Source organism: Aquarana catesbeiana, linkage group LG01 (assembly GCF_042186555.1).
Source record: "Aquarana catesbeiana isolate 2022-GZ linkage group LG01, ASM4218655v1, whole genome shotgun sequence".
NCBI classification, from domain to species: Eukaryota; Metazoa; Chordata; class Amphibia; order Anura; family Ranidae; genus Aquarana; species Aquarana catesbeiana.
The window spans coordinates 338,064,492-338,136,580 of NC_133324.1; the positions used below are offsets into that span (position 1 = coordinate 338,064,492).

General features: G+C 43.0%; 1 protein-coding gene across 1 annotated transcript; it reads left to right on the plus strand.

Moving 5' to 3' along the window:
• Positions 1-13,506: 13,506 nt before the first annotated feature.
• KHNYN (KH and NYN domain containing) lies at positions 13,507-57,837 on the plus strand. The gene is made up of 7 exons (XM_073631905.1): positions 13,507-14,521; positions 19,046-20,589; positions 41,935-42,065; positions 53,799-53,895; positions 56,200-56,307; positions 56,404-56,511; positions 56,925-57,837. Exons 1-7 carry the CDS (start codon positions 14,279-14,281, stop codon positions 57,217-57,219), a joined length of 2,526 nt encoding a protein of 841 aa, XP_073488006.1. The 5' UTR covers positions 13,507-14,278; the 3' UTR covers positions 57,220-57,837.
• Positions 57,838-72,089: the final 14,252 nt, after the last annotated feature.

Here is a 72,089-nt window from a genome sequence, read left to right on the forward strand (position 1 = left end):
TATTTTCTGTGTACATAGTCTGCTCTGCTCCTGGGCTTTGAATCCTACAGGCTGATATTGCAATAGTTCTGCCCTTATGGGAAATACCTCAGTGGATGACTTTGGGCTGGTTCCCATTTTTGTACATTCCTTGTGTTTCTGACCAGTCTCCGGGCTTTGCAAAGTATACATATTCAGAAAATAAAATTCATCATGCTAGTATAATATACTGTATGTATTAAGGATGCTTTCTGAATAAATCAACACCATGCCTGCCTTATAAATAATAAAATATTTAATTAGGTAGTGTTGAAGTGCAGTATGGAATTTCACAAACGGCATAATATAAATATATTCTGTAAAAGTGGTGCAGATATTTCATATCACATGGACATGCTCAACATTTCTTGCAGCTGGATTATTAATACATGTACAGACCTCATACATTTATATTTACTAGGTCAATACCTAGTAATGAAAAATATATGTAGTGAAGCGCGCTAATCTATTAAATATCTAATAAAAGTGCAAATTACAAACCACCAGATTTACTCCAATGGGGCATATACAACAATTAAAATAATACCAAACATAACATCTGCTATGCAAAGTAAAATATATAAAGTGAATTGAATAAGTGCAATTGAACAAAAGTCCTGTATCAAAAATCTCAATCAAAAACACGAGTCCAAAAAAGAAAAACGTCCAATATGTTCAAGTATTCAAGGTGACTTTTCCAATGCTTGAGTGAATAGGGAAATCCTCCACCAACACCGAGCAAACAGCCTACTCACCAGATGGAGATGATCCCCATTACAGAGATCATAAATAAACGCCTTTTAGGTTATCAAACTGCTTTCAGGAATCCGTCACTGCCGATCCAGATAGTATCTCCAATAAAAGGGAAGGCCATGCATATCCAGATTAGATATAGGATGAAACACAATCTCCCATGGTGAAGTATGTCAAAAAATGTGGTTTATTGGCCACCCCCGATCCATACCTAGTAATATCTTGTAAGTACTGGTGGTATGTGTATGCATATGGCCCTACTGTCCTCTCTCTGCCTCTAGGAAAAAATGTATGTTTTAATAAATAGATTTTACCTTGGCAGCCAACAACAAATACACTATTTAAGCTGGAAATCACAATGGCTACATACAGTATCTGGGAGTATTACTTGTGATCATAGCTTACTGCTGAACATTACAACCGGATACAGTAGATTATAAACCGTACATACATGTGCAAGCCAGAAAACAGCTCACCACTAACAGCTTGGACAAACAAAAGGATATATACACGCATCGGCCACTTTATTAGGTACACCTGTTCAATTGCTTGGTAACACAAATTGCTAATCAGCCAATCACATGGCAGCAACTCAATGCATTTAGGCATCTAGACGTGGTGTAGACAACTTGCTGAAATTCAAATCGAGCATCAGAAAGGGGATTTAAGTGACTTTAAACGTGGCATGGTTGTATTTCAAAAACTGCTGATTTACTGCGATTTTTCACGCATAACCATCTCTAGGGTTTTCAGAGAATTGTCCGAAAAAGAGAAAATATCCAGTGAGCAGCAGTTGTGTGGACGAAAATGCCTTGTTGAGGTCTGAGGAGAATAGGCAGACTGGTTTGAGATGATAGAAAGGCAACAGTAACGCAAATAACAACTCATTACAACTAGGGTATGCAGAATACCATCTCTGAACGCACAACACATTGAACCTTAACGCAGATGAGCTACAGCAGCAGAAGAACACACCGGGTGCCACTCCTGTCAGCTAAGAACAGGAAACTGAGGCTACAATTCACACAGCTTCATCAAAGTTGGACAATAGAAGATTAGAAAAACAGAGCAGAATTCATCTCTAGCTGATCCATTAGCTGAAATCGAATTTATCTTATTTTCGCTTTGCACATCAGTATATAGCATTATGTTAGGCTGGGTTTACACCTGTGTGATGTGATAACACGCGGGTTGCAGTGCGTTATGTTATCGCAGCCAATTCATTTGGATGGGCTGCCTGCCACATCTAAAATGACACTAAAAGAAGCGCATAACCTTTTTTTATTTGAAAATTAACGCTGCACTAAAAAGCATGATAAGCTGGTACCATGCGTTGTGGTGCAATGCAACACGTGTGATGACTAGGTGCGTTGGGGTGCCATTAAGAAAAAAATGGTATTGCATTGATTTACTAAAACTAGAGTGTGCAAAATCTGGTGCAGCTGTGGATGGTAGCCAATCAGCTTCTAACTTTATCTAGTTCAGTTAAGCTTTGACAAGAAAACCTGGAAGCTGATTGGTTTCTATGCAGAGCTGTACCAGATTTTGCACTCTCTAGTTTAGTAAATCCACCCCGATACATTGCAAGTATAAATAACATTCAGCCATGTGCACTTGGTGGGTCTTTTTTTTATTGTGAGCCACAGCCAGACCTTTGCAATGAATGCTATAGATCCTTTAGCAGTAAAACTGCTTCCATACAAATCTTCAGCGTAAGTACTAAGTATAATATACACTCACCGGCAACTTTGTTAGGTACACCTTCAGTACTGCCCTAATTCTTTGTGGCATAGATTCGACAAGGTGTTGGAAACATTCCTCAGAGATTTTGGTCCATAGTGACATGATAGCATCACTAAGTGGCTGCAGATTTGTTGGCTCCACATCCATGAGGCGAATCTCCCATTCTACCACATCCCAAAGGTGCTCTATTGGATTGAGATCTGGTGATTATGGAGGCCATTGGAGTACAGTGATCTCATTGTCATGTTCAAGAAACCAGTAGTGAGATGATTTGAGCTTTGTGACATGGTACTGCTGGAAGTAGCAATCAGAAGATGGGTACACTGTAGTCATAAAGGGATGGACATGGTCAGCAACAATATTCAGGTAGGCCGTGGCATTTAAATGATGCTCAATTGGTACTAAAGGGGCCCAAAGTGTGCCAAGAAAATATCCCCCCACACCATTATACCACCAGCCTGAACCGTTGATACAAGGCAGGATGGATCCATGCTTTCATGTTGTTTACACCAAATTGTGACCCTACCATCTGAATGTCACAGCTGAAATCGAGACTTATCAGACATCTGCTGCAGTGGTTTTCTCTCCTTTTGTTCTGTGGTTAAGCTCAAGTTGCAATACACACAAGAGCTCTTTTTACCTGCCAAAGGATCTGTCTAGCCTGTTTTAGGCTTTACATAGTCCTGCCAGGCTGTACAGTCAGGTTGATGACCTTTTTTTTTATTTACTGCCATTAAGCAATAAAGCTATGTTACCTTCCTGCCCCCAGCTTAAAGTTAAATAATTAAAAAGAAGCAGTCTATTTCACTGCTCATTCTGCTCTCTCCTCCTTTCAGCTTGCTCACAGTCAATACATGTACATCTGACACACCAGATTGGTTCCTTGAGCTGCAACTCACTCTTCTAGTCTGAGTTCTGCTATACAAAGCATATCAAATTCAACTACGTAAGCCAGCCATATATGGATCGGCAAAATTTCGATTCATGTATGGACAGGTTGGTTATACAGAAGTCAGTCTACCGATCGGCTTCTTACAACTGCCCTGTCAGATTTTTGTCCCTCGATCAGTGCTGCCAGCTATACCCAGCAGTGGTGATCAGTGTATTCTGACAGTAGGGAAGTCTCCTCGCTGTCAAAATACAAAGGCACAGCAGGAGGATTATCCCATCCACCTAGAATGTGCAGCTTGTTAAATTGAGTCTTTTTTTTTTTTTTTTCCATTCAACCCGGTCATGAATCATCTGTGGGCTGCCTTTCGTTATTTTCATTCAAAATACATTTTATCTTTTAAGAAATACTGTACATAACTGCAATAATTGGTGTTTTGTTTTTATATCTGCAGTTCAGCTTTAACTGTGAGTTTTAGTAAGTATATGCCCTGAGCAGGTCATTTTATTGCTGCTTAAAGATAATATTATTTGCTTATGGTCTGTGTTGCATTATTTCTGCTTGTTATAACATGGACTTCATAGCTATAATGACAGGACAGGAAGCACTATTATATTTATGCCGCACTGCTGTTTATTTTTAAACACACTGTTAATGCACATTGCAGATGGCAGCTATTTGTTCAAATACAGACAACCTGCTGTATTCTGACAAGCCGTGGATTTGAAAGTGGTTTGCGTTTGCTTTTATTTTGTGTAGGCTGGGAGCCAGACCCCTGCTCAGTAAAGTGGGATCTCTTTTATGTGTTGGCAGACCCAAGCAGGGATAGAAATTAATTTAAAGGTATTTTTATATTGTAGTTCTTGTGGCCCATAACCTGAGGTATAAAAAGCAACTGTGAGTTGTTCGTGGGTGTTTGGCAGCTGTGTCCCACTGTAATAATGCTAGTCTGTTTAAAGTTAAATTTATTTAGGTACTAATTTAAGCAAATGACTACATTTTTAAAAAGGAATAAAAACAAGTTTGTATAGTGGTTGATGAATACTTAAAAGAGCAGTATAGCTAAAAAAAACGTTGGCAATTCTTCTCTTGTGGGTCACAGGGGTGCATTTACTTTTGCTCTCCTGTGACCCAGAATTGGCTGACGGCAGACTATAGCCTCTTTCAGCTGACGTGGAACTGCTCCAGGCTGTGGAAAGATCCCAACAAATTTGTCAGGGTCCACCCAGCTTCCTGATTGACAGCTGGCTCCGATGATGTTGTGTAGACGAAACCCGTAGGGCAGAGCTACACGAGTAGAGGAGAGAGACTCACGATACTGATGACCCCTGCAATACTCACAGGATTTCAGCTTTGTACATTGCTTTATGGAGACCAGAGTGGAGGTGGTGGCTAAGTACCGTACTTTGTGATGAGTCCTTGATTTTTAATGTTTCTTAATCTCATGTAAGTGCAATTAATTTTACAATAAAAATAGCTTTTATATGGTTCACACTAAGAGGCTCCATGCCCACTAGTGTTTTTTTAAGCTCCTAGAAACTGCTATTAGCATTTTTTTTTTGTCCATGCACATTACTTTAGGCTACTAGTGTTTTTGAGCTTCAGCGTTTAGTAGCAGAACTAAAAAAAAGTTCTAAAGTTTCTTGGAGTGGTTTTCCAGCAGAAACACCACTAATATCATTTTTTGAGCTTTTTTTTTTCCTTTTACTGCAAAAATGCTAACGCTCCTAAAACGCTAGTACAAAAAGCTATTGCCAGCATTTTTTTATCCAGTGTTTCTTCAGGAATTTTTTTTTAGCTTTTGTAGCCAAGTCCTGGGCCGCTCCAGGCCTAATGGTGACCTCCAGAGTTAAGGACAGCTGACATCCTTCTGTGTAGAGTAGGTTACGAGGCATGGAGGGTGCAATGCAAGGTAGATTAATGGGTGCCAGACACTTCTTGAATGCAAAGAGATTTATTGTCTCCTAACCACTTCGGGACCGGCTCACGACGATATAAGTCGGTAAAGTGGCGCGGGTGCGCAAAATCACATACCCGTACACCACTCGCGGCCGGGGGTGTGTGCCCCAGCCATGCCCGTGGTGATCAGATTCGTAGCAGAACCGATCAGTCTTCAGGTCCAGGCCAGTGATTTCTGGCCGGGACCTCCCGATCGGTTCTGGCGAATGAAAATGCTTCCCCTGTCTGTAAGTGTAAACACAGAAGGGAAGTGATGTCATCTCCCTCTCTGGAATTCTTTTCCATTCCAGAGAGAGGAGAGAGAACATCTTACCATGAGTTGCACAACACTACACTGACACTCACGCATGCACCATACACCTCCCATTACACGTAGGTACACTTGTCACCCCCCGATCGCGCCCCCCCCAGTTAACCCCTTCACTCCCTGTCACTGTGTCACCAATTGCAGTTTTCAGATTTTTCACTGATTGTGACTCTAATCAGTGTTTGGGCAATTAGTAGTAGGCCCCGTTAGGTCTAGGGTACCCCCCCAAACCCCCCTAATAAAGGTTAAACTCCTTGATCGCCCCCCCCCCAGTTAACCCTTTCACCCCCGTCTCAGTGTCTCTAATAGATCTTTTTTCTGATCGCAATATTGGTGTCATGGGTGACGCTAGTTAGCCAGTTAGTTGATTAGTTTCACCGTCAGGTTTTTATAGCGTCAGATACCCCCATATATTACCCAATAAAGGTTTTAACCCCCTGATTGCCCCCTAGTTAACCCTTTCACCGCATGTCATCAGTGATCACCATTTTAGTGTCATGGGTGACGCTGGTTATATAGCGTCAGGGCACCTGCCATATATTACCTAATAAAGGTTTAACCCCCTGATCACCCGGCGGGTGACATCGGTTAGGTTTTAGCATCAGTCAGGGTCTGCATCACCCCAAGCAGCATCAGATTAGTGCCAGTAGCGCTAACACCCACGCATGCACCATACAGCTCCCTTAGTAGTATAGTGTCTGAACAGATCAATATCTGATCTGATCAGATCTATACTAGCGGCCCCAGTAGTTTAGGGTTTACAAAAACACAGCGTTAGCGGGATCAGCCCAGTTACCTGCTAGCACCTGCGTTTAGCCCCTCTGCCCAGCCCACCCAAGCGCAGTATCAATCGATCACTGTCACTTACAAAACACATAACTGCAGCGTTCGCAGAGACAGGCCTGATCTCTGCGAACGCTAACAGTTTTTTGGTAGCTTTTGAAGCAATCGCTGACGGTCAGGTGCTCTTGTGAGTTTCACTAGTTGTACCAGTAAATTTAAAGGCCACAATGTCCAATCAAAGGTACACTAGTGAAGAGGCCTAAACGTTTCCGAACCTGTAGACAGCAGCAGCACTCTGACAGATAGCTCTGATGACGTGGCGTGGATATAGGCGTGACACCCGCTATTATTGTCTCTCCTGACCATCCTAGTCTTTGCATTGGTGATTATTTCGAACGCTAACACACACTAGTGTTAGTAGTAGTAGCGTAGGGTACAGCACTGCACAGACTAGGACACACTTTCACAGGGTCTCCAAAGATGCCATCGCATTTTGAGAGACCCGAACCTGGAACCGTTACAGTTACAAATAAATGTAAAAAATATTAAATAAAAAAGCCAAAAATAGTTGTCGTTTTATTGCTCTCTCTCTCTATTGTTCTGCTCTTTTTACTATGTTTTATCATGTTTGCTTTTCAGGTATGTAATTATTTTATACTTTACTGTTTACTGTGTTTTATTATTAACCATTACTTTCTTTTCAGGTACACCATTCAGCTGCAGCACTGATTTATTTATCTTGACAGCAACAGCGTTTGCTCTCATGATACGTAAATCAGCAACTCCAGCACTGTGGGAGGTTATTTCACCATCACAGTTTAGAAAAAAAAAAAAAGAGCATATACAGTCACGGAGTTGTTGAGAAGCTACTCCTTCGTTATTTTAGCTGTGTGCTTAGGGTAATTGCCTTCTTGGAAGGTAAACCTTCGGCCCAGTCTGAGGTCCTGAGCACTCTGGAGAAGGTTTTCGTCCAGGATATCCCTGTACTTGGCCGCATTCCCTGCCATGCAGGGAAGGGCATCCAGCAAGACACCACATCTGCATGAGTAGGAGGACTGCTGTCTACTATGAGAACAATCTTGAAACCATTTCTAACAAAGGTTGTGATGAACTTATTCACTTCTTCTACAATCTCCTATTGTAGATCTTCACTCAACTGAGCTCCCAGTCTTTCACTAGATTTGCTGATCCACTGCCACTGGATCCCCTGAGCTCTTCCAATCTTCTCATTTGGTATCTTCCTCAAGCGTCACCCCCGTGTCCCTGATGGGTCCCTAGCTTGGCACTCACAGATACTCCTCAAGCGCCATCCCACTAGCCTGCTTGGTCCCTGGCTTGGCAAACAATATTGCTCTACAAGTGTCACCTTCACTGGCTGGGTCCCTGGCTTGACATCTGCTGAAGTTTGCCAAATCTTCACCATCCCCGGTTGGTGAGAATACTGCTCTGGTACTTGCTTCAGCTACTCACAGTAGTCCCTGGTAGTAAGGTGGATGGTCCCTCCGTGGCGACAGCTTCCCCTCTACCTCAGACCACGACAGGTTCTCCGGCCGGCAGAACCATACTTCTGGTTGGACTGCAAGTCGCAATCCCAAACCCTACGCTGCTTCTGGATAGGCCCTCAGACAGCCTAGTAGCAAGACATCCCTGGGATAGGCCTCAGGCTTTGGCCTAGCAGCCTGGGGCAGCACAACACACGTCCACCCAGACAGCCGTCCAGGTGGCACCGAACCTCAATCACCTGACTCCACCCAAATAAATAGGCTCTCCCAGCAGGCCAAGGGACTCAAGAAAATCCCTGCCCATTGGCTGAGATACCCCATATACTCCTAATCTGTCCTTGCAATGCCCTTGTCTTATCTAATGCCACCAGGTACCCGGCCACCTAGAGACAGACAAGAGAAGTGCAGCAATTCCAGAATGAGGGCGAAGTCAGTTGACCTCCTAGCAATTGGCCAAGGCAACTATTACTTGGCAAATAATTTTGGGAGCAACTCTGCCTAAACATCAGGGTGCTAGACTTTTTTTTTAGACTACAGTGCATGCATCCTTTATGAGCAGCCATTGGCATGGGGGAAAAAAGCCGAGCCGGCCTGAACCCGCGTAGTGCCATACTCACACAGGTACTCGTTGATGGCCCTCTGCTGCATGTGCAGCCGCTGCAGCATTGCCAAAGTCGAGTTCCACCTGGTGGGCATGTCACAAATCAGGCGGTTTACGGGCAGCTGGAATTCCCGCTGAATGTTAGCCAACTAAGCACTGGCTGTGTATCATTGCCTGAAATGGCTACAGACTCTTCAGGCCTGCTTTAGTAGATCTTCCAACCCTGGGTACCTATTTAGGAAATGCTGCACTACCAAATTGAGTCTTGGCAATCTTCTTATAGCCTAGGCCAGTGATGGCCAACCTTGGCACCCCAGATGTTTTGGAACTACATTTCCCATGATACTCAAGTATACTGTAGAGTGCATGAGCATCATGGGAAATGTAGTTCCAAAACATCTGGGGTGCCAAGGTTGGCCATCACTGGCCTAGGCCATCTTTATGTAGAGCAGCAATTTTTTTTTTTAGATCCTCAGAGAGTTCTTTGGCATGAGGTGCCATGTTCAACTTCAGGGTGACCAGTATGAGAGAGTGAGAGCGATAACACCAAATTTAACACAACTGCTTCCCATACACACCTGAGACCTTGTAACACTAACGAGTCACCTGACACCGGGGAGGGAAAATGGCTAATTGTGCCCAATTTGGACTTATTCACTTAGGGGTGTACTCGGTTTTGTTGCCAGCGGTTTAAACATGAATGGCTGTGTGTTGAGTTATTTTGAGGGGACAGCAAATTTACACTGTTATACAAGCTGTACACTCACTATTTTACATTGTAGCAAAGTGTAATTTCTTCAGTGTTGTCACATGAAAATATATAATAAAATATTTACAAAAATGTGAGCGGTGTACTCACTTTTGTGAGATACTGTATGTAGTCCTGAACCCAGCACTCTGTGTATTAAGCAGTCCTGTGCCCAGTGCTCTGTGTATTATGTAGTCCTGTGCCCAGAGCTTTGTGTATTATATAGTCCTGTGCCCAGTGCTCTGTGTATTATGTAGTCCTGTGCCCAGAGCTCTGTGTATTATGCAGCCCTGTGCCGAGAGCTCTGTGCCCAGAGCTCTATGTATTAAGCAGTCTTGTGCCGAGCTCTCTGTGTATTATGTAGTCCTGTGCCCAGAGCTCTGTGTATTATGTAGTCCTGTGCCCAGCGCTCTGTGTATTATGTAGTCCTGTGCCCTGAGCTCTGTGTATTATGTAGTCCTGTGCCCAGCGCTCTGTGTATTATGCAGTCCTGTGCCTAGCGCTCTGTGTATTATGCAGTCCTGTGCCCAGAGCTCTGTGTATTATGCAGTCCTGTGCCCAGAGCTCTGTGTATTATGTAGTCCCGTGCCCAGTGCTCTGTGTATTATGCAGTCCTGTGTCCAGCGCTCTGTGTATTATGCAGTCCTGTGTCCAGCGCTCTGTGTATTATGCAGTCCTGTGCCTAGTGCTGTGTATTATGCAGTCCTGTGCCCAGAGCTCTGTGTATTATGCAGCCCTGTGCCCAGAGCTCTGTTTATTATGCAGTCCTGTGTCCAGCACTCTGTGTATTATGCAGTCCTGTGCCCAGAGCTCTGTAGTATGTAGTCCTGTACCCAGAGCTCTGTGTATTATGCAGTCCTGTGCCCAGAGCTCTGTGTATTATGTAGTCCCGTGCCCAGTGCTCTGTGTATTATGCAGTCCTGTGTCCAGCGCTCTGTGTATTATGCAGTCCTGTGTCCAGCGCTCTGTGTATTATGCAGTCCTGTGCCTAGTGCTGTGTATTATGCAGTCCTGTGCCCAGAGCTCTGTGTATTATGCAGCCCTGTGCCCAGAGCTCTGTTTATTATGCAGTCCTGTGTCCAGCACTCTGTGTATTATGCAGTCCTGTGCCCAGAGCTCTGTAGTATGTAGTCCTGTACCCAGAGCTCTGTGTATTATGCAGTCCTGTGCCCAGAGCTCTGTGTATTATGTAGTCCTGTGCCTAGTACTCTGTGTATTATGCAGTCCTGTGCCTAGCGCTCTGTGTATTATGCAGTCCTGTGCCCAGAGCTCTGTGTATTATGCAGCCCTGTGCCCAGAGCTCTGTGTATTATGCAGCCCTGTGCCCAGAGCTCTGTGTATTATGCAGTTCTGTGCCTAGTGCTCTGTGTATTATGCAGTCCTGTGCCTAGCACTCTGTGTATTATGCAGTCCTGTGCCCAGAGCTCTGTGTATTATACAGCCCTGTGCCCAGAGCTCTGTGTATTATGCAGCCCTGTGCCCAGAGCTCTGTGTATTATGCAGCCCTGCGCTCCACAACAGATAGAGCAGTGTGCGTAAAACAGCCTTTATTTAACCAGGGTGTCCAGGCATGGCCTTGATGGTTCTTCAGGGGTGCCTTGGCAAATTGCCCAAAAATGTTATACAAGCCGGTGGGTGGATGAAACCTGCCTTTTAGTTACACAAAGCCACAGGTTTTCATTGTGCACAATTATGACCTTCTAGCTGCCAACCTCCTAACAACCAATGGCATCATCAGTTGATATGGACAATGTCAGTCAACTGTATAGTATCCTTTTTTCACCCTCCCTTGTCTCTCTCCATCAGCTTTGGGGTCACATTAGCTGAGTGATTGATAAAAACTTAGAAAGAAGAGAAACCTTGGAATACTAGTCAGTACCAGTTTGCACCTCTACCGTTGGGTCTCCTATGTGTGTGTATGTGCATTGACTTCTTTTACAGAAGTTGTTTGCAAGCCACGCCGAGGTTGCGCTGTGCAGGGCAGCTTCAGAGTCAGATGTCTTTGAAGCCGCCCCAGTGTGAACCAGCAGTAAAGCTTCAGTTTTTTTTTTTTAATAATAATACCTTATAAACATGTTATACTTACCTGCTCTGTGCAATGGTATTGCACAGAGTCGCCCTGAACCTCCTCTTCTGGGGTCTCCCACCAGCACTTGAGGCTCCTCCTCCTCTTCTCAGTGTGCCACTAAAGAAAACCGGCTCCTATGCGGTGCACCTATGGGCTCGCTCCTGAGCGGGGCTGAGGGCATCTATAGACACACACACTTAGCCCCACCCTCCTCTCTCTGCTTACAGGATTTGATTGACAGCAGCAGGAGTCCTGTGAGGAGAGACAGACCAGCAGACGGGCACAGATCAGGATTGAGATAGGACTCAGGTAAGTATGGGGGGGGGAGGTGTAATGGGGGAAAACCTTTAAATTGCAGCATTTTTTACCTTGATGCAGGGAATGCATTAAGGTAAAACGTGTTCTGCCTTTAAAAGCACTTTAACAGGAGGGATGAATAGAAGGAGATACCAAATCACAAAAGTAAACAAGTTGTAGTGACCCTAAACCACTACCAGATGTCAGCATACATGAAAGCAATAGGAACCTGGTTCAATATAACAGAAAAAATACAAATAGGTGGGACAAAACGTTTTAGTTGACCAATTAAGAAAAATAAATTAATTTAAAAAACTGTATAAAACTAAAACTGCAGTTGATCCAGAAAAAAAAAAACATTATAATAGCAGCTTTTTTTGTGTGTGCTAAGGGTACAGTGAGTCAATTTAGCCAACCCATAATGCACCTCAACGTTCAAAAATGTTAGTCCTGTTGCAATTTTTTAGAGGACTACGTTACATTGTAGCAAAGTGTCATTTCTTCAGTGTTGCCACATGAAAAGATATAATAAAATATTTACAAAAATGTGAGGGGTGCGTGTACTCACGTCTGTGAGATACTGTATGTACTATACCGCCCATCCTTGTGTTTTTAGGCTGGGTTCACACGGAGTGGATCCGTTGGACAGACTCTGCTAGCTCAGCAGGGGATCGCTTTGTTGATCCCCGCTGAGCAGGTGGATGACAGGTCCGTCTCAGCTTACTGTGCAGCGACGGACCTGTCAGAGCCGCGCTGTTGTCTGTGGCGAGATCGGATGAAAACAGACAGCCTGTCCGTTTTAATCTGATCCGACCTGCTGGACGGATGGCGAACGTATTGCCATCCGTCTGTTTTGAGCAGATCTTGTTGGATCGGATGGCAGGTGGGTGTCAGCGGACACAGCTCCGCTGACATCATCCCTGAACATAGATGGGTGGCCCGCTCGGATCCGCCTGAAAAACGGACAGGCAGATCGGAGCGGGCTGATCGTGTGAAAGGGACCTAATGCAGAAACTTTCTACCAGGATATATTATTTTTATACATCAGTAAGTGTGTAAGAACCCATAGGATTCAGGCAGTAAAAAAAAAAAAAGGGCATGTACGAGTGCTTTGAATTTACCGATCTGAATGCAGCTGCATTATTTTCAATTAAGACATTCACACAGTCATTAAAAAAAAAAAAATGCATTTACAAATGCATTATTTTCAATTAAGACATTCACACAGTCATTAAAAAGAAAAAAAAAATGCATTTACAAGCGCTTTTAATTTACCGATCTGAATGCAGCTGCATTATTTTCAATTGAGACATTCACACAGTCATAAAAAAAAATAATAATAACGCATTTACAAGCGCTTTTAATTTACCAATCTGAACGCAGCTGCACTATTTTCAGTGGAGACATTCACACAGATGCGGAAATATGCACTGCGTTCAGTTTTTAAAAATCTCCGTCTGAGCAAATACGTACACAAGTAAGTACAGTATGCCAGATTGCAAGAAAAAAAAAATGTATTTACTGATCATTACACAGGAGCTTTTGCACTAGAAAAAAAAAAAAAAAAAAACACGCGTAATAAGAGCAGTAACATTTATTACGCTCATGTGAATGCAACCTTTAGAAATATTAGTAGCAAGTTATATCCTGTGCATTTAGAATCACATCCAGCCCTTATTTTGAAACCCTCTTCAGCGCTGGCTAGAACTATTAATAGCCTGTGGAACATTTTATATTTTCCTTCACGAGTCCTAAAATACAAAAATTTCCTGCACGACGTAAACTGAAAGCGCTGAGCAACAGCAAACAGTTTTGGTCCTAGCAAAGATGGCGTCACACTTGCTACAGAGACATAGGAGCAAACATGGATTTCGCCTCTGTTAACACAAGAAAAAAAAAAAAAAAAAAGAGCCTTTCACTGCTCCTCCTCTGTGTGAGCAAAATGTGGAATTCCCCGCAATCTGACACACACAGGAACTTCCCACCAGTCATCAGGAAGGGTGAGAGGGTGTCTATTTACAGATACACATTTTTTTTTAAAGATATCTTTAGTAAGAGTTGGTTATTTCTAGTGCCGAAGGCAGACATGCTGTAGCCACAGAATAGCTAGTCCTAATTGCAGCCTGTTAAAGGGGGAACAGACTAGGAGAGCAGCTTAGGTTGGTGATATTTACAAAGAGCCAAGAAAAGAAACTGAGCACCCAGGACACCTCTAAAGGGCAGCCTTGTGACCCTGAGTATCATATGTGTCACATGTCGGTGAATGCAGCCCTGCAGACGTGTTCAGGTATTGGTAAAGTAACACAGACACAAACATACTCATGGGGCGGGGATAAAAGCAAGGCCTGAACTCTTACAGAATGAGGAAGAAGATGAAAGAAGGCTCGGAATATTGCTTCACTTCAAAAAACACAAACCTGTGCAGCACGTCTCTAACTATTATCTAAGAAGGAGGGCAAGTATGCGGAGACAGGTGAGCTGAGCGACGCTGCAAGCAAAACAGCCTGGGCCAAAGAGCTAGCAATCCCCTACTGACATTTAAAAGGAGAATCCCTCCATACCCTCTCTTTACAAAGTCTTTCATATCAAGGACTAGCTATTCTACCTAAAATGCTGATGGCAGTGGGCGAATATGAGACTGTGCAAGATGACGAGAGCGTGGATGAGTTTGCCGTGCCGCAGGAATCAGAGAAAGCACTGCGAAGGCAGCAAGCGTGCATCGAAAGACTGTTTGGAGTCGCCGTGAACGTCATCGGAGTGCTTATGCAGGATCCCTTACCCATGCAATCTACGGGACACCAGCAGATATGGGTTCAACTTAGAGGAGAAAGAAGGAGCATCGTCAAATCTAAGGTAAGGTTGTGGAAAGATCTAGATTAACATGTTGTGATATACATAATATTAAAGTAATTGTAATGGAAAAAAAATGTATTTAAAACAAAACAACAAACATGTCATACTTGCAAAACAAAGAGAGAGCAGCGCAATCTAAGTGCAGCAATTTATTCCAAAGATGACAATTAAAAACTCTCAGGATAAAAAGGTAACAGTGCATGTGGAGTTGTACGGTGGTTCATCCACTCCTGGGGAGGACGAGCTGCAATCAGTAGAAGAGACAGTCACTGGCTCCAGCTACGCTGGTGGCTCCCAGCTAGGGTTGCCACCTCATCCCTTTAAACACAAACACATATGAATTACACAGGTTCTGAGGCTAATTTAATGCAGATGAGGCACCAAGTGAGTTTAATTACCACCTTAATCAGCCACAGAACCTGTTTAATTAATATGTGTTCGGTTTTAAAGGGATGAGGTGTCAACCCTACTCCCAGCGCTTCCAGGGACTCAGATGAGCTCAGATGCAGTCACTGACGTCACATCCGGATGGAAGGTGGAGTGGGGAGATGCACACATTCGGAGCATGCATACTCCTTCATCAGACAGTCTGACTCCTAACGCACGCACCTCCCCACTCCACCTTCCATCTGGATGTGACGTCAGCGACTGCATCTAAACTCATCTGAGTCCCTGGAAGCGCTGGGAGCCACCAGCGCAGCCGGAACCAGGGACTGTCTCTTCCCCTGATTGCAGCTTATCCTCCCTGGGAGTGGATGAACCACCATACAACTCCACATGCGCTGTTACCTTTTTATCCTGTGAGTTTTTAATTGTCATCTTTGGAATAAATGTCATCACATTGCTGCACTTAGATGGCGCTGCTCTCGTTTTGTTTTGCATTTTCACAGAGTTCCTTCTAGCTTTTATCCGAGCCTGTTGCCGTCCAATGTCAGCACCCCCTGGGATTGCCACTTGCTCCTGACATAAACCCCTATCTTACGGATTTTTTGTGACAGAGAGTTTAATTGCCCACACTCTTTCCACTCAGCTGACAGTGCGCACATGAGTGTGTGTTATTGCTAACATGTCATACTTACCTGCTCTGTGCAGTGGTTTTGCACAGTGCAGACCTGATCTTCCTCTTTTCGGGTCCCCCGCCAGCACTGTGGGCCCCTCCCCCTTGCTGAGTGCCCCATTGCAATCCGCTTGCTGTGGGGTCACTGGTGCAAACTCGCTCCGCAAACCTCCTTTCTGCATCCATAAAACACAGCGAGCATGGCTGTTCCCGCCTCATTGGCTGTGATTGACAGCAGCAGGAGCCAATGGCTCCTGCTGCTGCATCTCAGCCAGTCAGGAGGGAGAGACCCGGGAGAGCCTCGGGTCTCATGCACATCACTGGATCGAGATCGGGCTCGGGTAAGAATTAGGGGGGCTGAGGAGGTAGCTGCACACTGAAGGTTTTTTACCTTCACGCATAGAATGCATGAAGGTAAAAAACCCTCAGCCTTTACAACCACTTTGAATAGCAATAAGATATTCCCAGCCAAAACATTTTTTCCTGGTTCTGAATAGAATGGGAAAAGTTAAAACCCCTTGTTGGGCTTTTATTGATGTCTGTGTCTCCACTGGTGGGATTTTCTCTCACTTCCTGGGTGGTCATCCTGACAGGAAGTAAGCCCAATAGTTTGCAATGTGGACGTGAACAGCTATTTTTTTTTCTCCTTGCAGGGGAAATGTTGGAACAATTGTTTTATTGCGGTCTGTGGCCGCATTGCAAAGGTCCCCCATACATTCTATGTGGTTACAGGGATAAGAAGTGAGAGAAAATTTCCACAAGGAAAGAGACAGTATTAAAAACCTTACAGAGGTTCCATGGGCATATTTATTAATCATTCTTTAGGATATTTGTCAGCGAATGATTAATAGTTAATTTCTTTATTTGTTAAACAGGTTGATTTACTAAAACTGGAGTGAAAAATCGAGTACAGCTCTGCATAGAAACCAATCAGCTTCCAGGTTTTTTGTCAAAGCCTAATTGAACAAACAGAAGTTATGTCGCGTACACACGACCGGACTTTACGGCATACTTGGTTCGGCGGACCGGAGTCCGTCAGACAATTCGATCGTGTGTGGGCTCCAGCGGACTTTTTTTTCCCCAAAAGTTCGACGGACCTAGAAATGAAACATGTTTCAAATCTTTTCGACGGACTCGAGTCCGGTCGAAAAGTCCACTCGTCTGTATGCTAGTCCGACGGACTAAAACCGACACTAGGGTAGCTATTGGCTACTGGCTATGAACTTCCTTGTTTTAGTCCGGTCGTACGTCATCACGTACAAATCCGTCAGACTTTGTTTGATCGTGTGTAGGCAAGTCCGTTCATTCAGAAAAGTCCGTTATAAAGTCAGTCGAAAAGTCTGCAGGACAAAGTCTGCCGTAAAGTCCGCTCATGTGTATGCGGCATTAGAAGCTGATTGGCTACCATGCACAGCTACACCAGATTTTGCACTCTCTAGTGTTAGAAAATCAACCCCACAGTTTGCCTTAACACTCTCATAGAACCCTCACTCTTTTGCTCTAACAAATCAGGGCTTTCAGATGTAGGGAAGAATGCTCCAGGCCAGAGCACTGTCACATGGAAGGTGTTAGGCCTCTTTTACATGGGAGACAAATTTAACTTGGTATGTTGAGTATCACATGCAGCACCGCCTGTCAAACCTAGCCATTGAGGTCAATTGGACTACATAGCAACCACAAGCCAAATACTTGGCTTGCAGTTGCGGTGCGATATTTCAATGCAAAATCCCACTTCAGCCAAGAAAAATAAAACAGCCACAAAAAAAACAGGCATTCAGGAGGCAGCAGTATCAACTTCTGAATGCCTGCAAACTGTCTCTGAAAAGTCATCCACCATGAATTACTTTTCAGAGAGATGGCAGGGACGGCTGGTCTTGTGAAAGAGGCCTTAGTGGGATCATCCACCCAAGTAAGCTCTGACGCTACCCGACACTGAAGCTTACCCAGGGTGGATTCCTACAACAGGCAGCTAGAGGGAATAGGTAGGTGAGTATACTTGGTGCTGGGAAGGGTATGCGTTATCAAGAGAAGCTGTCACTATGCCCTAACAAGGCAGATGACAATGTCTATTAAGTTACTATAGCAGAGGCAGCGAACACCTGCTGTGGCTGCTATAGCAACATGTACACAAAAGGCTCGAAGCGCATGCACGTTAAGGCCTTGTGCCTGTGCAATAGAGATACAGCCCTTCCAGCCCTTTGTGTACATGTTGCTATAGCAGTGGCAGCGGAAGTTCGCTGCCCCTGTTATAGCAACTTCACGCAAAGGGCTGCTGTTATTCTTAGGGGCTAAAATCTCCATAGAACCAAAGAAAAGGAATCCTCCTTTCACTGGACAAAATTCTCTCCTCTCTGGATAAATACACATGGATCCTCACATGTCTCCTCATATCGCCTTCCTCATCCGGCCTACTTCAGCCCTACAGCCCTCCTCGGCTCTCCTGTGACTTCTGTCAGCCCTCCTCCACCCTCCCTGCCTTTCCTCCCCTGACAGTAAACTAACGAAAGTGAGAAACAAAATGTATGACTCCTGGGATACCTGACGAATATATCCCAGGAGTCAGCACGAAGGAAGGAGACCATGTCACTCGCCTGGGCAAATTACAAGCAATTACATTTTTGCTTTCCAATTAAAACACAGCAAGGGCAGAAGTTTTAATAGAAGAAAAGATTAAAAAAAGAAGGTATAAGTAACGCCTTCAAAGTTTCTAGGATTTACTCTAGGGCAGGATCCCAACCCTTTGGTTAAGAAATTATGGAGCTCCCAGTACTGATGGGTTCAGGGAACTCCTTGGAGGTGTCTCCCCACAGTTCCATGTGACATCACTGAAGGTGTCTTCCTACAGTTCCCTGTGACATCACTAGCTGTAAGTCCATGTTTGGTACTAGTCCAAATTTGGAGAGCATACCCTGCAACTCTAAAACTATTGTAGGGCCATGATTGCCTTTCACTTTTCCTGTGTTTGCATCCTGCACTGAGCGAGACTCATGGTGGAGGACATTGGATGCTGCTGAATGTAAAGGATGAGGTAAAGCAGATGTTGCTTAAAAATGCAAGGTTTGATTTACCCACAGTTCCCACTCATCCCTGAAATAAAAAATGCTGTCACCACAAGTCACTTCCAAAAGAACACCTGCTGTAATCATAAAAGACACTATTCTTACCTTTCAAGCATCTTGTGTCTTAAGATGCCATCATATAACTGCTTTCCAGCTGCAGCATGTATTCGCCTAGCCAGATGGGTTGAACCCCTCCCCCCTTCTCATCCTGCACACAATTGTTCCTACCGCCAGTGTGTACGTCCCATAGTGAAGTACAGGAGGTGGGAGGAGCAGGTATTCACCTAGAAATGTGCAATCTGTAAGCTGTAAACTATGGTTTCTTGCATGAAAAGGTAGCAAAAATAAAAGCTTTTGGTGAGTATGGTTTTAAGAATAATATACAATAATCCTCTTCTGTTCCTTTAGGATTATATTAAAGGACTATGCACCCCAGAGTTAACTGAGGACTTTAACTACCCACGTGAGATGCACTGCATCTTTGTTGGGGCTGGGGGTCTCTTCCTTGACTGCCTAATTAGAGCTACTTCAGCGTGCGTCAAACCTCAAAGTCATGGACTGATTACAATCTCTGGCTTGGCCGAGGGAGTAGTAATGGCCCAAAGTCAAATTCATGCATTTTTAGATGTTTGTAACAACAAGCCAGAAGACCAAGAGACCTCTATTAAAAGGAATTTTAAGGCTTTGGTAGAAGAACATAATGACCCTCATGCACTGGATCTTCTTATTCTTCCAACTTCCACCAAGGAACAGTTACTAGCACTTGTAGAGGAGGACAAAGAGAGTAGACAGAAACAATCCACAAGCCACCAGAGGGAATGTGCTGCAATGAGAAAGCTTCCTCTCCTTCCTGCAGCAATGGAATATCCAAATCAGAGACTTGACAAACCTGTAATATCACAGCCAGTAGATATAACAAAGACTAGGCCTGTAAAAGGAGTTTTGCGTGAGAGGGCTTCTGAACCCCGTGAACCAGGTAGGAACAAAATATGGGATCTGAAAAAACAGCCAGTACCACTTGGTGTACAGGAAAGTCCAGTGATGGGGTTAGATGAATGTGAGTCTTCAGGTTCTTATCTGAATGAAGGAATTGAACTGAATCAAGGGATGGAACCGCTAGTAAAAGATGATGAGGAATTCCAGCAAATATCTGGGCTACTGGATACTATTATGAGGTGGGATGATGGTGAACCAGGCTCTCATCACAATTTTTCTTTAGCAACACAAAAAGAGTTTAACATGCTTTTAGACTTTTTCAAGACAATGGGTTATCAGGAATCTATTGTGCTTAAGGTGTTGTCAGAAAATGGGATCCAGGAGCCTTCTCAGATTCTGGACAAAGTTAAACGGGAACAATCTAGTCATAACCATAGTGACAGTAACCAAGTACAAAGGCCTTCTACGCTAAAAGGTATGTCACGTGCTCTTTCTATTAATGATGATGACTACCTTTTAGAAGTAATGAAATCAGCTGCCAAAAATTGTGGCTATTCTCCCAGTGAAATTGTGGACATCGGAGATGGTTCTGTGGCTGGATTCCTAAGGAAACTCAATGAAAAAAATGATTCTGAAGATGATATTTTTCAAAGTGAGCCTCAAAGAAAAGGACACGAAGAGAATGATTTACAAATCCTGGAAAATCTTGTTCCAGCAAGGCCTGAGATAAACAATGTTAACCCAACTATGGGAATGGGTGATCTGCCGAGGAACAAACCAGTGGGTAATAATCACCCAGTTGAGGATATATTTCATGGTGGCCTCGAGCCAGAAAATATGGGCATAGAACAACCCAAAGGTACAACTGGTAAGGAAGAATCCAATGTACCTATTGTGACTGGAGCGCAGAGATTTAAAGAAGCAATGCAGACTCCTTTCCAGCTTAACCTAAGAAATGAAAAAGGAAATGACCAACTGAGACATATCATTATAGATGGAAGTAATGTGGCCATGATGTAAGTAATGATTTCAATTCCAGTTCAATTCTATAAAATAAACATATAATTGGGCGGATGTGTACTCAGGGCACCACATCCCTTATTTCTATAGAGAGCCAAATGGTACAGTATTTGTATATGGGGCTTTTTTGGTGCCTGGAAATCAAAAATCAACACTTTTTTTGAATGTGCATAAATATATGGTACCTTATTCGACAAATACTGTGTATACTGTATATGAAAAAGTTCATATGCATTATTAGGATTTCATCAGTTGTGGTAAACGTCCATCTAGATGGGTTTTAATTGCCATAATACCTCCAAACACTACATCATTTACAACCTGTGAAATATTTCCATATGCATATTTTCATGTGTATCACTACCCCCAAAGAAGCTGCTTTGTAATATGGATTCTCTGTTTTGCGCCTCAAATCCAAGAACAGCCTCAGCCCCTCTGGCACGCTTGGTTAAATGAAAATCACTGCAAGCACTTATAAGAACACGAGATACCTTTAATTTGGCTGTGAGTTAGTACCATGAAATAGACACAAGACTGTTTAGTGGTAAATTAACTCAATATATTGGTAAATGGTGGCTTGAACATAAATGATCATACAGAAGGTAGGTTCAGACACAGTCCACTAGACAGTCTAATCACTATGCCAAAGTAACTTAGAATAGAGTTCTGCACCGCTAGACTGGAATTAACTCATGAATCAGCAAAGTCTGAAATAGTGCATAAAAGCCTTAATTGCAATATAAATAATAGTACTATAACTGGTGCAGCGTGCACTCTAGGAGAATGGCTAGGTTAGAGGGCAATGTCCCCTGAGAGGTACCTCTTAGCATAGGCAATAGGTAGTGGTCTCTATTTAGCAGCTGTACAGGGGCAGTCTTTAGCCCTAACTCTTCAGCTGGCTAGGATTGGGGCCCCAGTTGTACTGTTGGTGCACGTGAGAATAGTCCCAGCCGAGCTTGCAGGCAGCAATAAGGCTACTAGATTACTGTATGGTCAGTTCCTAAAGGGCTCAGTCTCTCTAGCAGCAGATAGTAAATCTGCACAGCAGCAGCTTACCAGTCCCAACAATACCGCAGCTTACCATCCATCTAAAGGTCTGCTAAGTAGCTCAGGACTTTGAGTGCTGGCTATCAGCACACCTGAACTCAGCACTCGAGTTCCTGCTCAGGTCACCATTATGCAATAAAATAGGCCACCCAGGCAAATACACCATACAAATAAAACCAGCGCTTATAAAGTCCTTAGCAGAATCTTAATGCTTGTAAACTTGTTTTCCCTCTTATATATTAAAAATGCGAGTCAAAATAAAGCTGTGTTTCCAGATCGGTTATGGTGTCTATTTTTTCATTTATTTAGTATCGTTCTTCACATCTTCAAGTTGGTAATCCAAAAGTGAAAGAAAAACTAGTGTAGTATGCACAAAGTCACCACATAATCAAAACTTAATAAAGTATTATGATCACATATATATGAAAGTACATGCCATACATCACCTGGTGCTCTATTCCTCCTCACACCCACATGTCAATGTACTCTTACGAAACTATGTTATCTTCCTATCATTTATCAATTAAACATTGGTCTTCCTCCATTTTCAATAACTTCCCAGTGTTCCAATCCTTGTGATGTATGTATCCAAAGCAAAACAATTTTTAATAGTGTAATACAGTTACAACAAATAAATATCAAATTTATAAAATAAATATAAACCAAATAAATAACTTTGAGAATTCCCGTTCTCATATCTGCGTGCATTAGTGCAAATACAACTGTGCCGAGAGCGTACACCCTGCACGCGCCCCGCACAGTTACAGGCGACTAATGGAAAGCTCCCAATTGCTGCTTGCGTTCGGGAGCTTTCCAATCATGTGACCGCCGTGACAGCCAACCATGGCGGTCACATGATCATAAAACCCGCCCCACCTAAACCCCTTAAAGGGCCAGGAGGCGCCAGCTCCAAGAGGTTAAAAAGCCATCTAGATATGGAAGCTTAGCACAGTTGATGAAATCTTAATAGTTCACATGAACTTCCAAATGTTTTAATATATATTATTTGTACAATATGAAAATGTGTTGCTCTTTGATGCCAAGGCACCTATAAAGTCCCATATACAAATACTATTTGGTATAACAGTTCAATTCTGTGCTATGCTTAGCTCACCACAGAACTTACCATCTTACAAATAGTTTTCTTGGTGTTTACATTATCCAAACAATTTAAAATTGTATGAAACTTTTATGGTATCATATGATGAAAAGAGAGGTTATCTTTACTTTTCAGTATTTTTCAGAAAGTAAACTGAATGCACTAAAATATATCTGACATGTACTGTGTGATGAAGAAATTGCACCAACATGCATTGTTTCTCCTGCCCTTAGCAGAAGAGAAAACTGATGGCTCTAGATAAGCCAATGAGCAACTGATGTTAATACAGTACAAAGCATCAAGTTCCAGTGCTTATAATGTGATTGTATGCCAGAAGCATAGGTCCTAACACTATATTGCAGAATATTAAAGCACAGCTGCATAAATAAACGCACTTAGATAATGCACACTAAAGCACAGACATATTCAACACATTTTCTAGCAAGCCCTCATTAGGGTTGCCACTTTTTCTTCAAGCCAAACCCGAACAATTTAGCGGCACACAGCAAATTTTTTTTCTTCTAGTATACACTATGGGATTGTAACAGACTGGGACACCTTTGGGCGTTCCAAAGAGAATAGTTATGCGGAGCACATAGTGCCCCCTCAACCTCCTGTCAGGCCCTGTTCTGAGCCCCATTCCTGTCTGAATGATGTGTCCGTGTTTGAAGCGGAGTAAAACATGGACACATTATTTAAAACCCATACTGTCTGGGTGAATCCCGGACAGGTGGCAACCCTAGCCTTCATTCATCTCTGTATCTGTAAGCATTGTAGAAATATTTAATTTTCAGAACAGTTCACAACACAGTTAGGCTCCAATAATACTTTTATGTAGGGGGTCACGCCATCCTGATTTTGTTGATCAATTTGCACACAATTTTGCGTCTCATATAGGGCCAGCCTGTTCACTTAAATGGGCTGCCCTATGCACCGTTGTCGCCCGAAAAGAAGCTCCCGCTCCTTTTCGGGCGACAAGCTTCACGCGATTTTGAAAGGCGCGATTGCTGCACAACATTTACTGCATAATCACATTGCCTTTGCGGTGCCATTAAGGGATAATGGCACCCAAATGCATGTTAAGCATTGTGTAACAATCGCACACGATTTGGAATTGTGGGCGGAATTCTTCCCACATTTCCAAATCGCAATGTGTGAATGGAGCATAAGGCCTCATGCATACGGACGTTTGCAAGCATTTGTGAATGCAAAACTTCTGCATTTGGGAAAATACATTGTGCGCAGGTAAACGCTGATGCACAAAAGCATCGGCATTTACGTGAGTGCAGAGTTATACAGTCATTTGCTTTTATGGCCGGCTGTATGCCCCACCTGCACCTTCCGTGATGTGGGAAAGGGCACGTCACACATATCCCAGGATTCATAATGCTTCATTCAGAAAGAAGCAGGGGGTGTGCCTAGTGCCGCATCATCGGGAGGTGTGCCTAGTGCCGCATCATCAGGAGACGCGCTGGCTGAACCAGGAAGGGCTTGAAGGCCTCACAATGATGTCACAATCAACATGGTGGTGTGGGACCGAGAGGTGGCAGAATACAAGAGGATCTCAGCGGGACAATGCTGGATCCCCTGGATGGGTGAGTATCGGAACTGTGGACAACAGACCACCGGGGGAAAAAAGGGGGGGGCGAAGATCCACTTTAAAGGGATGGTGAACCCGCGCAGTGGAAGTAAAGGCGTTATTTGTGAAGTTTGGAACTGCTGCCTCCCAACAAGCAGTCACCCTAAATGGGGACAGCTGAGATATATTGAGAATGATAGAAGGGTTTGGCGCTGTTCCTATTTAGTTTCCTACCTTCATATAGGATACTAGATACAGATTAAAAATATATGGATTCCTAGGTGCACCGTGCATATGTCAAATATTAAATACAAATTAAAAATATGAATTCCCAAGTATACCGTGCATATGTCAATTAAATATTCTGCTACAATATTGTACAATCATAGGTGATACATAAACATTGGATACGTAACTTAAATAAGTGGTATTACTAAAAAGGGGGGGGGGGGAGGGGGAGGGGAGGGGGGAGGGAGGGGGAAGGGGGAGCGAAATGGGGAGGGGAGGGGGTGTAGGAGATCTGCTCCAGGGGAAAAATTGGCAATAACAAGATAAAGTGCAAGCGTGCTGGTGAAATTCAAAAACAGCAATGACAAGATAAAGTGCAAACGTGCTTCAAAAAAATTCTTTAGTGTCTCTTGTGCAGTTTCTTGTGCTGTGATAATAATCCTTCACTTATAATATCTCTTTGCTCTGAAAGTGCAGCCACTCACCAGATCACTTCACCCCTGCGGGGGTAGTAGGCAGTTACAGTTTTTACGCCACTGTACAGCGATCGCTGGCGGGCTCAGGATCGTGGTATATCATATGTAAAGAGAGAGATCGCTCCCGTAGACGTCCTAACGACGAAACGCGTAGGACATGGCCTAATTTGTGCTTCCCAAATATCACCTCCTGTACCAGCGCTGAAGGACATTTGTGACGGTTTTGACGTTTTTTACCATTTCGCTTGATTTTTACTGTAAAAGTGTGAGTACCCTTCCATTTTGTGTAATAAAACCTTTTAAAAGCAATTTTACGCTATGGGCACTCCCTCTCTCTTTACATATGATATACCACGATCCTGAGCCCGCCAGCGATCGCTGTACAGTGGCGTAAAAACTGTAACTGCCTACTACCCCCGCAGGGGTGAAGTGATCTGGTGAGTGGCTGCACTTTCAGAGCAAAGAGATATTATAAGTGAAGGATTATTATCACAGCACAAGAAACTGCACAAGAGACACTAAAGAATTTTTTTGAAGCACGTTTGCACTTTATCTTGTCATTGCTGTTTTTGAATTTCACCAGCACGCTTGCACTTTATCTTGTTATTGCCAATTTTTCCCCTGGAGCAGATCTCCTACACCCCCTCCCCTCCCCATTTCGCTCCCCCTTCCCCCTCCCTCCCCCCCTCCCCCCCCCCCCTTTTTAGTAATACCACTTATTTAAGTTACGTATCCAATGTTTATGTATCACCTATGATTGTACAATATTGTAGCAGAATATTTAATTGACATATGCACGGTATACTTGGGAATTCATATTTTTAATTTGTATTTAATATTTGACATATGCACGGTGCACCTAGGAATCCATATATTTTTAATCTGTATCTAGTATCCTATATGAAGGTAGGAAACTAAATAGGAACAGCGCCAAACCCTTCTATCATTCTCAATAGAAGATCCACTTTAGTGTATGTTAAGCCGAAAGATTTTTTAGTGCTACATGGGGCTCTATTAAAGAGATCCCACTTTCTATGCTGGTGACAATGGCTTCACCAGACAGGAAGTGAGGGAAAATCTACAACAGTGACACAGACAGGAAGAAAAAGCTGATATCTGTGTATCTGTTCCCCTCATTTACAGACTGGTAAGATGTCAGCAGGACAGGAAGTGCAAATCTCTGTAACCAGGGGCGTTGCTAGGTCTAGAAAAGATCCGGGGCTAGAGCCCATAGCAGCGAAGTAAAGAAAGTCATATGCTTGGTTGGGGAGGCAAACACATGTATAGAATATATGTGTGTGTGTGTGTGTGTGTATAAAAAATATCGTTACATATCTGAGTGCGGATTCCCCCTTACATCATTGTCCCCAGAGAGCCCCCCCCACTTACATCAGGGTCCCCAAACCCCCCCCCCCCCCTTACATCAGGGTCCTTAGAGAGCCTCCCTACTTACATTAGGGTCCTCAGAGCCCCCCTTACATCAGGGTCCCCAGAGAGCCCCACGGTTGGCTACATAAAGAATGCAGGGCTCAACTGTGCCCATCTATGCAGCCTCACCAGTGCCCAGCAATGCAGCCCCCACTGTAGTGTCCACTGTCCCCTGCACCCCACTACACTGGTGGCGGGCCAGGTGCTGACCCCTGCCCTAGAGACTTGGGGCTGTGGGCCCCAGATTCGGGGCTATAGCCTCAATAGCCACCCCCTAGCGACGCCTCTGTCTGTAACAGAGCTCTGCATAGCTATCCAAACCCGAAAGAGGTCCTAATTTTTCCTCACTTTATCAAAAACTAAAAAATATTGGCTGGATCTGTCAAGAGCAGACATAAACGTTCAGATGTGCTTTGATAATGGTATTGGGCATTTCAGGGACTGGTGTCTGAAAATCTGAGCCTTATTATATTGTTGCTGAATGTTTCCGGTCACTTTAGTAAAATCTGATTGTTAGGGCCAGCATCACTTTGCACCATTGATTAAAAATTATACCCAGAAATCTTCAGATAAGAAACATTTGAAACTACATTGTTTGAGCCATGATTAATCAAGCATAGTAACTCAGAGCCATAGTCATTGGTAATGGGATTTTTTACATCTGACTGCTGAAAAATCTGCTTCCCTAGCAGTTTGTGTGCAGAGATGAAGCGTTCTTGGATACCTATCAATGCATTCTTTGTCAATCATACCTAAACTGCTGCATGCATGTTCCTACAAGTCAGGGGACACACAGGGGGAGTTCAGTAAAGCCAAAGCTCCCAACTGTTCCTGATTTCGAGGGACTGTCTTTCATTCGAAACAAAGGCCCTCTGTCCCTCTTTTCTCCTCATTTGTCCCACATTTTGGTCTGATATATGTAATTGTATATAAAATGCACTATTTATCTATTAAAATGTATCTATTAAAAAGTGTTTTACAGTGCTAAACCTTTCATCCAATTTGTAAACCCCAAAAGCCAACATAAAGCAATAGTAGTGGTGAAAAAAAAGCACTTGTAGGTTTAACGGCAATTCTACTTTAAGGGAGGCGTGGCAGGGGGTGTGTCCTATGCCTACATACTTTTGCTAATAGGTGTCCCTTATTCCCATCTCAGAAAGTTGGGAGGTATGGCAAAGCATAGCATGTGGTCTCTTAAAAACAACTTGCCCCTAAGACCCCTTTCCCACTGAGCCGCACTATTTTAAGTGGCGCTTTACCGTAGTATTAGCAGCGCTATTCGGCTGCTAGCGGGGAGATTTTACCCCCCCCCCCCGCTGGCGGCCGAAAAGGTGTTAAATCCGCTGCAGCGGCGCTTTGCCGGCGCTATAGCAGCGCTTCCCCATTGTTTTCAATGGGCAGAAGCGGTGGAGGAGCGGTGTATTCACCACTCCTCCACTGCTGCAAAGAAGCTGCTGGCAGGACTTTTTGTGACGTCCTGCCAGCGCAGCGCCCCAGCGTGAAAGCACTCGGGCTTTCACACTGGGGTTGCAGCTGAGGCTTTTTTCAGGCGCTATGCAGGCGCTATTTTTAGCGCTGTATCGCCTGAAAAAAGCCTCAGTGTGAAAGGGGTCTAACTCAGGAAAGCTTTGCGCCTATTTTGTTATGGTTTCCACAGAATGAGGTTGCAACAGATTCAAAAAGAACTATCGCTAGTTTCTAAGATTAAGAACATTTTGTGCTGACAAGTTGCCATTAAAGTGACACAGGGCTCGTGGGTTGCAAGGATGATAGCTGCCACTGGTGTCCTAGCAACCAGTCACTCATTCCTGGCCCCCAGGGCTGCTAGGATAAGTGGCAACCGCTGGTGTCCTAGCAACCAGTGACTTATTTTCAGCAATGGCCATTTTTGGATAATGACAGGAATCTCTCGACCAACAACTGAATAAGCCAGGGGTGAGTCATTATTTGTTATGTCACATTGACAGTGGATGAAGCCCGATGGGGGAACGCTGAATGACCAGTTCCCCATCAGGATCCCCTTGGCTTGTTATTGAAGACAGTGGGTGGATTCCATAATCGCTATTTAGTTTAATAGTGGCTATGGAATCCGTCCACTGTCTTCTGCTGTCAATCACAAGGGAGGCTGACATGATGGGGAAGTAGTCTGAGTTCCCTATCAGGCGCTGCTCACCTCAGAACAAAACCTCTGTGATTTTCTCAGACTCAGCGTCAGTGAGCTGTACTGAGGACAGGTGTCCAGTATCAACACTCTGGCATCTGTCAGCCACATCCTGCCATAAATGAATGTACTTGTTCGGGACAGGTACATGAATCTGTAAAAAATTTCTGAAGAGTGTCTACAACAATTTATGAATTCAACCAACCATCAGCGAGCACTGCACATAACCGCATAGATTTCACAATGAATAAAATGTTCCAGAATTTGTTCATGGTTATCATGAAGTTCAACTTTGCATTGAATTGCTCGCATCTAAATGGGATCGGTGATCGTCAGTAGCTTTTGTGTTTTTGGATTGAGGAGGTGATATTAGAGAATTTTCTGGACTGATGCATACAGATTACATACATATGAATACAAAATATTAGCCAAGCAGTTTTAGACATTTCCCGCCTTCATCTTCCTTTCTCCCTAGAGCTAACCTAGTTCAGGCATTATCTAGGACAACATATTTTTCTTTCTATAAAAAGATGCTGTTCCTGACCTGTATATACAGGTTGTCACACAGAACTCAGTTCTTCTGCTGTGATCTCTCACTTTTATGACAAATTTGAAAACTGAAAGGGCACAGTCACACACAGCTCAGTTCTTTTGCTGCCTCATACTATGTGGTCTGCTAGAAAATTGTAATGAACATTCAGAGCCTCTGAGGAAATGCTTTTCTCCTGCCTCAGGAAGATCTTGAGAGACTGTGCCTAGGCACAATCACTTGACTGAAGCCTAGGGTGGCTTTTTAACCATTTGCCGACTGCCCTATAGCAGTTTCACTGCTATTAGGCGGTGGCACTGCACAGGCTTACATATGTAGCGGCACCCCCATAGGTACTGCTGGATATTGTGGTCCACTTGTCACCCTGATCAGCCCAGCATTCACTTCCCAGTCACTCTTGAGACAATGAACAGTTGGTATTTTGGTTTTGTGTTTTTATTGAGGGGTTTTGAACTTGGATAGGGTAAGGGAAAATTATGGGATGCCCAGAATCAATTATGGAATTAATAAGATGATCAGTTGGAACCTCTATTTACACTTCTAGAGTTCCAGTCGACCTCCAGCACAAGGCTTATTTGTAGACTGTTCTTCTCTCTCCTTTACAATACTTGGTTCCTGGTACAGCTAGCACATGGTTAGGCCTGACTATGGTTCCAGCCAGGCCTTAGCAACTGCCATTTGCAGGCAGGGACAGCGGCCCCCTTAGCGTAGCAACAAACATAGGAAAGTCTTTGGTGCTAGCTGATCTTGGTGAACTACTGCTCCCAGTCAGTCCTCTTCTCCTCAGGCCCTGACAGCCCTCCCGGCTGCAGCTGCCCAACTCCACTGCCCATGATATCACAGTCTCTCCTGCTGGCTCTACATCCATCTCAGACTGCACACTCCCAGTCCGCTCCGGCATGCCTCCCCAGCTCTCCCAACTGTGCCTGTCACTCACCAGCCCTCTTGGCTGCACAACAGTGGATCCCTCCTGGAGACGTGCCTGGCAACACTAGCTCCCGCTGTCTTTCCCGGTTCCTCTTTGTGCCTCCTGTCTAGATCCTGCTTATGTTTCCCAGCAAGACTCTGACTTGCACCTGAACCCCTCAGGCCCAAGGTCAGCCCCCCCCCCCCCCCCCCCCGACTGCCCTAACTGAGCCCTAGTGCTCCATCTCCAGCTTCTTCCACCTGACAATTCCTCCCCATCTAGACTGACTCCAGGTTGAGGATTGGTCAGGGCTCCTTAGAACACCCCAGACAGCTCCACCTCTCTTTCCCTCCTTCCTCCTTCCTTCTAGAATCCTCTAGAAGCAGAAGGGAGGTAACTGAAAGATGATGCTATCTGTGGGTCACCAGCCTACTCTGAGCCACTCCCAGCCCACACAGATCAAAAACAAACAGGCTGATTAAATTTACCTACACTTACAAAAACCTACTTCTAGCACTTACCTAAGGTAGATGGTGATCCTGCAAGGAGTGGGTGCGAGTGCATGCCACTGGCAGGTCTCTCCTGCAGTGATTCTACACAGACCCAATGTCTGCTGACAAGAAAGCATGGATCCTGTGTTCCCCCAAAGCAGGGACATGAATCCATGCCTTCCCCTAGTAAAAGCACCTTTCCCACAGTAGGGAAACCCCAGCTAGGCACACAATTAACCCTTTGATCGCCCCTGATGTTAACCCCTTCCCAACCAGTGTCATTAGTACAGTGATAGTGTATATTTTTAGCACTGATCACTGTATTAGTGTCACTGGTCCCCACAAAAGTGTCAATTAGTGTCCAATTTGTGTGCCGCAATATCGCAGTCCCGCTATAAGTCGCTGATCGCTGCCAATACTAGTAATAAAAAAAAATAAAAATAAAAACATTCCATAAATATACCCCATAGTTTGTAGACACTATAACTTTTGCGCAAACCAATCAATATACACTTATTGGGATATTTTTTTACCAAAAATATGTAGCAGAATACAGATTTTTACACATTTTATTTTTTTATTGGATATAATGTATAGCAGAAAGTAAAAAAAAAAATTTTCACAATTGTCGGTTGTTTTTTGTTCATAGCGCAAAAAATAAAAATCGCAGAGGTGATCGAATACCACTAAGAGAAAGCTCTATTTGTGGGCAAAAGGACAACAATTTTATGTGTCGCACGACCGCACAATTGTCAGTTAAAGTAACACAGTGCCGTATCACAAAAAACAGCCCGGTCAGGAAGGGGGCTAAATTTTCCGGAGGTCAGATGCTACACACCAGGAGGAGGAAGCCTGGCTACACACTGTCATGTTGGTGCTTTGAGTAGTCCTGAAAGTGTTATTAGGCATTACTATTTCCTCTAAAAAGAGGGAAGAATTGACTTAGATACTGTTCTCTCTGTGTATGCTATATAAAGCAGCAGGCTTCCTCCTTCTGGTGTGTAAAAGAAGATGCTTTATAGACTTCCCTTTCTGAATGCTCATTAAAACGCTGCCACTTTTCTGTTCCATCACTGCTGTTCTGACACTTTAGGGTGTGTCGAATACCTGTCCCCCTCTGCAGGGGGGGGGGGGCAATGATGTAAAACATGTAGTAACCTATCCCATATACAAATCACATTTCTGTTCTCTCAGGGGTTCTTTGGTATCACATTAATAACTGGCACAGCGCATAGTCTTGACTACATTGATGACAAATAAGATAAAACAGTGGGAGGGAGGGAAGAGTGCTCAGAAATGGGTCATGCTGCTTTGGTGAATGACATATTTGGGTAGTATTTAATAATGTGAAATTTCCAGGACACTTCATAGTGGCACCCTAGGGCCCAGGTAACCTTGTGAGGCAATGCACATTAATTTGAGTGTATATAGGGAAATGCTTGTGTTAGGCCCCTTTCACACTGGGGCGGTGGGGGCGTCGGCGGTAAAACAGCGCTATTTTTAGCGCTGTTTTACCGTCGTTTTTGCGGCTGTATTCGGCTGCTAGCGGTGCGGTTTTAACCCCCGCTGGCGGCCGAAAAAAGGGTTAAAACCGCTCATACAGCGCGGCTATAGCTGCGGTATTGCCGCGGTATAGCCGCGCTGTCCCATTGATTTCAATGGGCAGGAGCGGTTTAGGAGCGGTGAACACACCGCTCCTTCACCGCTCCAAAGATGCGGCTCGCAGGACTTTTTTTACCGTCCTGCCAGCGCACCGCTTCAGTGTGAAAGCCCTCGGGCTTTCACACTGAACAAACAGCGGAGGCAGTTTAGGGGCGGTTTGCAGGCGGTATTTTTAGCGCAATAACGCCTGCAAACCGCCCCAGTGTGAAAGGGGCCTTATTGTATAAGGTCCAGTTCACACCAGAGGCAGTCCAGTGCATTTTTGTTCTGCATCAACAACGCATGAAAAGTAGGTTATATGGTTTCCAATGGCAGAGTTCACACCAGTGCTTGCAGTTCCAGTGCGTTCCAGTGCCAGAAAAAAAAAGTAGAACATGCTGCCTTTTTCCTGCACTGGACTGTACTGGAACGCACCTAAAAGCACCAAAAACGCACCGGATTACACCTAAATGCACCAAAAACGCACTGGAACACACATGTCCTTATTTAAGGTTAAGAAAAAGAGGGGGAAAAATTGCTCTGGACTGCATCAAAAACGCATTAAAAACACACTGGAACGCATCAAACATGCAGAAAAGCATCTGGAACGCATCCGGAGTGTGTTTCTATGGTGTGAACTGACCCTCGGAGCCTGGAAAAATTCAAAACTAGTATCACCTAATTATTTGAAAAGCTAGGAGTGTAACAAACAGACGTTACACAGTTGCCTAGCAACAAACCACTAGTGGAAAAAAATGATATGCCAAAGAGCAACCTGATCAACACCAGACAGATATGCAATGCATATTTGTTCAATGTCTCTTGTGCTTCACAAGGACAAAGTTACCTTGAGGTCTAGAGGTGGTGACTTTGTTCCACCTTAACTAGAGCATTGTACCTCCATCCCTCTGTCCCACTTTGGTACATCCCAAGGACATTTCCATCCATTGCTTGGATGTTACAAAAAAAAAAAAAAAGCGAGCAAGGGGAAAAGAAGGGGAGGGATGGGAAACAAAAAAAAAAAAAGGGACTTTTGAGGCACAACATACAGTAGGGAAAATAATTATTTGATTTCTTGGAGATTTTGGAAGTTTGCCCACTTACAAAGAAATGAAGGGTCTATAATTTTTTATCATAGGTGTATTTTAAATGATAGAGACAGAATATCAACCAAAAATCCAGAAAAAACACCTGATACAAATGTTATAAATTGAGTTGCAGTTCAGTGAGTAAAATAAGTATTTGATCCCTTACCAACCAACAATAATTCTGGCCCCCACAGACTGGCTACTGTATGTGATCATGTGGTACACAGATTAGTCCTGTCAATTTAAGAAGGTGCTCCGAATGACAACTCGTTATGTGTGTAAAAGACACCTGTCCACAGAATCTCTTCCATTCAATCCTCATCATCATGGGCAAGACCAAAAAGTTGTCAAAGGATGTCAGGGACAAGATTGTAGACCTACACAAGGCTGGAATGGGCTACAAGACCATCTATATACGTGATTCTGCACTTACGCCTGTATCTGTCAATATAAAGGGATGTGGTCTTATCTTTTTTAATCCATTTAGGGTCATTGTTTGGATGTAATATGGGCTCTTACGGATTATCTCTCCACCACATCTTTTAGATTACCTGGCTCCCTCTTTGTACTTTTGGTGGACCACTGGTGTCAACCTGCTTCTTGCTTGACCATTTCTAGGTGGCCTAGGCATCTCATCATTCAAGCCTATCTTGGGATTTTCAGCATTGCCAACTGTTTCCCAGATTTGCAAGGCTGCTGTTCCCATGTTCTCTAAAGCTGGTCTTACACTGATCTAAATTCAGCAGGCACTGATCAAATTTTGATTAGTGTGTGGCTGTCCGTACTCAACAGAAATCGATCATTTGCAGTCATAAGACACGGAGGCCCCACCTCCCACTCCCGCCTCACTGGCCGTGATTGACAGCATCGGGAGCCAATGGGTCCTGCAGCTACATCTCAGCCAATCAGCAGGGAGAGACTCGGGAGAGCCTCGGGTCTCGTGCACATCGCTGGATCGAAATCGGGCTTAGGTAAGTATTAGGGGGGTGCTGCGCACAGAAGGCTTTTTACCATGGGATGCATGAAGGTAAAAAAAACCTTCAGCCTTTACAACCACTTTATAGGTAGCATGTCCCATTCCTCTTTCGGCTGCTCTTTTCATAAAGACAGCAGGGACTTGCTGAGTAATATAGCCATGGATGTGAAAACTGAAGCTTTTGAACACTGTTCAAATGTGATTTAGAAATACACATTAACCACTTGCTTACAGGGCACTTAAACCCCCCTCCTATCCAGACCAATTTTTAGCTTTCAGCGCTAACGCATTTTGAATGACAATTTCGCGGTCATACAACGCTGTACCCAAATGAAATTTTTATCATTTTTTTCCCACAAATAGAGCTTTCTTTTGGTGGTATTTGATCACCTCTGCGGTTTTTACTTTTTGTTAAAAAAATGTAAAAACCTGAATTTTAAAAAAAAAAAAAAATTTTTTTTTTTATATTTTGTTATAAAAAATTTTTAACGGGTACTTTTTCTTCTTCATTGATGTACGTTGATGAGGCGGCAGTGATGGGCACTGATAGGTGGCAGTGATGGGCACTGATGGGTGGCAGTGATGGGCACTGATGGGTGGCAGTGATGGGCAGCACTGACAGGTGGCACTGATTGGCACTACAGGTGGGCATTGGTAGGTGGCACTTGTGGGCATTGATAGGTGGCACTTGTTGGCATTGATAGGTGGCACTGTGGGCACTGTTAGGTGGCACTGTGGGCACTGTTAGGTGGCACTGTGGGCACTGTTAGGTGGCACTTTTGGGTGGCACTGATGAGGAATGTGTTGTGCTTCCACTTCGGGACCAATGTCACTGACATCTGAGCCGGTGATCGGCTTTTTTCTCTACTCGCGCTGTCAGCGCGAGTAAAAAAAAAAAACGATTACCGATCTTCCTGTTTACATCATGTGATCAGCTGTCATTGGCTGACAGCTGATCACATGGTAAGGGGCCGGGACCGGCCCCTTACTCAGATCGGTGATCAGCCGAGTCTCAGTGACTCGGTGATCACACGCGCCCGGCGCGCGCCCTGTAGGGAGCGTGCACAGGGGAGGACGTCATATGACGTCCTCCCGGGAATGCAGGTCCGCGCTGTGGCCGTCATTCGGCCATAGCGCGGATGTCTAGTGGTTAAAATGGTTGTTAAGCCACTGTACTACAAACATCCCATCCCCTCTGTTAGCTATCATTATCTATCCTAGTGCCTGTGCTGCAAAAAAAAATGCTGATTATACCTTATAACTCGCGAGACTCCAGGGAGGAGGGAGGGCCAAGGAGTCATGTGATCACCAGGAGACGCTTGGATTATAAGGCATAATCAGCATTTTTTTTTTTTTTTGCAGCACAGGCACTAGGATTGAAAATGTTAGCTAACAGAGGGGATGGGATGTTTGTTGTACAGTTATGATAGCAGCAGGAAGGAAATGGGCGAGGAGCATAGTGGCATGGACTAGCTGACAGGAAGGGAAGGGAGGGGGAGAGGAGGACAGATCAGGGCTGAGGATGATGGAGGCACATAAACTGACCACGGTGTCAGAACTCAGCAGCCATGATAAACCGTGGTCAGTTTACAGAGGGGAGGGTATAGCCAGGCAGGATCAGCCAGGTTTTTTAGGTGATAGAAGGGGCCAAATTACACAGCACATGCACTGTGCTGTTATTCATGCTTTAAGGGAACAGGATACATTTTTTTTTTTTTGTGTGTGCGTGTGTGGGGGGGGGGGAGTTACAGACTCTTTAATGTATCAGCCTTCTATATCTCCCTCCCGTGAAAGCTAAAGATTATTAGGGTTTTTTTTTGGATACAGCACCAAACACAATAGTTATGATTAATGGTGTGTATCCCCTAATCTGAAGGTTTCTGCTTCTTCCTTTCAGAGCTTCTTCCACAAAACGTGTATTACTATTCTCTTCTGTCACTGGGTGGTGGAGTTCATGTCATGTTTGCACGTTCTCAGTGTGCCTGCGTGGGTTTCCTCCAGGTACTCCAGTTTCCTCCCACACTCCAAAGACATGCTGGTAGGTTAATTGACTTCTGTCTAAATTGTCCCTAGTATATGAATATGAGTTAGGGACCTTAGATTGTAAGCTCCTTGAGGGTAGGGACTGATGTGAATGTACAATGTATATGTAAAGCGCTGCGTAAATTGACGGCGCTATATAAGTACCTTAAATAATAATAATAAAAGTACAAATTTTCTGAATCTACCTCTCATGGCACCAGTAGATAGTCACTCAGCACAACATCTGGAGGCTACGAAGGAGGCACTGAAAGGAAGACTTTAACAAGAAGCAGCTGCCCCCCTTTTCAGGTAATGGGAAAAATATGCACACCATCACATATAACATTTAATGTGTTTGATGCTGTATCCCCCACCTCCGTAAAAAAAAAAAAAAAAAAAAAAAACTTCAGCTTTAAAGAGGAAGTAAACCCTGATGGGTGTTACTTCCTCTTTGTTTCCCTGCAAAGGTAAAACATAATGGGCTACTATGCATTGCATAGTAGCCCATTATGTGACACTTACCTGCAGGAGAAGCCAGCAATGTCCCCGTCTTCCTCGCTTGTAGCGAGCGTCCATTCTTCACCCCTCTTCCTTCTGGGGCCGCGAACTCCGGCTCTGTGACTGGCCGAAGTCGCGTGACGTCACTCCCGCGCATGCATGCGGGAGCCGCCTTTAACGGCATGGCCCGAGCTAGAAACGGCACAGTGTGCCCTTTCTAACTCTGGCGCATGCACAGAAGAAATCGTCCTACAGCGATTTGCAAATATCTCCTAGACCGTGCAGGTCTGGGAGATATTTCAAGCACCTACAGGTAAGCCTTAATCTAGGCTTACCTGTAGGGTAAAGTGGTTGTAAAGTGTACAACCACTTTAATTGTTATTTATTTATCATAGGTATTTATGTAGTGCCAACAATGTATGCAGTGCTTTACATACTGTACAATCACACTAGTCCCTGCCCTTTGGGAACTTTCGATCTAAGGTCCCTGCCTCACATGTATACATATACAAACTGGGGCCAATTTGGACAAATTAACCTGCCAGCACGTCTTTGGTGTGTGACAGGAAACCCACAAGGCAAGGCAGAAGTGCTAACCACTAAGCCACTGTGCTGCCATTAATATCTATTTATTCATTTTGTTCATGTCTTTAACTGAAACTGAAAAAAAGTATTTTGTTTATTTTGGAAATAAGTTTGCAACACTTTTAATATAATTTTAAACGGGACAAACATAGAATAAAATGTTTTTCTCTACCGTATTTTTTTAAAGCTACCACTGATCAAGATGTGGTAGGTAGTCATAGCCTCCCCCCCCCCTCCTCTTCACATCGAAGCATCATTCACATGAGAGCCCTCCTTCTATCAGAATCCCCCTTATATCAGAGTCCTCCCCTTCACATCAAAGCCCCCCCATACATCAGAGCCCCCCTATACTTTAGAGTCTCCCCCCTCACATCTGGAGCCTGCTTTACATTAGAAACCACCATTCTCAACCTTCTACCTCTTTTTTCAGTTGTCCTGCTCAGCTCACATTCCTCGGAGTACAGGATCAGATCACATGGTACAGTCCCAGTGCAGCCCCAGTCACATGACCGAACTGTCATCTCTCTCACAGGCATCCACCCATTGTAGTGCCTGTAGGACTGTCACTAGATAGGCTGTCACTATATTCTTTAGAGGCAGGCCCTGCTGACCTCACTGGCCCCAGGCCCGACATTGGGAAGGGTTTCGTGTACCCACTGACATTAATAACTTTCACAACAGAAACAATCCATGCTAATATTGAGCTAAAGTGGAAGTAAACCCTCCTATTGTTTTCAGCCAAGGAAGCTGCCATCTTGGCCACTGTTTAATCTTCAACTGCCATGATGCTGCACATGTGATCAGTTATGACACCAGCCATTGGACAGTTTGACAGTTTGGTTGAGGGCACATCCAATGCGACAGTTACATTCCCGGCATGTGCCGAAAATGTAGCTGTTTTTTGAAATGGATAAATCAATGGGTTTCCTTTCACTTTAATAAAATATAAATGTAAATTGCAATACAACTCTCCATTTGCAAATTCCACCACCAGTGTCCACTTCCAGAAAGAATCAGAAAATGTGTCAAACTCCTCGGTTCTCGTTCATCCACTGCTCTCAACTTGAAAATGTTGCAGCCATTTTCCCATTTTAATAAATTACAAAAAGTGAGCTCTGATAGTTTAAGAAAGTTTGATATAGTATAATAAAACCATCCACATAAAATCTGGCTAATGCAGCGTACACACGAGCGGACTTTTCTATCGGACTGGTCTGACGGGCCGAGTCCGGCGGACAATCCGATCGTGTGTGGGCTTCATCGGACCTTCAGCGGACTTTTTCTGTCAAAAGTCTGATGGACTTTAGATTTGGAACATGCTTCAAATCTTTACGTCGTAACTCCGCCGGACCCAGAAATCCACTCGTCTGTATGCTAGTCCGACGGACAAAAACCGACGCTAGGGCAGCTATTGTCTACTGGCTATCAACTTCCTTATTTTAGTCCAGTGTACGTCATCACGTATGAATCCATCGGACTTTGGTGTGATTGTGTGTAGGCAAGTCCGTTCGTTAAAAAGTCAGTCGGAAGTCCGTCAAAAGTCCGTTGAAATTCCGTCGGACCAGTCCGGTCGAAAAGTCCGCTCGTTTGTACGCTGCATAAATTTCACCAAAAAAAAGCTGTTGGCACTTCCTAACAGACAGCGTATGATGTCAGTGCCAAAACTACTCCCCTCTTGTTGGCTGGGCAGACCTGATCGTCTCTACTGCTTAAGCGATGCCCCCCTTCATGGGGCACCCGGGGCATGAGTCATATGTGGCATACCCTAAATATACAACTGCTTTCAGTTTAAGGACAGTGACATTGTTACCTAACAAAATGTGAAACTTTTTTATCAAGGGAAAGTCTGTTCTATTTTTACTATATAAGAGGTGTTTTCAGTACTGTTCCTTCAGTATTCCCCGCATTTTCTCATGTCTTCTTTCATGCTTGTATGACATCCTTTCCATGACTCATAATACCCTTTCAGATAGCATGATGCAACCAACTAATGAACATCTGCGCTCATTAGGTTAAAGTTTACAAGTGTGCCTAGTTTTTTCTATGCCGTTTATATATTTATAATCATTATTTCTAGGTTACAAATAAGTCAACGTGTTATTTTGCAGCAGAAATTTTTGCAAATCAGATAATCTCGGGAAACTGTGAGTATTGAGGGCTAGTGTCAGTGGGCTATTGTTCACTTCAGAACTGCTTCTCTACCCATACAAGTGGTGGTGGTATTTGATCACCACTGAGTTTTTTTTTATTTTTTTATTATATAAATCAAAAAAGACTAAAAATTAAGAAGAAAAAAAAAACATTTTTTTTTTTACTTTCTGCTATAAAACATATCCAAAAAAATAAAGTCACATTTCTTCATAAATTTAGGCCAAAGTGTATTCTGCTACATGTCTTTGGTAAAAAAAAAAAAATACCAATACGTGTATATTGATTGGTTTGCATGAAAGGTATAACATCTACAAATTATGGTATATATATATATATATATATATATATATATACTAGAATTTTTATTAATTTATTATTTTAATTATTTATTTATTTTATATTAGTAAGTGACTTAAAGTGGGACTGTGAAAGTGCGGCAAGTAATCTGACACTAACTGAGACTGGGTGGGAACTGACTAACTGACACTGACATCACCAGTGACACTAATACAGTGATCAGTGCTAATACTATACACAGTCACTGTACTTATGACACTGGCTGGGAAGGGGTTAACATCCAGGGGCAATCAAAGGGTTAACTGCATGCCTAAGCATGTGTAATATGTGCTGCTTTTACTAAGAGATGTGTTGTTTTTTTTTCTCCCTGCTTTGCAGGGAGAAAAAAACAGCCAAGTCTCTGATTTGTGTACAGAGCCCTGTGTTGTTAGTAAACACAGGGCACTGTACTGTGATTTGGTAAGCTGATCAGCAGGTCCTGCTCATAAATTATTGTCCGGGACCTGCTGACTGACTTGTGCTGTACTGAATCACAGCACAGATGAGGTGGCGGGCTCATGGGCACCCCCACCTGGAAATGCCAGATCACATACATGGTGGGCTGTCCGCAAGCGCTTAATTCCTTTTATTTTCCTTATCTGAGAACTGACCGTAATTCTTTAGGAAACTATCACGGCCATTGTGACATGTTCTTAAAGTAGCTGTAGTTAGAACTACCTGAATTTTCCACACGAGTCTGTAATGTTAGTGAAACTGCTGCAAATGCCTGCCTGAATTAAGCACAGGTAGTTCTTAAAGGGAGCTACAGCCAAAAATTTGTTGTTAGGACTTTTTTCAATTCCTCTGATTATTTCATAGTTGTTTTTTGACTTGTAAGCTTGCTGGTAACGAGGTAAGGCATGGCAGCAAGTGAATTCCCATAATGCTTGACATGCCAGGCACAGGTTACTGCCCCACCACCGTGCACTTGCAGCTAACGAACTGCAATCCAAAAAGTGGTAGTAAATCTAAAAGCAAACATTTATTATAGTGCAGCTTACTCATTCTAATGCCCCGTACACATGGTCGGATTTTTTAATGTGTGATAGGACCTTGTTGTCGGAAATTCCGACCATGTGTGGGCTCCATCACACATTTTCCATCGGATTTTCCAACACACAAAGTTTGAGAGCTTGTTATAAAATTTTCCGACAACAAAATCCGTTGTCGGAAATTCCGATTGTGTGTACACAAATCCGACGCACAAAGTGCCACGCATGCTCAGAATAAATTAAGAAACGAAAGCTATTGGCTACTGCCCCGTTCCCGACGTACGTGCTTTACGTCACCGCGTTCAGAACGATCGGATTTTCTGACAACTTTGTGTGACCGTGTGTATGCAAGACAAGTTTGAGCCAACATCCGTCGGAAAAAAATCCATGGATTTTGTTGTCGGAATGTCCGATCAATGTCCGACATTAGATGTGATGGCTGCATTTGTTTTCTTTTTTTAAGCTTTCTTTCTTCTATTTTAACTTGACGATCCTGCCAGTAAGTCGGTTGTTTTTCAACTGAACAAGCTGTCCTGGTGATGTAGCAGGGATGAGACAAACCATTTACCACTGAAAAGGCTGCTTACAATGATCCCAAAAGGGAAAAAAAAAGGCTTTGCTGTAACTGTTTATCAGATGTTAGCTGGAGTTTGGCTTCAATTTGTTAGTGTATTGAAATCTGCTAGTCCGTCCAACACTCCCCTCCCCCAAGACTGACAATTTTGCTAACCAAAGGTGCCCCTGTGCTCATTCATCCAAAATGGGGGCTCTTTAATACAGGAGGTATGTTACTGGCCAGATCACCAGGTGAAAACAGAGGGGAAAAGCCTAAAGAAAACTAATGCTGCCACCACATCTAATGATTGGCAAGCTGCAATATATTACATTGTTGATTTGTGGCTTTAATACTGATTTAATATCTGTAAAGCCAATTTTAGTTGTTAAGAGAAAGCTGCATCTGGCAGTTTTACAAGCCAGCAAGATGCACAGAAGTGTACATGTACTGGAAGATGTTTATTGCATATTAATGGGATTAAATGTTTGATACTTCCCAAAGTTACCAGTGTCTCCTAATTTTTCCTGCAGACATGGTCTTCATCGTTTTTTCTCTTGCCGTGGCATTGCGTTGGCTGTACAGTACTTTTGGGACAGAGGACATCGCAATATCACCGTCTTTGTCCCCCAATGGAGGATGAAGAAGGACAGTAAAGCTAAAGGTATACTTACTTTGTTTACCAACTGTTCACCTGTAACACCATTTTCAAGCCTTAGGAATGTTATATTTTCAAGTCGTTTACTAAACAGTGCATAAGTGTAATGCCCCGTACACACGGTCGGATTTTCCGATGGAAAATGTCCGATCGGAGCGTGTTGTCGGACATTCCGACCGTGTGTGGGCTCCATCGGACATTTTCCATCGGATTTTCCGACACACAAAGTTTGAGAGCAGGCTATAAACTTTTTCGACAACAAAATCCGTTGTCGGAATTTCCAATCGTGTGTACACAAATCCGACGCACAAAGTGCCACACATGCTCAGAATAAATAAAGAGATGAAAGCTATTGGCCACTGCCCCGTTTATAGTCCCGACATACGTGTTTTACGTCACCGCGTTCAGAATGATTGGATTTTCCGACAACTTTGTGTGACCGTGTGTATGCAAGACAAGTTTGAGCCAACATCCGTCGGAAAAAATCCTAGGATTTTGTTGTCGGAATGTCCGACCGTGTGTACGGGGCATTAGAAGCCTGTCTCTTGATACACCCTGTACCAGGTAAGTAACTTTTTCTAATGTGTACAAGTCACCATCCGAGGCCATCGGCTGAGGCTTGTTGGAGGAGGGGGAGAGATATTGGATAGGTTGGAAATTCTCATCTGATCACAATTGCTTTCTCTCTGGTAAGCTAAAACCAGAGGTTTCTGCAGCATGTCTTCTCCACTTTCCTCCACAGCCTGAACATGAATGGTCTCAATATGTCCACATTTAGGGACCTGGTGGACAGCATAAATACTTTAGTGCCTACATGTCCAACTGCCCACTGATGTCCAGGGTGTTTACTCTGAAGACCCACTGGCAGGGGTATTAATATAATCAAGTTCTAGAAATAATTCTTACCATCTACTATATAATTTATTTTGGGGTTTATTGCAGGCTTTTAAGCACACTGTGGGTGCACATTTATCCCCTTTCCGCCGAGCGTACGCAGATGTGCGTACTCGGCTTTCCGGGGTTATACCGGGATAATGCCCGCAGCTGCAGGCATTATCCCGGTACTGTTTTTTAGAGCCGGTGATTGGCTATCCAGTTATAACAACTGATGCGGCTAAAAGCCGCTCGGCTGTTATACCGGAAGAGCGGGAGGGGATGCCCCTGCTTCCCGCCGCTCTTACCGGGTCTCCCGTTCCATCGGGAGGCCCAATGACCAATCGGTCGCCTCCAGCGGCTAGGGACGGGCTGGAACGAAGCCGTGAGTGGCTTAGTTCCAGCCTCCTAATCGTAAACATGGAAGCGACGTCATGATGTCACTTCACCTTTACTCGGCTGCCAATGGCGCCGGTTTTAAAAAAATACACAGTATTCAGAATCGCCGTTTTCGGGAGGGAGGAGGGATCAGGGGAGTACCTGTCACCACCTATTACTGTCACAAGGGATGTTTACTTTCCTTGGGACAGAATAAAAGTCATCAAAAAAAAAATTTTAAAACACGATTTATAAATATAAAAATAAATAAGAAATTTTTTTTTTTAAAGCGCCCTCGTCCCCGCGAGCTCGCGCAGCAAAGAAAACGCATACGGAAGTCGCGCCCGCATATGTAAACGGTGTTCAAATCACACATGTGAGGTATCACCGTGATCATCAGAGCGAGAGAAATAATTCTAGCACTAGACCTCCTCTGTAACTCTAACCTGGTAACCGTAAAAAAAATTTAAAGCGTCGCCTATGGAAATTTTTAGGTACCGTAGTTTGTCGCCATTCCACGAGTGCGTGCAACTATAAAGCGTGACATGTTTGGTATCTATTTACTCGGCGTAACATCATCTTTCACATTATACAAAAAAATTGGGGTAACTTTACAGTTTGGTTTTTTTAAAATTCATGAAAGTGTCCCTTTTCCCAAAAAAAAAAAGTTGCGTTTAAAACACCACTCCACAAATACAGTGTGACATAAAATATTGCATTCATAGCCATTTTATTCTCTAGACTCTCTGCTAAAAAAAAAAAATATATATATATATATATATATATATATATATATATATATATGTTTGGGGCTCTAAGTAATTTTCTAGCAAAAAATACGGATTTTAACTTGTAAACACCAAATTTCAAAAATAGGCTTAGTCATGAAAGGGTTCAACTGCATTTACTGCAGGTGAATTGTTCCCTGTAATTTTAAACACATGCACCACTGCTTTATGTGTATAATCCAATGGTGTTTAGAAAAAAAATGTCCTCATTCTTCTACCAATTTTCTTGCCATTTATCTTATTTTATTGTACTTGACCCTTGGATTTAGGAAAAAAAATGCTGGTGCAGATGTAAATAGTGTGCATGATTCAAAGGTCAGTTCTTGAGTTGTATGTGTACAAATGACACGTCTCCCTGGATCAGACATGTCATTAAACAGCAGGCTGAATCGGGGGCCGTCTTAAGGCACGGGCACCCCTGGGCAGTGCCTAGTAGAGCTGCACAATTAGATTGCGATCTCGATTTGTCTGCCAAACCGGGCAGTCTGCCATGTTTTTAACAACATTGTAACTCTTCTGTCTTAGATCAAAGGGATAAAACTTCTGTGTGAAAATGCAGGAAGTTTAACCACTTAAAGTCTAAACCTTTTTCTGACACTTGTTTCTTACAGTTAAAATCACATTTTTTTGCTAGAAAATTACTTGGAACCCCCAAACATTATATATATTTTTTTAACAGAGGCCCTAGGAAATAAAATGGCGATTGTTGCAATATTTTATGACACACTGTATTTGCACAGTGGTCTTTCAAACGCAATTCTTTGGGAAAAATACACTTCAATGAATAAAAAAAAAACCGAAACAGTAAAGTTAGCCCAATTATTTTGTTTAATGTGAAAGATGATGTTACGCCGTGAGAATCGGGAGAGAATCGTGATCTATCGTCTAAGAAAAAAAAAATTGCGATTCTCATTTTAGCCAGAATCGTGCAGCTCTAGTGCCTAGGTGCCCCAGGTGCATGGGGGGGGGGGGGGGGCTGCAGTTTCTGGCACTTCTCTGGCACTTTGCAGGAGATAAGGATGAACCCCTGAGGCCAAGCATTTTACCACTGCTGCTTCATATGTGGGCAGGAAATGCTCCGATCACATGGGATGAATAGAAGAGGAGGGCCACCGGGGATCGGAGCAGTACACACCACACCCACCCAGCAGTGGTAAGGTCATGGCTGGCTCGGGGGGGGGGGGGGGGTACTGAGGTGATTTCAGTTGCGCTCCCTTAAAGCCCCCCACCACCCCTGAGGCTGTGCCAGCTGTTTCCCATCCCTAGATGGTACACAGCCTGAGCACAGGCACTAAGATCTTCTCCTCCACACACAGTAGCCAGCTACACACTGTGCAGATCGTAACCGTGTGTAAGGGAATCAGATGTCCTCTCTCCTGCCAGCAGGGACCCCTGTCCTTTCTCCTGGCAATGATGATCCCTGCTTTCTCCTGGCAATGATGATCCCTGCTGCCCTACTGACCTCCCATCATTAGCCCCCCTGACATTTGTTTACTGCACCACCACATCAGACAGGCTAGATCCAGCCCTGAGTAAGATGCTCCGTCTCAGGGGGACTTTCCCAACCCCTACAAAGTGTTTGATGAGCATCAAAAACTGCGAGGGGGGGGGGGGGGGATGAGAGGGGAGAGATGTCATTAGATTGTAGATTTAGCCCAGTGACAGATGCCAAAACAGGTAAGATCTGTGACAGCAGCTTCCCTGCGCTGCTCTGCTTAAGGAGAACATATCTGTATTATACATTACTACACCCTATACTGCGGGGGTCAGCAACCTGTAGATCGCAATTTACCAGTAGATCTTGGACAGGTGACTGGTAGATCACAGTCTGGGCTTACTAACAAGCCATTCCAGAGCATTAAACAGAGTGCATTGCAGAGGGACTACTTGTAAAGATGGAGCTGTAGTAGGGAGCAAGAACCCCATAAGCCGATGCCTCCTCTGTAGTGATAACTCCTGTCCCATGCAGAGTAATACCAACTGCACTCCACCTCTTATTCCTGGCTAGCGGTCTCCAGAGTGGTGCCAGCAGCACGAAAGAAGAGATCTTCAGGTCAGTGTGAAACAATACACTGGGCATAATAGTATAGGGCTGCTTTCACACGGATGTGCTGTGGTTTACCCACTCCATGGGTGCAGCGCAGTGCATCTGCAACCTTCCTGGGTTTGCTGCTCTTAGCCATTTCTATTATACCCTACGGTTTTGGTGCACTTTCTGAAAGCGCACCAAAACTCCCGAATGCAGGAGTTTTGGTGTGCTTTCAGAAAATGCACCACATCTGCAGGATAGAACAAAAGTCAATGGCAAAGTGCAGCTAACCCAGGGAAGTTGCAGATGCACTGAGCTGCACCCACAGTGTGGGTAAACCACAGCACATCAGTGTGAAAGCAGCCTTATAGGAGACCCAGAACAGTAAGGGTTAATTTACATTTGCAGTTTGGGGGTGGTAAAACTCCATAGTTAAGACATGTTTTTATCACCCCTGCCCCAACCGCACCCCCTTTAGCTTCAGTGGCAATAGTTATATGCCCTGTCATGGTTGGTGGGTGTAGCACCTGCCAAGCATCACCCATTCAAGTGAACGAGGCCACTCTGCAAGTGCCCTGCAACCTTGTGCACTACAGCAAACAAGGGGTTAAAGCAGGCAGTGTTGTTTTGCTTTCTTACCACCTGCTTTAACCCCTTGGACCCCGCAGAAGCATGCAATTACAGGGTACTTGCAGAGTAGCCCCATTTACTTGAACAGGTCGCTATTGGCAGGCGGTAGCACTCACCAAAAGCAACAGGAGGCTTAATTCTTGCTGTGCCTTGTGTACATCTTTGGCGGCTGCCTCAGCAGCTAAAGGGTGTAGGGATCCGGGTGATAAAACTGCTACTCAACCGCAGGATTTTACCACCCCTCAAATTACATGTGAACGAGCCCTAAGGGTGCCACTGCCAAACTAAGGACTCATTCACAAGTGCAGCAGGCACTCCTGCTCCTTTGAAAAGTGATCTGGGTGTATTTGACAGATGGGGAGGAGGCAATATGTTGCCTTCTCGCCACCTATTTTAAACCCACGATTGTCGTGCAATGCATGTAATTGCACCTCAGTAGTACAGCAATTTGAGGTTTAAATCAGGTGCGAGGAGGCAACACTGTGCCCGGTGATCTTTGGCTTCTCTTATGTTGCTCAGGTAGATCTCAACTTCTTTAAGGCTGCCTACCCCTGCTATACTGTATCCTCCTGACCTCCCCTGTACTGTGTCTTCTAACCCACCTATACTGCATCTTCTAAAGCCACCCCCCCCCCCCCCCTACTGTGCCGTTCTGCTCACCCTGTATTCTGTACAGACATACACATATACAGGCAGCTCCCTGGTAGGGGCCCCAATGTGTTACTTTGTCTAGGGGCCCATAATGCTATTAAGCACTGGGTTAAATTGAATGTAATAAATGGGCCATATTGTGTGAGGGCCACATCTACTTAAAGCGGTTATAAACCCCAGATGAAATATGAACAAAGCACAACATTCTACACTGTGTACATTCCTCTATCCAAAGCACTGAGTGTGATTTGTCTCTGCTGCCTCATTACTCTGTTTTCTTTGTCAAAGTATTTTATTGAATATTCACAGATAATTTATACAGATGTACGATATAATCGATTCGTAAACAAATTAATGAAGCTCAATTATATAAATTCAAAGCATAGTTTAGATTACTACTATATGTTATTAAATAAAAGTAATAATACTACAATCATCTTTTGATCCGTATTTAAGTAAGATATTTAAACCTCTATAGTTATGATATGAACAAAAAACAGTTATTTTTGTAAAAACTCTATATAAGAATAAATATCATGCATGGGAGCTTCAAAAATCACAGGATAGATATGGATAAAGTAAAGATAGGAAGGGAGAGGAGAAAGAAAGGAATGGATAAAGAAAGGGGTAATGAGGTCCGCAGAGTTCAGTCGGGAGCCACCTTAACGACCTGAAGCATCAATATTTGAAACAAATCCTATCTAGAAAATTACCATGGTAAAAGTACTTTCTTATCAAATGCTGAGGGCATAAATTATCTATCTACGGTTGCCACAATTTTTCATATCTAGTGATCCTGTCCTTGTATCTTTGTATTATACATTCTATGTATGGTTTCATTTGCTACCAGAGTCGGGGATTGGCAAGCTTTCGCTAGTGTTTGTTTTGCTGCCGTAAAAAGCTGTATCAGGAATTTGAATCGTGTATGTGATAAAAATTCTGGTTTTAAGTTAAGTAGCGCCATTGTAGGGTCCAGAGGTAGATTTATATTGAGTAGTTTAGACACAATATGAAATATTAATAGTTTTGTGCAATAGGGCAAGTCCACCAAACATGAAAGTATGTACCCAATTCTGTACAGCCGCGAAAACACTGAGCCGAATAGTTCTGTGTATATTTAGCCAGCCTGACTACTACCAGGTACCATCTTGTTAATACCTTGTAGTTGGCCTCTACAGCCAGCACATTAGGAGATGCTGATTTGGTTACTGACCATATTCAATTCCAGTCTGCACTCTTAATGCCGGCTACAAAAGTCCGACAGCCTGTCCGACAGCCTGTCCGACAGACTTTTGACGGACTTTTGGTGGACTTTCGGCAGGCTTTCTAACGAACGGACTTGAAGCATGTTCCAAATCTAAAGTCCATCAGATTTGCGGCTGGAAAAGTCCGCTGAAAGTCCGGGGAAGCCCACACACGATCGGATTGTCAGCCGTATTTTGTCCGTCGGCGTCCGTCGGACTTTTGTAGACGAAAAGTCTGACCGTGTGTACGCGGCATTAAGCTTAGATCCTCTTCCCATTTTTGCACATAAGATGGATTTTCTGAGTTGGGTTGGGTCAAGCCTTGAGAGTACAGAAGGGATATCAATCCTCTGGTATGTGGTTCATCTTTAAAGATAACTTTGAAATTAGGTTATTTGTTTAGGGGAGTGTTTGTGCTTAAAAAGGGCGAGAAAAAGTTTTTAATTTGGAGATTTCTGAAAATCTCTGAATTGGGTAAGCCATATATGTCACAAAGAGTGGAAAAGGGAATGAAGGATGAGGAGTCCACAAACTTATGCATGATAAGAATATTTAATGATACCCATTCTTTAAAAGATTTGGGAGAAACCCATGCAGGGTAGAATGCTGGATTTCTATAGAAAGACAATAGAGGCTTATGAGTAGATTGCAAATGAATTCCTGTTTTAAATCTACCCCAGAGAGATATATAGGGTTTACTGACAGGTTTTCGTAAATTTCTACGATCTCTAGGCGAGATCCAAAGAAGGTTTGATATTGATATAGGGTCACACTCAGCCGCTTCAATGGGATTTCTTTCTGTGCATGGTATTTAGTTAGACTAGCTAAGTGTGCTGCCCTATAATAACAGGCAAAATTATGACATCCCAATCCTCGTTCCTCTGTTTTTTGCATGAATCACTTCTGGCAGCTTTTCCTGACACCAAGTGATAATAAAAGTGATGGAGAGAGCTGCAGCACACAACTTGTGACTGATATCCACAGCTCTGCATGTTCTCTGTGTACTGTTTAAAAGAGGGTGAGTCCCTTCCCTACAATCAGGGCTCAGAACTCCCCTCACTGAAGTCTGCAGTGTGAACTTCAGATCCCTGCCCCTGCTGCTGGAACGGAGGAAACATCCTTTGATCTGTGTGGTTTTAGAACAATCCAAGGAAGAAACGCAGCTTGATGGCAGAGGACATGCTTTCCTACTCCTGTTGAGGCTGATTTTTAAAGAAACAATACAGTAATGCCCCGTACACATGATCGGATTTTCCAACAAATGTTGAATGAGAGCTTGTTGGCTGAAAGTCCAACCATGTGTATGCTCCATCGAACATTAGTTGTCGGACTTTCCGCCAACAAATGTTGGCTAGCAGGTTCTCAAATTTTCCGCCAACAAAACTTTGTTTTGGGAATTTCCGATCATGTGTACACAAGTTCAACGCACAAAAGTTCACGCATGCTCGGAATCAAGCAGAAGGAGCCGCACTGGCTATTGAACTTCCTTTTTCTCAGCTCGTCATACGTCTTGTACGTTCCCACGTTCGTAATTGTTGGCCAACATTTGTGTGACCGTGTGTATGCAAGACAAGTTGGAGCCAACATCCTTCGAACAAAAATCCACAGTTTTGTTGTCGGAAAGTCCGATCGTGTGTACGGGGCATAAGACTTTGCACATCTATTGATTTAACCACTTACGGACCACCCACCGCAGTTTTACGTTGGCTGTTTGAAGGAGGATATCGTTGTTATGGCAGCAGCTAGCTGCCATAACCCCAGTATCCCCTTCTTCAGCGGGCGGTCCGCTACAAGATAAAAGTGGTCTCTGCGGCGGATTCGCTCCCTCCGCGATCTGGTGCTCTCCACCGCTTACTGGAGCCGTCGGCAGCGGCGGAGGCGATTGCGTCCAGTCACTAGCTGGGTTTGGAGACGAGTGAGGGGAAGATGGCCCCCACCCGTCTCCATACAATTGCTGGGCGGAAGTGACGTCAAAACGTCACTTCCACCCACAGCTTTTAAAGGGACTTTTTTTAAATAATTTTTTTAAATGACATTTTAAAAAAAAAATTTTTATTGCATTTTAGTCTAATTTATGAGATCTGAGGTCTTTTTAACCCCAGATCTCATATTTAAGAGGTCCTGTCATGCTTTTATCTATTACAAGGGATGTTTACATCCCTTGTAATAGGAATAAAAGTGACTATTTTTTATTTTTTTTTAAAAACAGTGTAAAAATAAAAAATAAAAGGTAAAATAAATAAGAAATTTTTTTTTTTTTAATGCGCCCCGTCCCGACGAGCTTGCGTGCAGAAGCGAACGAATACGTGAATAGCGCCCGCATATGAAAACAGTGTTCAAACCACACATGTGAGGTATCGCTGCGATTGGTACAGCGAGAGCAATAATTCTAGCCCTAGACCTCCTCTGTAATTGAAAACATGCAACCTGTAGAATTTTTTAAATGTCGACTATGGAGATTTTTAAGGGTAAAAGTTTGTCGCCATTCCACGAGCGGGCGCAATTTTGAAGCGTGACATGTTGGGTATCAATTTACTCGGCGTAACATTATCTTTCACAATATAAAAAAAATTGGGCTACCTTTACTGTTGTCTTATTTTTTAATTCAAAAAGTGTATTTTTTCCAAAAAAAGTGCTCTTGTAAGACCGCTGCGCAAATATGGTGTGACAGAAAGTATTGCAACGACCGCCATTTTTATTTTCTAGGTTGTTAGAAAAAAAATGTATAATGTTTGGGTGTTCTAATTAATTTTCTAGCAAAAAAAAAACTGTTTTTAACTTGTGAACAACAAATCTCAGAAAGAGGCTCGGTCCTTAAGTGGTTAAAGTGCATGGAATATATTTAGCTAATTTGAACTGGAGGTCCAATTGCGCTTTAATTCTGCTGCTTATTCACCTTTCTCACCATTTCTGAAATGATGCCTCTCACTCAGGTTTCCAATGGCTACCAATTACTTAGGGAGTTCAGTTCAAACTACTAATTGTCACCTACAAAGCCCACTACAAAATAGTCCCTCTATATAGCTCCTTAGTAATTGAATTACCCTTCCTTGTATACTCTATTCCTCCAACTCTCAGGCCAGGTTTCTGTTAAACATTGTTCTGCTTCATATTGCTAAACAGATGTATGTACTTGCCTTTAAACATTTTATAAGCCTTCATTGTACAACACAACATAAGATGTTGCTGAATAAAGACACTGGGGTTGCTTTACTAAAGGAAAATAGATTGTGCATTTGCTCCAGAGCTTACTAAATGAGATAAAGCTTCACTTTGCAAAGAATACTCAATCACATGCAAGGAAAATAGAAAAAAATGTATTTTTGCTTGCACATGATTGGATGATGGAAGTCAGCAGAGCTCCTCCTCATTTACTAAGCTCTGGAGCAACTGCACTTGCAAAGTGCACAGTCTATTTGCCTTTAGTAAATCCACTTTATTGGGTGATTCCATCTGCCAATATCCACCCATTATCAATAAATCAATATTGGGTGGACCCAAATCAAAGTACAGATATACTCCACCAAAATGTTTGCAATCTGAATAAAAAAAAATAACGCTAATAGCAAAAGGTGTGGGTAATACTTGGTACCTTTTCTAGGCACAGAATTGTATCACTTAAAGCGGAGTTCCAGTCCCCCATACATTTTTTTTTTCTTAACCACTTCAGCCCTGGAAGATTTTCTCCCTTAATGACCAGGCCATTTTTTGTGATACGGCACTGCGTCTCTTTAACTGACAATTGCGCGGTCGTACGCCACTGTACCCAAACAAAATTGACGTCCTTTTTTTTTTCCACAAATAGAGCTTTCTTTTGGTAGTATTGAATCACCTCTGTGGTTTTTATTTTCATCAGTTTAGGCCAATATGTATTCTCCTACAAAAAAAAATTGCAATAAGCGTATATTGATTGGTTTGCGCAAAAGTTATAGCGCCTACAAAATAGGGAATAGATTTATGGCATTTTTATTATTATTTTTTTTACTAGTAATGGCGGTGATCTGCGATTTTTAGCGGGCCTGTGACATTCTGGTGGACAGATCAGACAATTTTGACACTTTTTTTGAGACTATTGACATTTATTCAGTGATCAGTGCTATAAAAGTGCTCAGAACACTGTGTAAATGTCACTGGCAGGGAAGGGGTTAACACTAGGGGGCGATCAAGGGATTAAATGTGTCCTCCTCATGTGTGTTTCTAACTGTGGGGGGATGGGACGGACTGGAGGAGGAGACAGATCGCTGTTCCTAATAACTAGGAACAACAATCTGTTTCTCCTCTCCTGTCAGAACGGGGATTTGTGTGTTTACACACACAAATCCCCGTTCTGGCTCTGGTTCAGGTTCCCCGCCGTGCAGCAGGCGCGCCCCTCCATGCAGCGGGTGTGCGCTTCCGCGCACCTGCTATGGCTTTTAAAGGGGCTAACGTACCAGTACGGCGATTCACGGGAATGAGCTGACCTGCCGCCGTATAATGACGACGGCTGGTCAACAAGTGGTTAAAGACTGCTCTGTAATTGTCTAAACCTGTACATGAACATTTCTAACGTCATATCTTTAGCGCTTTTTACTTTCTTTAAAAATACTTTATTACTCACAGATCTCAGAAGCAGGCAGGTTCCATTTTAGCTGTGGGCACCTGAAGCCCTCCTGTGTTCATTTCCTTCCTGGATTTCTGTGCAGCTGGCTATCCAGCATGCACCTCCCAATCTCACGCATGTCCAGTAATGCCTCTGCGCGGCTCTCCTTCTTCCAATAATGCGAGATTTCGGCAGTAGGCGATTCGCGAGGGATCCTGGGATACATGACGCCGCTATCCTAGGAACCCTTGCGAATTGCTTAGTGACGTAATCGCCTAGGCGGGGACAGGCGGAAGTAAAGGAGGAATAACACAGGAAAAGGTACTTCTAAGTAGGAAAAAAAAATTGCTTTTGGAAACAGATGAGCTTACGGGATACAATAGGGAGTAAGTTCAGAAAATGGGTGGAACTCCGCTTTAAATAAGCATGTTAATTTAAATGTATTAGCAAGGCATGAAAACAATCTGAGCTATAAATAATATACAGTTGTACAGAGAAGGAAGTGGTAAGGTATACACAAATAGTTACATTTTTCTTTGTTTTTTTTTTTTGTTTTTTTTTTAATAGAGCAACATTTCTTGGCAGACCTAAATGATCTAGGTCTTCTATCTTTCACCCCCTCAAGGACTGTGGAAGGCAAAAGAATAACATCTTATGATGACAGGTAACAGCATTGTCACAAGAACATGATAATCTCGTATATAAATTATGTTTGGCACCATTTTATTCCAGATGATTAGCTCGCGATTCTCTTTCCCTGAGGTCAAATTCGCCATATAACTAAAGTAATGCCTTCTATTCAATAACTGAATTCAGTAGGTTTGGGAGACAATTACCGTAAGTCCTCTGTGGGGGTTATTATCATTGATTAGGGCAAAAAAAAAAATCCTGTCCTTTTGGTACCCTGGGAATTTCCAAGCAACAGCTCATTGTTCTTGACTTTCGGTAAGAAGATGGATTTGTCATTCACAACAGCCAGTTTTAGTGGTTGGATCATTTCCTACAACCAAGTATTTATTGTAGATGGGTAATGTAATGCAGACCAAAAGTGTAAAGTGCAAAATAACTATGACACTGTGAAGATAATATGCATAATCCGATTCCTGACACTTCCTGGTCACAAAAAGCCCAGCCAGTTTATCTAATCTTTTAGGAGAAATTTCTGTAAAGACATCAGTCTCCCAAAGTGCTGGGGACACCAATTTTGTTTTTCTTTATCTTAAAGTTTCACTAGGGCCCCATTCACACTTGTGCGACTTGTCCTGCGACTTGGGACTGCAAAGTTGCATGACAAGTGGTACCCCATGATTCCAATGAGTACCGTTTATATCTGTGCGATATTCTACTTTGGTTCGACTTTGATGCGACTTGAGGTCCATAGACTTCAAGATTACATAGGCATTGGTTCAAGTCGCGGCAAAGTCGCGGCAAAATTTTGTCAAAATTAAGATATTTGCCAGCACACCATGGAACGGCGTAAATAGTATTCAAATGTGTAATTTATTGCATGATCACAACACAAGGAGAGTGCAACGTTTCAGAGTCACGCAGGACCCCTTCGTCAGGCATCACATGCACGCTATTTACGCCGTTCCATGGTGTGCTGGCAAATGTCTTCATTGTGACTTGAACCAGTATTCAGCTGGTTGTTGCTGCAGCACCCATATTCGTGAGCTCATCCAGGAATGTGTGCGATGGGAATATGAAGTATTACTTGTAAAATTTTGTCAAAGTCACGGCAAAATCACAGAAAAAATTGAGGCAAAGTCATGTGACTTTTAGGTCGCACAAGTGTGAAAGGGGCCTAAGCTCACACCATAAAAAATTATAAATTAATGCTATATTACATGCTGTTCAAACTCACTCAGTCCCTATCTGTATTTTGCAAAAAAACCCTGGTTGATCCTGCTGCTCTCTCTCGCCACCTTTTGTCCATGTCCCCGATTCAGCTAGGGATTTTGCAGCTGTGGTGGCAACTCTGCACATGCTCAGTTTTCAGTGAGTTTTTATGCTAAGCATTTCCTCTATATCACATCTGAGCAGCCCATGTGACTATAGAGTCACACATGTAGGTGTACACACAGTGGTAAATGACAGCCCACTCTCTCCCTCCTCCTCCATGGCCACGAGCCAGCTAAACACAGTGTGTGTGTGTGTGTGTGTGTGGGGGGGGTGGAATATTATATGTAGATTGATGGAGACATCACCTACCTCTTATTATAAGACACAGGCTGGAGGGGCATGACACAGCCTGTGACTGGCAGAAGTCGCCCCTGTGTGAACCGGCACTAAAACCATAACACTTTGCTATCTAGTATTTACTTATTCACTCACATTACAATAAGGAAACCTTGTTTGTACCAAGACAATGGCTATAATTCTATGAGGGGCCCAAACACTGTGTGGGTCACCACTTGCACCTCGTTAATCCTACTTATTGAGCCCATCAAACCTTATGGAGGACCAACAGAGCCTGCATCCAATCAGATGCAGGCACTGTAAAGGTATTCTGCAAGCCAGCAGCTCCATCTGTTAGAATAAAATATCTCAACACAGCGTGAATGGAGGAATTTGTTAGATTTCTTTTATTCAGCTCACAGATTGAGTGAGGTAGAGCTGTAAGTATAGCGTTAACATTTGTGCCCCAGCCCTTTTAACTGCAAACTTCAAGCTCCCCATCTTGGAGCTTTTCCTACAACTATCACCTCAATCTCCTTCTGCAACATGTTGACTCATAGAACTATATAAAGTAAAATGATCCATAACACTCAGAGAACCTGAAATGCAGGATACAGTAGCCAGAGGAGTACTGAACCATAGACGCAGCAGGGCAGAGGAGCAGGAAACTGGTGATAGTAACTTAAAGACTGCACTTATCTCCTTTTTTTGTTGATTAGCTGTCACTGGACTATTGAAATTAAGCCAAACTTATTTTCCAGTAACATTTTGTTTGTCTAACTCTACACAGGTTCATGCTGCAGCTGGCCGAGAGGACAGATGGTGTCATAGTCACGAATGATCAGTTACGGGACATATTTGCAGAATCTCAAGCTTGGCAAAATATAATAAAGGACAGGTACATAAAAATGAAATTAAAAGTACTAATCTCTCTAATATGGTAAACCTTTTATAACTGTTATGCTTCTTTTCTTGTCTTTGGGGAATGTTACAGAGTGCTACAATTCACCTTTGTTGGGGACATATTTATGGTACCAGATGATCCCTTGGGGAGAAACGGGCCACTACTGGACCAGTTCCTGACCAAGAACTCGCTACCCAAGTAAGTCTCATTGTACAAAATTTTTGATATTTTTTATACATTCTGCTTAAAGTGGTTCTAAAGGCTCGAGGTTTTTTACCTTCATGCATTCTATCCATGAAGGTATAAAACCTTCCTTGTGCAGCAGCCCCCCCTAATGCTTACCTGAGCCCCATCGGTATCCATCAATGTGCAGGAGAGCCTCGGCTCTCTGGGGACTCTCCCTCCTCATTGGTCATTGGTTCCCAAGCAAACTGCTTTCTCTAGAGGCGCTTGGCAGGAGGGAGGGACCAGGAGCACTGGCTGGGGACAGAAGAAAAGAAGGATCAGGGCTGCTCTGTGCAAGACCACTGTACATAATAGGTAAGTATGACATGATATTTTTTTTAAAAATGCCTTTAATATCACTTTAACACTAACATGTTTTCATTTAGATTCAAGACAAAAGGTCACTCATTTGCTGGTAGAAAATCTCCTCACACATCCCAAAGTCCACCAAGGCCATCAGCTCAGACAGAGGTCCTCAACCTCAGAGACAGAAAGCCAGGTGGACATAAGGGCAAAGAAGAACCAGAACTACGCTCCCACAGGGAAACTGAGAGACTAAGGAATGAGCTTCTAAGTATCTTTCCCCAACAAGATACCAAAGTGGACTTTGTCCTGCACAGGGAGCCATGTCTTAAAGATCTCAACAAGCTCTCCGACCTCATGATTAACCTCAAGTTTTGATATGAAGCTGCAAATGGGAGAAACACATGTATTATCAGAGACTGCATAAACCACAGGCTGGTGTCTATGCATATTGTTTATAAAATGTTGAACACAAACTCTTTTAGAGTATTTAATATTTAAAAGCAATTATTTGCAGATTTTTTTTTATATTTTTTAAAGATGTTTGTATATGTTGCATTATTTAAATATGATTTTTTTAAATGCTTTGTGTTGATAAAATTAAATTCCTTTTATTGCTGCCTGGCTTTTCCACTGCTTTAATTGTAATGTAGCATTTAGGAAATGACAAGCTAGAACTGATTTTTTTTTTTTTTTTAATCGCCAGCTACTACTATAAAACTTCTAGTCTGTATGATATCACCCCACAACATTCTGTAAAGGAAATGCATACAAACAATCCAGCAAGAAGACAGCTGTATTTAAAGTAGGGTTCCGCTTACATTCGTGGACAGCAATCTGCTGTTTGAGCACAGCTGCGGAGGCTATATATGTTGAGAACTGATAATTTATCATGTTTTAAAGGTTCTAGTTCACCACCATAAACTGTAATGTGTGTAAATGTATGTATTTTCCTACAGGCTTATTGAATTCAAAATAAAAATACATTTTTAAGTTGTCAGTTTTTATATCTGATCCTGGCAGTCTGTTTAAGGTCACATACCTGAAGAGACACACTTTCACAGACTTTGAATTATTGACTATTGCACATGCTCACTCTGAGAAAAATCAGAACGAGCATATGTAAGATGTTGTCTTGCTTGGTCTAGGGGAATGGGATTCTATACAGTACCTGTGACAGACCACCTGGCACCAAGCCTGGGTGCTTCTGCCAAAATACAGCTTCCTCAACTCTGGAACCAGGAGCATGGTATTATAGCTGATCATTGCACCCAAGAACTAGATAACATAGCTTAGGTGCAAACTGGAACTGACCCTTATTGTAAACTCACACACAATATATACCACACAAAATCAGGTAAGGACTTGATCACATTATCCTAAATAATGCAAACTGTAAACAGTAATATCAGTACATCTAATGAACAGCTAACATAAACATCCCACAATGGTTCGGTAACAAAGTAAAGTGGACACAATGCTAGTTACATCTCCAAGAGGATTTGCAGACAGACAGAAACAATTGGTGACTCAATTAACAATGTGAATTCACACCTAGGAGGCACACAATGGGTATATTATACCATGAGAGAAAGACACCCTAGTATACAGATTATACTTAACAGCAGGAGACCCCAGCATCTAGTTGTTTAAAGCTGATTATAATCAGTCTCTAAATCTAGAAAGAGGGTTGAAGTAATCAATGTTGGTTTGGGCACAGAGGCCCCAAATCTGTATCCAGGTCCTAGGTTCCCACAGTCTGTGTGTTTTCAGGGAGACATGGACCCGAATCTGAAGCAAAACTACTCCAAAGGTCCCCCAGGCACACACCACCCAAAGATTAGAGCCCCTTCAAAAGCCAGGGCCCATAGTAGGCAAAAGGCTACCCTGCAGTCCCCTCCAAAAGCCCCTGTCCCGATTGGGTCTGTCATGTTATCCTTCTGAAAATCAGGGATTCCAAAGTGAGAAAAACTAGGTGACTGCTATTTTGCTTTATATCATCAAATGTTTACAGAAAGTAAAGGCTAAAAAAAACACAAAAATGAAAATAGGAGAAGGGGAAATTGAATCTAGCTAAACTTAAAACTGCTCCCACCCCCCTTCTAACTCCTATACTAACTGCCCGGTAGAAGCTATTTTCAGGGCACTCTGGTCCAGTCACATGATCAGCTCCCAGTGGCTGGCTTCAGGGGAAAAGAGAAAGTGCCGACAAGGGCTGAAGTGCCTGGGCGGTTACATCACCCACAGGCTTACTATGGGGCATCTGATGTCCGCTGTCCCTCTTCTCCCCTGCAGCCAGCCACTGGGAGCTGATCACGTGACTGGACCAGAGCGCCCTGAGAATAGGTAACTACAAACATCTTCCTTATACAGGGTAGATAGAATAAGCGTTAGGAGGGCGTGGGAACTATTTTAAGCTTGGTAAGATCTAGCCTCGACTTCCACTTTAGGCCTGGAACAAACAGCAGACTTTCTATGTAAACAGAGGCTTGAAAAGATTGTGTGCATGCCAGATTACACAGTATTTACACAAGGGCATTCTAGACTAATAAACTAAGTGCAGACAGGTTCTGTTTAACCTATAATGGAGGTAACAAGTGGGGAATATTTAAGTGATATTTTACTTCAGTTTGCACAGGTACAGATGAAACTTTACCCCTCACCGTACATGTACTGTAGACAGATGCCACCAAGTTAAGGATAGGAGTCATGGTGAGTTCTGAAGGTTCTTGAATGCTGCAAGTATTGCCAAATCTGACTGCCCTTCATTCTGCTCAGGACTGTTGATCCTTTATCAGTACTGAAAATATGAGGTGCCTACATGTTGTTTGAGAGATTACAGTACCTACTACTGCTTTTACAGTGTCATATACATCTCAGACAACACTCAAGTGCATATACAGGTTAAAAGAAGTATTTTGAATATTTGGGTTTTTAAATATACAATTTTGCAACGTATATGAATTTTTGTCATATTTTGTTGCATCCTATTGTTTCTAAACCTTGTGTACATACAGTCCATGCAGCCCAGTGATGGTTGCATTGCATTTCTTAGGGCGGGGTTCCTCATGGTGTCAACAGTAGACCATGCCTGTATAGTGAAATTTCAATGATTTAGCGCTGCACTATAGCCAACGATATATAGTGAAAGTCCAAGAAGAAGTCCATGTCTGTCATGACCATGTCTGTTTGATGTGTGTTCAAATAGCCGTTTATTATGAGTCAATGCAGGGGTACAAGCAGAAGACAGGGATAGAATGTTGTCACCCTATAACAGGTAGTGCCTGAACAAGGACCTTCATGGCAGGGTCATCAGGTATTACATTAATAGACGCTATAGATTATTAACACGATAAAGCTTCTATGAGGTTTACACATACTGTAAAAGGCAACTATCACAAAACATATCAGAGCATTCCTTTGATTCATGTGTGAATATACACAATTAGCCAAGCAAACAGGGACATGAATGAAGAGATGCACTTGAACATGCAAACTGTAATGAAGATGAATAAGAGCCCTTAAAGATGCAAATTGAGACGTGCATAACTGGGAGCACTTGACCATGCAATTTCCATTTTTGTAGACAAATACAATCCAATTATTAAAAATCCACTAGAATGTAAATGGTAATCTACTGATCAGTGCTATGACCAGTGGTGATTGAAACTTTAATAGGGGCTCTCCACTCTGTGATAAGTAATATTTAATTTCCAACTGCTGTCTAAGGGAGGCCATACATAAATCTTTTTTTTTTTTTCCATTCAACCGTTGAACCAATTCCCCAATCCACATATTTGATGTGGATGGGTGAAGCCTCCTGTTGAGCTATTGTATTTTGCTGGCAGGGATTCTTCCCCGCCGGCAAAATACAATGATCAGTGTTGCCAGCTATAGCCTGCGGCTCTGATCATTTTGGAAAAAACCTAGATAGATCAACTTGTGTACAATTAGATAGTCCATACATGGTTTGAAATTTGGCCAGCCCCTCCCGAACCTGCTGAATTTCGATCCATGTGAGAAAATAGAATAAAGCACAGACAACAAGAGTTAAAGAAAAAGGGTAACCGTTAAATGTAAACAAAAGCAATGGTGAATTAGTGAATGATATTAAGCCAATTTGTTAAACGTTCTAAATAACGGCCTTGCCAGGAAATCCTTTCCCAAAGCATGCCTATATGAGGGGATGGGAGGCGATTTTGGGACAGAAATCGACTCTAGATATGTGGAGGATCTGGACTCAGGCCCCCAGGATTTCTTATTGCACGCATTATAAAGAAAATGCTTATTCAATTGTCATTAACCACTTAAGCCCCGGACAATTTGGCTGCCCAAAGACAAGAGCACTTTTTGCGATTCGGCACTGCGTCGCTTTAACTGACCATTGCACGGTCGTGCGACGTGGCTCCTAAACAAAATTGACGTCCTTTTTCCCCCACAAATAGAGCTTTCTTTTGGTGGTATTTGATCACCTCTGCGGTTTTTATTTTTTGCGCTATAAACAAAAAAATAGCGTCAATTTTGAAAAAAAAACGCATTATTTTTTACTTTTTGCTAATAAATAATAATAAATTATTAATTAATAAATATCCCCAAAAAATATATTAAAAAAACATTTTTTTTCCTCAGTTTAGGCCGATACGTATTCTTCTACATATTTTTGGTAAAAAAAACCGCAATAAGCGTTTATTGATTGGTTTGCGCAAAAGTTATAGCCTTTACAAAATAGGGGATAGCTTTATTGGATTTTTATTAATAATTTTTTTTTACTAGTAATGGCTGTGATCAGCAATTTTATCGTAACTGCGACATTATGGTGGACAGATCGGACACTTTTGTCGCGATTTTGGGACCAATCACATTTATACAGCAATCAGTGCGATTAAAAATGCATTGATTACTGTGTAAATGTGACTGGCAGTGAAGTGGTTAACCACTAGGGGGCAGTGTAGGGGTTAAGTGTATCCTAGGGAGTGATTCTAATAGGGCGTACACACGGTCGGACTTTGTTCGGACATTCCGACAACAAAATCCTAGGATTTTTTCCGACGGATGTTGGCATTAGAAGAAATAGCTGTTTCTCTGTGTCCACATTCAAAGTGAATGTTAATGTAATGGGAATGACTTTATAGTTATCAGCTGATGCACTTGCAGGGTTCTAATGAGGAAAGTGTCAGGGACTGCATCGCTTTAGATGTGATTAATTCTTTGGTAGTAATCTATCCAAAACTAAAATGTTTGTTGCACAGGATGCGAGTATGGTCAAAATCGGACTTGTATCATAGGGCAATCGGAAAGCCAATCACACAAGTAGGAAATTCCATTTCTGGGGGGCGTTCCATAGATCATCTGTGTGCAGAATGCTTCCAGGTTGCCATATTGTATTGCATTTTACAGAAAATTACAGTGCTGTAAATTGAAAAGGAAAGGTAATTGTTAACAGTGTTATATTACAATTAGGCTTGTGTTGCAATTGTATATGCTATATTACTATTTTTTAAAATTTTTTATTTGTGATATTTTTTTCAAAAAAAGTGGAGTTTCCTTTTGACTGAAGTTCAAATTATGGAAAAACTGACTACAAAAGTCATAATATGTTAAATAAATTCAATGCAGTCTGGAGTTTCTGGGACACGTATCTGCTAAAATGTCGCTGATACATCCCCAGGTCTTTGGCTGGAGACATTGACAGCAGATGGCTTGCTCTTCCGCCTTTACCTTTTTTTTCCCTTTTATTCCCCATCTTTTTTTCTGACAACCTTATTCTTTATTTGTATTGTCTCTACACAGGGTTCTCTAGCACTACTTGACTGAATGCAAAGAAAACACTGCAGTACTGGCTATGCCTTTACTCTTTAGTTATTTATTACAGGTACTCCTACAGAGCCAATAATTTATGCAACTTTACAGTGCCTTGAAAAAGTATTTATATCCATTGAGATTTTCTACATTTTGTCATGTTACAACCAAAAAACGTAAATGTATTTTATTGGAATTCTATGTGATATACAGTGCCTTGCAAAAGTATTCACCCCCCTTGGCTTTTTACCTATTTTGTTACATTACAGCCTTTAGTTCAATGTTTTTTTAATCTGAATTATATGTGATGGATCAGAACACAATAGTCTAAGTTGGTGAAGTAAAATTAGAAAAATATATACATAGAACTATTTTTCAGAAATAAAAAACTGATAATTGGCATGTGCGTATGTATTCACCCCCTTTGTTATGAAGCCCAAAAAAAGCTCTGGTGCAACCAATTACCTTCAGAAGTCACATAATTAGTGAAATGATGTCCACCTGTGTGCAATCTAAGTGTCACATGATCTGTCATTACATATACACACCTTTTTGAAAGGCCCCAGAGGCTGCAACACCTAAGCAAGAGGCACCACTAACCAAACACTTCCATAAAGACCAAGGAACTCTCCAAACAAGTAAGGGACAATGTTGTTGAGAAGTACAAGTCAGGGCTAGGTTATAAAAAAATATCCAAATCTTTGATGATCCCTAGGAGCACCATCAAATCTATCATAACCAAATGGAAAGAATATGGCACAACAGCAAACCTGCTAGGAGATGACCGCACACCAAAACTCAGGGACCGGGCAAGGAGGGCATTAATCAGAGAGGCAGCACAGAGACCTAAGGTAACCCTGAAGGAGCTGCAGAGTTCCACAGGTTTTTCCCTCCTTTGAAATGACCGATCCAGCTTTCAAAGAGGAATGGGAACAAAACCTTAATAGGTGCTCTGCACATATGATTTCAATGTTAAAAACTAAATATAATAAGGAGTTAAATGACTTGGATAAAGAAATTGAATCACTTAAAACGAGCGGACACCAACTAGCTACTAGTGCAGAGTTTAAAAAGAGAGAAAATGATCTATTACAATATTTAGAAAATTACAACAAAAATATTGTTACTAAGAAGGACACGAAATTCTATAAAGATAAACTAGCCTTTTCAGGAGGGTACGCATATCGATGGCCCAGAGGTCAAAACAACAAACGGGAGAGACAATTCCGGACAAATAAAAACTTTGAAACTCCATATAGGTCTGACTCTGAGGCATCAGCCTCATCATCTGTCTCATCCTATAAACCACCTCCCAAAAGATCACGAGGTTCACATAGCAGGGGACGCCTACCGAAACGAGGAAATAACAGTGAACACCAGAATCATGGAGGCACTAGCAAAAAGCGTATTATTTCTCCCTCTAGACATCCACAAAATGGCTCCTACTCAGACTCAGGAGATGGTGCCTATAATGATTAATTTGCAGGTGCAACGACATCTCTCCCTTTGTTTGGGGATGTACCAGAGAATGATGTAGCACTCCCAAGAGAAATGGGGGCTGTACCCAAATCCAATCATGGACGTGGTCCCCAAACAGGATCAACCCCTTTAGGCCATATCTCCAACCCCCCGGCCACTCCAATGATACAACGGACCGGGAAAATGGACCCGTTTGTAATCAAACAGAATGTAACAAATCGGGATTAGACATCAACCTCTCATCATATCAGCCCACATTGGTGGAATTGGAGGTACTAAGACTAGGGCTTAGCTTTTGTCCCTCACAGCATATAGACAAATTCACTTTAGTTAAAGACTTGCATATTTTTGCAAGAGACTTAACATATAAGTATATTTTTGACACCGATAGAGGGAAGGGGGTGAAAAGGGAAGAAGACCTATACAAAGGTTTCAAAGTACAGGACTTTAGGGCACTGAAAACGCTGATCCAATTACTGGATGAGAATGAAGGATATGTAGATTCTCAAGATTCATCATCTGAGGAGGAAGAGGCAACTATAGCAACTCCAATCGTACCACTCAAATTTAAGGCAAAATCTCAAAAGTTCCCAAATCTTCAAACATGCCCAGCGATATGGGCGTTTTTGAAACAAACGACCAAGCAAATTGAAGGGATTCAATTTCCTAAGTGTACCATCAACAACTTATCACCGGCACAACAATCAGCTTTAAAAAATCTTATGGAGAGGGAAGACCTAGTAATCAAACCCTCCGACAAGGGAGGAAATGTAGTTCTGATGAATAGGGAGGATTACATCAATATGTGTCTGAATATACTCAATAACCAGGAATGGTATCAACAAGTCCCAGCTCAAAAGCTCACTGAGGCAAGATCTAACTATTTGACCATCATTGATCAAGCATACCAACAGGGCCTGATTGATAGGGATACCCGGGAATTCTTGGAAATCAAATGGCCAATCACGCCAACTTTTTACTCATTACCCAAAGTTCACAAGAACATTGTGAACCCCCCTGGACGTCCAATTATCTCTGGGATAGGCAGCCATGCCCAGACTGCCAGCCAATACGTAGATGCCTATTTACGCCCACATGTCACAAGCTTGCCTTCATATCTCAAGGATACATTAGACCTACTGAAAATCCTGGAAGGACTCACGATACCTCAAGGGGCAATCTTGGCAGCAATTGACGTAGAGGCTCTCTATTCAAGCATCCCACATACCAGGGGCGTAGAGGTAATCTCACAATTCCTGAGAGAAAGAGACACAAATAGCTGGGAACTAGGTCAATTTATCACCACATTACTGGAACATATTTTAACTAACAATATGTTTCTGTTTAATGGCGTCACCTACCTCCAGGTACAGGGGGTAGTGATGGGGACTTCCTGTGCCCCATCGTATGCCAACCTGTACCTGGGGGGATGGGAACGCACTCTTTTTTCCAGTGAGGGGGCGTCGGTGTATCTCCGCCACATTCTTCTCTGGCGGAGATACATCGATGATGTCCTCCTCATTTGTACAGGCTCAACCAACCTGTTGTCGGACTTTATGGAATTCCTGTCCCAGAATAACTTCAATTTGAAGTTTACGATTCAATCGGATGCACATTCCATTCCCTTCTTGGATCTGCGCCTTGTCCTCAAAGAGAATGGTTCTGTTTTCAGCACACTATACAGGAAGGAAACTGCGGGAAATACCATATTGCACTTCTCTAGTTCTCACCCCCGTACGCTTGTACACAGTATACCTTACAGCCAACACTTGCGATTACGACGGAATTGTGCTAGAAATGAAGACTTCGAAAGAGAAGCAAAAGCCCTTTACAGGAGGTTACTTGATAGGGGTTATAGCAAGAAAATCCTTAAAAGGTCCTATAAACGGGCCAAATCAAACATACGTGACACTCTTTTATTTAAACAAAAAGTAAGTGACCCCCATCCTACTACGAAACGTATCACCACTTTCACGACCTATCAACAGTCGATCCGGAATCTCATCAATGAAAACTGGCATTTCCTTTCCGAGGACCCGATAGTGTCCAAATATGTAGCCAATGTGCCACAGATCACGTATAGAAAGTCAAGGTCTATTAGGGACACGTTTGTACACAGTCATTTACAACTTATAACACCCCCACTGGGGGCGGAGGGCGGCAACGGCACGTTTAGATGTGGACACTGCGAAGTCTGCCCATGGATTAGAGAAGGCATAGGTTGCCCCCTCCCAAGAGGAGGTTTTCACAAGCTAAAGGGCTAAGCAGATTGTCCCACAACAGGCATTGTTTACCTTGCCACGTGCCGTTGCGGCGCTTTCTATATTGGTAAAACCAAACGTCCTTTTGCCAAAAGGATCCAGGACCATCTATACTACCTGGATGCCGGACTTTTATACACTCCTATCTGCAAGCACATTGGCCTCCATCATAGCTTTGATCCTAGCTATATCTCCTTCTTTGCTCTGGAGGTCATATCTGACTCTGAGAGGGGAGGAGATGTAGACAAACGGATACTCCAGAGGGAGGTGAGATGGATTTTTGGCCAGCAGGCCACTCATCCACCAGGCCTCAATACAGCACTCTCTTATAAATAATTTCTGTAATAATAAGTTGCTAGCCTCAGTTGGGACTTCTTTCTCCTTTTTCTCCTTTTTTTTTTTTTTTTCTTTTGTTTGTTTTCTACTTTTCCACTTTGTCAATTAAATGGCTGCCATAATTTCACTCATGTATACCTGTTTGGTCTTGAGGGGAAGGATCCCTGCATGAGTTATCATGTTTAAATATCAAGTATAAATGGTTGCCAGATTTTTACTCGTGCATACCTGTGTGGTCTTGAGGGGAAAGATCCCTGCATGGGTTATTATTATGCTTAATATATTAAGATACTTAATGCTCTATATCCTCAGTACTTTTCAAAATAGAAATGCATATAGTCATTTGCGGGACTATACAATAACTAAGCACCCTACATGCTGGACGAGTCGGGTGCCGTACTGTTGCTATTGCCTTAGATAGGGGGACTCGGACGTCCCCGCGCAATGGGGCGGAGTTTTCTATGTCCGCTCCATATGCCCTCACTGCGTCACTCTTGTGTGGGCAGTGCGCGCGCATCCGCCAATGGTGGTGACGCTTGGCGTAGTGCGCGCGCGTCATGTGCGGGGACGTCCGGACCGGAAGTGATGCCGGAGGTCATTACTGACCTTTTCACTTCCGGTGGGACCGTATAAAATATGGAGGCGCCGCTGTGTTTACAGACGCAGCCGGCCCTGACCCGTCTATGCTGACAGGACGATTCCTTGTGATTGAGGAGCCCCTATTTCTGAGCCTTACAGGTAAATTTCCACACCTAATATTCACTATTACTAAGTAGGTACCTCTCTTACTATATTTGGGTGTCTTTATGTGTTATCTCCTTCATTTACCTTTGGGGGATGGAGAATATGTATTCATTTATAAGCAGAATCATGGGCGGGTTGCTTGTTAATCTTCTGATATGATCAATCACGCCATGTCATAGGGCCTCTGGCTCTGTATTAGTGCATATTAAACTAGACCCCCACCTCTAAGCTTGCTAGTGTTATACAGTTTGTAATCAATACTAACCTTACCTGTGGCTAAGTGAGGTGGACTATATGATATACTGACTACCTTATTGAATAGATTAAATACATATATGATCCCTTTGGACTGGGTAGCTTAGTGGCCTATCTATCTCCCCATCTTGCTTCTTACATACTAGATTCCTGTTTGGCTAGTGTGCGGTCCAGTTCCTCTATTGGCATTATCCGGTTGGGATCTGGCACCCTTGGATCTTTTGCAGCAGTCGGTACGTCGGATGATATCTGGCAATGGTAGCATGTGCTATTTGGTTTTAGACTTGTACCAGTAGGTGAGACTATTAGATTAAATATTTTGACCAAATATCATATGTTCTTTGCTTTATCCGAATGTCTATGACCGTCACGTAACTGCGTACTTCTGTTGTCTATATAGTCTAAAAGAATCAATGATGCCGATCTATGCCCTGATGAAGCAATTAAACGTTTGCGAAACATGTTGGCTGACAGGCATGAATGGAATTTGAACATAATACCGGATGGTCATACTGGTCTTTTACATATATTTTGATATCTGTTTTGTATACCCCTTTCTTTTTTACTGCAATCTAATAAAAATAATATTTTAACTATTTCTCTTGTTGATACCTACTGGAAATAGACGTATCATCTCCCCCCAAAAATCCCAAGTCTCTTGAAAGAATCTTTACTTTCGTTGCATTTTGGTAACAAAATAGGTAAAAAGCCAAGGGGGTGAATACTTTTGCAAGGCACTGTATGTATTAAATCAGCGGGGGATTTTTGGCATCTTGGACAATCTGGGGAATCGTGCCAACCCCACTTAAATAAACTTTAGCGGTGTTCTATATACCCTGTATATTATGAATAATTGCGTCAAACATTGTGCCAGTGATAATGAGACTAAAGGTACCCTTTCCAAACTTGTCTACCAGGTATTATCTGAAATGTCCCCTAGGTCTGTCTCCCACCCTCTTCTACCCGGGCTGACACCATTATCTCGATATGGCCTCGCTTTGCTTTTAGGCCAAAAAATTCCATTTTGATCTCATCTGACCAGAGCACCTGCTTCCACATGTTTGCTGTGTCCCCCACATGGCTTCTCACAAACTGCAAACGGGACTTCTTATGGCTTTCTTTCAACAATGGCTTTCTTTTTGCCACTCTTCCATAAAGGCCAGATTTCTAGAGTGCACAACTAATAGTTGTCCTGTGGACAGATTCTCCCACCTGAATGGTGGATGACTGCAGCTTCTTCAGAGTTACCATGGGCCTCTTGGCTGCTTCTCTGATTAATGCTCTTCTTGCCCGGCCTGTCAGTTTAGGTGGACAGCCATGTCTTGGTAGGTTTGCAGTTGTGCCATACTCTTTCCATTTTCGGATAACGAATTGAACAGTGCTCCGTGAGATGTTCAAAGCTTGGGATATTTTTTTATAACCTAACCCTGCTTTGAACTTCTCCACAACTTTATCCCTGACCTGTCTGGTGTGTTCCTTGGCCTTCATGATGCTGTTTGTTACATAGTACATAGTAGGCGAGGTTGAAAAAAGACACAAGTCCATCAAGTTCAACCTATGTGTGTGATTTTATGTCAGTATTACATTGTATATCCCTGTATGTTGTGGTCGTTCAGGTGCTTATCTAATAGTTTTTTTAAATTATCGATGCTCCCCGCTGAAACCACTGCCTGTGGAAGAGAATTCTACACCCTAACTGATCTTACAGTAAACCCTCTACGCAGGTTAGGGTTAAACCGCTTATCTTCTAATTTTAGTGAATGGCCGCATGTCTTATTAAATTCCCTTTCGCGGAAAAGTTTTATCCCTATTGTGGGGTCACCAGTACAGTATTTGTACATTGAAATCATATGCCCTCTCATGCATCTCTTCTCCAGAGAGAACAAGTTCAGTGCTCGTAACCTTTTCTCATAACTAAGGTCCTCCAGTCACTTAGTTTTGTTGCCCTTCTCTGGACTCTCTTCAGTTCCAGCACATCCTTCCTGAGGACTGGTGCCCAGAACTGGACAGCATACTCCAGGTGCGGCCAGACCAGAGTCTCGTAGCATGGGAGAATTATCGTTTTATCTCTGGAGTTAATCCCCTTTATAATGCAGGCCAATATTCTGTTTGCTTTGCTTGCAGCAGCTTGGCATTGCATAGCATTGCTGAGCCTGCCATCTACTAGGACCCCCAAGTCCTCTTCCATCCTAGATTCCCCCAGAGGTTCTCCCCCTAGTGAGTAGATTGCATTCATATTTTTGCCACCCAAATGCATTATTTAATTTATTTTTAATTGTTCTACATTAAACCTCATTTGCCATATAGTTGCCCATCCCATTAATTTGTTCAAATCTTCTTGCAATGTTTCCACATCCTGTGGAGAAGTTATTGCCCTGCTTAGCTTAGTATTCTCTGCAAATACAGAGATTGAACTGTTTACCCCATCCTTCAGGTCGTTTATGAATAAATTAAATAGGATTGGTCCCAGGACAAAACCCCGGGGGACCCCACTTTCCACCCTGGACCATTCTGAGTACTCCCCTTTTATCCCTACCCCTGAACTCGTCCCTGTAGCCACTTTTCAATCCATGTACTTATTTTGTACAGTAAACGTTTATGGGGAACTGTATCAAATGCTTTTGCAAAATCCAGATACACCACGTCTACAGGCCTTCTTTTATCTAGATGGCAGCTCACCTCCTCATTGAAGGTTAATAGATTGGTTTGGCAAGAACGATTCTTCATGAATTCATGTTGATCACTGCTAATGATACCGTTGTCATTACTAAAGTCTTGTATATAGTCCCTTATCATCCCCTCCAGGAGCTTGCATAAATATAATGTTAGGCTAACTGGTCTGTAATTCCCAGGGATGTATCTTGGCCCTTTTTTAAATATTGGTGCTACATTGGCTTTTCTCCAATCAGCTGGTACCATTCCAGTCAGTAGACTGTAAAAATTAGGAACAATGGTCTGGCAATTACTTTACTATCCTTTGTGCCTTGCTGTGGCTGGATAAGCCGCTTTTGCGATATTTTCAGTATACCTCATATGCATTAATCATCTCCAGATTGACATTTTCACCTTAGCGCAGCGTATCTTTTGTATACAATTACTTGACTGAGTTCCTTAAGGACCCTCGGGTGCAAGCCATCAGGTCCCGATGACTTAATTACGTTTTTCAAGTCTATTTCTAATTCTGTCCTTTGTGAGCCATGAGGGTGCTTCCTGTGACATGTCATGATGATAAACACTGCAGTTTTGGTTACTGAAGCCCCCCGTTTCCCTCGTGAAGACTGAGGAGAAGAATACATTTAATACCTTCGCCATCTCTCCATCCTTAAGTTACCAGATTACCTTCATCATTCTTTATGGGACCAATATGATCTGACCTCCCTTTCTTACTATTTATGTACTTAAAGAATTTTTTGGGATTTTTTTTTACTCCCCTCCGCTATGTGCCTTTCGTGTTTTATCTTAACCATCCTGATTGCACCCTTACATTTCTTGTTGTATGCTTTGTAAAGCTGGAATTCTGAAGATGATCCCTTAGCTTTGTATTTTTTGCAGGCCTTCTCCTTTGCTTTTATATGCATTTTTACGTTGGAGTTAAGCCACCCAGCACTTTTATTAGCTCTTTTAAATCTATTTCCCATTGGGATGCACTGGCTAAAGCCCTTATTTAATATGCTCTTAAAGCATACCCATTTTTCCTTTGTGTTCTTTGTTCCTAAGATTTTATCCCAATTACTATCTTCTAGCAAGGATCGTAGTTCACTAATGTCGCGTACACACGAACGGACTTTTCGACCGGACTGGTCCGACGGACCGAGTCCGGCGGACAATTTGACCGTGTGTGAGCTTCATCGGACCTGATCTGACGGACTTTAGATTTGGAACATGCTTCAAATCTTTCCGACGGACTCGAGTCCGGTCGAAAAATCCGCTCATCTGTATGCTAGTCCGACGGACAAAAACCGACGCTAGGGCAACTATTGGCTACTGGCTATCAACTTTCTTATTTTAGTCCGGTCGTATGTCATCACGTACAAATCCGTCGGACTTTAGTGTGATCGTGTGTAGGCAAGTCCGGTCGTTAGAAAGTCCATCGAAAGTCCATCGTAACTCTGTCGAAAGTCCGTCGGAAAGACCGTCGGACCTTTGTTGTCGAAAAGTCTGACCGTGTGTACGCGGCATTAGGTTCACTAAGGTTCTCTGACAAACCTCTGAGGGCTTCACAGAACAGCTGTATTTATAGTGAGATTAAATTACACACAGGTGGACTCTATTTACTAATTAGGTGACTTCTGAAGACAACTGGTTCCACTCAGGCACAGGGAGAACATGCAAACCCCTATCATAGAAGCAATCAGTCAGCATTCTTCACTTGAA

Coding starts and splice junctions, on each gene's coding strand:
- KHNYN (XM_073631905.1), top strand. CDS start 14,279: ATGCTGATGGCAGTGGGCGAATATGAGACTGTGCAAGATGACGAGAGC. Junction 42,066..53,798: donor GAAGGACAGTAAAGCTAAAG/GTATACTTACTT, acceptor TTTTTTTAATAG/AGCAACATTTCTTGGCAGAC. Junction 56,308..56,403: donor CAAAATATAATAAAGGACAG/GTACATAAAAAT, acceptor GGAATGTTACAG/AGTGCTACAATTCACCTTTG.